Source organism: Lithobates pipiens, unplaced genomic scaffold (genome assembly GCF_037356315.1).
Source record: "Lithobates pipiens isolate NorthernLeopardFrog02 unplaced genomic scaffold, aLitPip1_a1.2 Scaffold_30, whole genome shotgun sequence".
Classification (NCBI taxonomy): domain Eukaryota; kingdom Metazoa; phylum Chordata; class Amphibia; order Anura; family Ranidae; genus Lithobates; species Lithobates pipiens.
Genome location: NW_027507791.1, coordinates 42,023,296 through 42,095,384, shown reverse-complemented (window position 1 = coordinate 42,095,384; position 72,089 = coordinate 42,023,296). Strand labels below are relative to the sequence as shown.

The 72,089-nt window shown below is 43.3% G+C and overlaps 1 protein-coding gene and 2 pseudogenes across 1 annotated transcript; all 3 read left to right on the top strand.

The window, feature by feature from the left end:
- Positions 1 to 20,880: 20,880 nt before the first annotated feature.
- On the top strand, positions 20,881 to 20,998 carry LOC143950044 (5S ribosomal RNA; annotated as a pseudogene).
- Position 20,999: 1 nt separating this feature from the next.
- On the top strand, positions 21,000 to 21,117 carry LOC143949246 (5S ribosomal RNA; annotated as a pseudogene).
- Positions 21,118 to 38,162: 17,045 nt separating this feature from the next.
- Positions 38,163 to 65,590, top strand: NHLH1 (nescient helix-loop-helix 1). Its single transcript, XM_077464086.1, has 2 exons — positions 38,163 to 38,400; positions 62,275 to 65,590. The coding sequence occupies exon 2, from the start codon at positions 62,564 to 62,566 to the stop codon at positions 62,951 to 62,953; it is 390 nt and encodes a 129-aa protein (XP_077320212.1). The 5' UTR covers positions 38,163 to 38,400; positions 62,275 to 62,563; the 3' UTR covers positions 62,954 to 65,590.
- The last annotated feature ends 6,499 nt before the right edge of the window (positions 65,591 to 72,089 follow it).

The following is a 72,089-nucleotide window of genomic DNA, read 5'->3' as shown; positions in this document are numbered from 1 at the left end:
TTCACTTTGTTTGTTCATTCTATTGGATAGAACATGAATTTATTCGGCTCATTGAAGTGAATGAACACTGAAACGCTAAACACGGCCAGCACATACAGTATCTCACAAAAGTAAGTACGGTACACCCCTCACGTTTTTGTAAATATTTTCTTCTATCTTTTCATGTGACAACACTGAAGAAATGACACTTGTCTACAATGTAAAGTAGTGAGTGTACAGCTTGTATAACAGTGTAAATTTGCCATCCCCTCAAAATAACTCAACACACAGCTATTAATGTCTAAACTTCTGGAAACAAAAGTCAGTACACCCCTAAGTGAAAATGTTCTGAGTGAAAATGTCCAAATTGGGACCAATTAGCCATTTTCCCTTCCCCCGGTGTCATGTGTTACAAGGTCTCAGGTGTGAATGGGGAGCAGGTGTGTTAAATTTGGTGTTATCGCTCTCACTCTCTCATACTGGACACTGGAAGTTCAGCATGGCACCTCATGGTAAAGAACTCTCTGAGGATCTGAAAAAAGAAATAGATGTATGTGTGCTGCCAACATTGCTGCAGAGGTTGTAGGGGTGGGGGGGGGGGGGTCAGCCTGTCGGTGCTCAAACCATACGCCACACACTGCATCAAATTGGTCTGCATGGCTGTCGTTCCAGAAGGAAGCCTCTTCTAAAGATGATGCACAAGAAAGCCTGCAAACAGTTTGCTGAAGACAAGCAGACTAAGGACATGGATTACTGGAACCATGTCCTGTGGTCTGATGAGACCAAGATAAACTTATTTGGTGTCAGATGGTGTCAGGCGTGTGTGGGGGCAACCAGGTGAGGAGGACAAAGACAAGTGTGTCTTGTCTACAGTCAAGCATGGTGGTGGGAGTGTCATGGTCTGGGGCTGCATGAGTGCTGCCGGCACTGGGGAGCTACGGATCATTGAGGGAACCATGAATGCCAACATGTACTGTGACATACTGAAGCAGAACATGATCCCCTCCCTTCAGAGACTGGACCGCAGGGCAGTATTCCAACATGATAACCACCCCAAACACACCTCCAAGACCACCATTGCCTTGCTAAAGAAGCTGAGGGTAAAGGTGATGGACTGGCCAAGCATGTCTCCAGACCTAAACCCTATTGACCATCTGTGGGACATCCTCAAAAGGTCTCTAACATCCACCAGCTCCGTGATGCCGTCATGGAGGAGGGGAAGAGGACTCCAGTGGCAACCTGTGAAGCTCTGGTGACCTCCATGCCCAAGAGGGTTAAGGCAGTGCTGGGAAATAATGGTGACAACACAAAATATTGACACTTTGGGCCCAATTTGGACATTTTCACTTAGGGGTGTACTCACTTTTGTTGCCAGCGGTTTAGACATTAATGGCTGTGTGTTGAGTTATTTTGAGGGGACGGCAAATGTACACTGTTATACAAGCTGTACACTCACTACTTTACATTGTAGACAAGTGTCATTTCTTCAGTGTTGTCACATGAAAAGATAGAAGAAAAGATTTACAAAAATGTGAGGGGTGTACTTACTTTTGTGACATACTCTGTGTTCTTTAGCACTTCAGTGTTCATTTACTTCAATAAGCCGAATAAATGAAAGTTCCGGCCAATGGAATGAATGAACGCATTAATGCTTGAAGCGCCTAGACGCATGTAAACGTGCCTCCAATGCACCTACATACTAGCTGCATTTAGCGCTTCAGCATTCATTCACTTCAGTGAGCCGAATAAATGAATGTTCTGGCAATGGAATGAGTGAACGCCCAAGGTGTGACACACCTAGACGCATGTAAATACGTATTAATGCACCTAGACATTATTTAGCGCTTGATCGTTGGATCATTTCAATGGACAGGTAAGTATTAAAGTCCAGGCAGCGGACAGGTGAGTATTAAAGTCCAGGCAGCAGACAGGTGAGTATTAAAGTCCAGGCAGCGGACAGGTGAGTATTAAAGTCCAGGCAGCGGACAGGTGAGTATTAAGGTCCAGGCAGCAGACAGGTTAGTATTAAGATCCAGGCAGCGGACAGGTGAGTATTAAAGTCCAGGCAGCAGACAGGTGAATATTAAAGTCCAGGCAGTGAACAGGTGAGAATTAAAGTCCAGGCAGCTGACAGGTGAGTATTAAGGTCCAGGCAGCGGACAGGTGAGTATTACAGTCCAGGCAGTGGACAGGTGAGTATTAAAGTCCAGGCAGTGGACAGGTGAGTATTAAGGTCCAGGCAGCGGTCAGGTGAGTATTAAAGTCCAGGCAGCGGACAGGTGAGTATTACAGTCCAGGCAGTGGACAGGTGAGTATTAAAGTCCAGGCAGTGGACAGGTGAGTATTAAAGTCCAGGCAGCAGACAGGTGAATATTAAAGTCCAGGCAGTGAACAGGTGAGAATTAAAGTCCAGGCAGCTGACAGGTGAGTATTAAGGTCCAGGCAGCGGACAGGTGAGTATTAAAGTCCAGGCAGCGGACAGGTGAGTATTACAGTCCAGGCAGTGGACAGGTGAGTATTAAAGTCCAGGCAGTGGACAGGTGAGTATTAAGGTCCAGGCAGCGGTCAGGTGAGTATTAAAGTCCAGGCAGTGTACAGGTATTAAGGTCCAGGCAGCGGTCAGGTGAGTATTAAAGTCCAGGCAGTGTACAGGTATTAAGGTCCAGGCAGCGGTCAGGTGAGTATTAAAGTCCAGGCAGTGTACAGGTATTAAGGTCCAGGCAGCAGACAGGTGAGTATTAAAGTCCAGGCAGTGGACAGGTGAGTATTAAGGTCCAGGCAGCAGACAGGTGAGTATTAAAGTCCAGGCAGTGGACAGGTGAGTATTAAGGTCCAGGCAGCGGAGAGGTGAGTATTAAAGTCCAGGCAGTGGACAGGTAAGTATTAAGGTCCAGGCAGTGAACAGGTAAGTATTAAGGTCCAGGCAGCGGACAGGTGAGTATTAAGGTCCAGGCAGCAGACAGGTGAGTATTAAGGTCCAGGCAATGAACAGGTGAGTATTAAGGTCCAGGCAGCGGACAGGTGAGTATTAAGGTCCAGGCAGTGGACAGGTAAGTATTAAGGTCCAGGCAGTGAACAGGTAAGTATTAAGGTCCAGGCAGCGGACAGGTGAGTATTAAGGTCCAGGCAGTGAACAGGTGAGTATTAAGGTCCAGGCAGCGGACAGGTGAGTATTAAAGTCCAGGCAGCGGACAGGTGAGTATTAAAGTCCAGGCAGTGAACAGGTGAGCATTAAGAAGGTGTGACAAAGCGCACGCGCGTTTCTACGCACTTCCTGCGTGGTCCTGCGTGTACAGCAGCCAGTTCATTTCAATGTACGAGAAACACTTAAAAGGAATCCCTTTTGGAAAACTCCGCAATTGGGCGTGCCTCAAAACGTGTGCATTAACAGGTACCTGAGGGGGGGTTCCATTAAGAATATCGGGGTCCGTCTCTGCAGCATGCTGGCTGGCAGGGGTCCGGCTTTTCTATTCAAGCTGTGGCTGCAGAGAAAAGCTGTGGCAAGCCAAGGGTGTTCTTCCTAAGTAGATTTTTTGGGGGGCTTTAAGTCCCAAGGAAAAAAAGGCCCTGAAAACCAACCAGAACACATCATAGCCCCCCAGGATTTTAATCCCCCCCCCCGAGTCTTGGCACATATGGCACAAGGAGGAACATCCTGGTCACGGTTTCGGATATTCTCCCGCGGTTTAGTGGCGCACTTGTGGGAAGACTATGGGAAGGTTGGCCGGGTCTCCTGTAGGTAATAGATCTTTGTGCCGCGAGTCCTATGGGGAAAAGTCCAAGTGAGGCCTTAATTAGTCTTATTACAGCGCTGGCCTAATTATCATCAGACTCGTCCCGCGCTCCTCATTTATTATAATCACTTATATAGGCTGACGCATTGCGCAGCTCTGAGTGCAGAGAGTGCTGACACCCCACCCTGCACCAGAAGAGCTTGCAATCTAATGATCCTCCCCGGCGGCCTCCACGTACCTTGTGTGACATCGTTCTTCTAAAGTGGACCTGTTACTTTGCCCATATATGGCAAATGGGCGGGTTCAATGTACCGCATGAAGAACGACGTGCGCTCGCTCACCTACCTCTCGTTCCTCCCACCTGACATTCCAGGGGAAGAATTTACTTCCATAGGAACCATAACAAAGTCATGTGATCACCATACAGATCAAAGACTTTATGGGTAAACAAAGTCATGTGATCACCATACAGATGTATGACTTTCTGGATAAACAAAGTCATGTGATCACCATACAGACCGAAGATGTTATGGATAAACAAAACCATGTGATCAACATACAGATAAAAGACTTAATTAATAAACAAGGCCATGTGATCACCATGAAGATTAAAGACTTTAAGGGTATACAAAGCCACGTGATCAACATACAGATAAAAGACTTCATTAATAAACAAAGACATGTGATCACCATACAGATCAAAGAATTTGCTGATAAATAAAGTCATATGATCATCATACAGAACAAAGGCTTTATGGATAAACAAACCCATGTGATCACCATACTGGCCAAAGACTTTATAGATAAACACAGCCATGCGATCGTCACACAGATCGAAGACTTTATAGATAAACAAAGCCATGTGATCGTCATACAGGCCAAAGACTTTATGCATAAACAAGACTATGTGATCCTCATACAGCTCAAAGACTTTATAGATAAACAAAGCCATGCGATCGTCACATGGATCAAAGATTTTATAGATAAACAAAGCCATGTGATCGTCATACAGGCCAAAGACTTTATGGATAAACAAGACTATGTGATCCCCATACAGCTCAAAGACTTTATAGATAAACAAAGCCATGTGATCGTCACACAGATCGAAGACTTTATAGATAAACAAGACTATGTGATCCTCATACAGCTCAAAGACTTTATAGATAAACAAAGCCATGCAATCGTCACACAGATCGAAGACTTTATAGATAAACAAGGCCTTGTGATCCCCATACAGGCCAAAGACTTTATGGATAAACAAGACTATATGATCATCATACAGATCAAAGACTTTATGGATAAACAAAGCCATGTGATCGTCATACAGATCACAGACTTTATGGATAAACAAAGCCATGAGATCGTCACACAGATCGAAGACTTTATAGATAAACAAGACCATGTGATCGTCATACAGATCACAGACTTTATGGATAAACAAAGCCATGAGATCGCAATACAGATCAAAGAATTTATGGATGGAAATGCCAACACAATTAGGGGTAGCGCTAGAAATAGGGTTGTTATTTAATGTCCTTTCAAACTTACTTTCAACCTTTTTAAATCATCTGCAGCTTTGTTAAAATAGTCTCTGGTGATCCCGCCATGCTGGCCCTTCCTGATATAGGGCAACAGCACTCTGTCCCTGTCTACCAGTGGATGGATAAATGTATTTGAAGATACATAGCTGGATGGGAGGATAGATGGATGGATGGAAAAATGTATTGGTGGATAGATAGATAGATAGATAGATAGATAGATAGATAGATAGATAGATAGATAGATAGATAGATAGATAGATAGATAGATAGATGATGGATCAGTAATACTTTAATGAAAGCGCCACTTTTAAAAATATGAATCTTCACGTTGGAAATGAGTGTAACCTGTTAGCTCTCATAGAAACCATTCAGTATAATAATCTGGTGGGTGACTCTGCCCGCATACTCCACCAATAACTGAAATATCACGATTGGGTGGATTGTTGGTTCTCCAGGAGCCCGGAGTGGATGGATTGGTCTGTGACTAATGGTCCTTTGTATAGCACACATGTTACATTGTATCCATCTCCTCCATATGGAGACATTAGGGGGAAAAAAAGAGAAGTTTTTGGTTCTCAGGAGTTCCTCTCCTCCTGGCCGGGGCTCCTAATGCACTGGAATGACAATGGATGGGGGAAAGTTAACCAGCTTGGAGGTATTGGGCCCCCCCCCCCTTCAGTTGGGCGGCCCGCCTCTCATTTCCATAAAAGATTTGGGTGTCTTTTTTTTTTTTTGAATGAGAAGTCATTGTGTGCCCCCTCCCATATGGATGATGACAGAAGGTGGAGGGGTCTCCTACCCCTTTCCCTTTCCCCCTTCTCTGGCGGACTCCGGGATTTGTGTGTGCCGGGTGACAGAAGGTCCCTGTGCTTGATAAGCAGACAATCTGTCACTGCCTCCGATGACAGATTTGAAGGGGCTCCCCTCCTCGCCGCTCCTTTGTCTTCCTCGCTCTCTCTTCTATCAGGCTGCTCTCTGGCCCCCTCAATGCTTTTGTCTGCGGCCGGCTCGCCAAATTGTGACAGCAGCCCGCCATCCTAATATAGGCCTAATCAAGTCTGCCATAATCCCATCCAATCTAATTACACCTAGACCTCTTCTAGTGGCCTCCATTCTCCGAGTCCTCCTCCATCTGTCACCTCCCCGGCCTACCTCCCCTCCCAGTCTCATCACTTTGTCCGCCCATCTGTGGAGGACCGGGCCTGGCCAGCCACTACCTTCCATCCATCCATCCATCCATCCATCCATCCATCTATATATCCCATCTGTGGAAGACCGGGCCTGGCCAGCCACTGCCTTCCACTACCTTCCATTCATCCATCCATCCATCCATCCATCCCTGCATCTATATATCCCATCTGTGGAGGGCTGAGCCTGGAGAGCCACTGCCATCCACTACCATTCATCCATCCATCCATCCATCCCTATCTCCATCTATATAATCCCTTCTATGGAGGACAGGCCTAGCAAGCCACTGCCTTCCATCCATCCATCCCTCCATCCCTCTTTCTATATTTCTATTTATCCCATCTGTGGAGGACCGGACCTGGAGAGCCACTGCCTTCCATCCCTCCATCCATCCATCCATCCCTCCACCCATCCCTCTTTCTAAATATCAATTTATCCCATTTGTGTGGGATTGGGCCTGGAGAGCCACTGCCACCCACTACTGTCCATCCATCCATCCATCCATCCATCCATCCATCCATCCATCCATCCCTCCCTCCCTGCATCTATATATCCCACTTGTGGAGGACCAAGCCAGGTGAGCCACTGCTTTCTATCTATCTATCTATCTATCTATCTATCTATCTATCTATCTATCTATCTATCTATCTATCTATCTATCTATCACTATCTATCTATCTATTCCATCTGCCTTCCACTACCTTCCATTCATCTCTCCATCCATTATCTAAATATCTATATAGTAGATAGTGATAGATAGATAGATAGATAGATAGATAGATAGATAGATAGATAGATAGATAGATAGATAGATAGATAATTCTGCACACTGTAGAAGGTAAAGCTGATATGAGATAACGGTCGGGTTCACATACTAAATATTATCTCCCCTCCCCCCCTATATATATGGAGGAGCAGCTGCTGTTCCTTCATCTTGCACTGATGAGATCCGACAAGCCCGGCACAGCTGTGCGCAGGTCGGATTTGTGGCTCTACCTGTAGACTGACCTCTGACCTCTAGGTGCACAGGTCACCGCTGGGACATAAGGAATGGTTTGCATGGCTCCTCCCCCATGTATTATTATTATTATAACCCCCCCCCCCCCTCCCCCTATTGTTTTTCTGGATTTCTCCTGCCAGTCCTGATCCATAGAGACACCATTAAACCCGAAGCTCTGAGAATCTGGGTGCGGCTGTGCACGGTAGCCAATCAGCTTCCATCTTCAGCCTGGTCAATGACGCTTTGACAATAAAACCTGGAAGTTGATTGGCTGCCCCGATGTTAGTAAATCTCCCCCTTATATTATCTGTGTTAGGAGGAGAGCGCTGTGTATATATATATATATATATGATCAGAGGAAGGAGGACGGAAGGGGTTAACCTCCTGTTCACGGCACCTCATTGGCCGCCATAATCCGAGGTGAATGGCGCCTCCCGCGGCTCCGGCGTGCGAACGGTTAAAGCCGTCTGTTCCTTCCTAACAGAACAGACCCCGGGATTTCCCCTGAGTGCGCGCCTGCAATATGTCACCGCGTCTGCTGCCAAGGCTCGTCCCCCTTCTTCCAGCCAGACAAGTGCCGCACAGCCGTCCGCTCTCTGATTAGAAGAGTCGCAAGACCCTCCGCAGACAAGTGCCGCACAGCCGTCCGCTCTCTGATTAGAAGAGTCGCAAGACCCTCCGCAGACAAGTGCTGCACAGCCATCCGCTCTCTGATTAGAAGAGTCGCAAGACCCTCCGCAGACAAGTGCCGCACAGCCGTCCGCTCTCTGATTAGAAGAGTCGCAAGACCCTCCGCAGACAAGTGCCGCACAGCCGTCCGCTCTCTGATTAGAAGAGTCGCAAGACCCTCCGCAGACAAGTGCCGCACAGCCCTCCGCTCTCTGATTAGAAGAGTCGCAAGACCCTCCGCAGACAAGTGCCGCACAGCCATCCGCTCTCTGATTAGAAGAGTCGCAAGACCCTCCGCAGACAAGTGCCGCACAGCCCTCCGCTCTCTGATTAGAAGAGTCGCAAGACCCTCCGCAGACAAGTGCCGCACAGCCATCCGCTCTCTGATTAGAAGAGTCGCAAGACCCTCCGCAGACAAGTGCCGCACAGCCATCCACTCTCTGATTAGAAGAGTCACAAGACTCTCTGCAGACAAGTGCCGCACAGCCGTCCGCTCTCTGATTAGAAGAGTCGCAAGACTCTCTGCAGACAAGTGCCGCACAGCCATCCACTCTCTGATTAGAAGAGTCGCAAGACCCTCCGCAGACAAGTGCCGCACAGCCGTCCGCTCTCTGATTAGAAGAGTCACAAGACTCTTTGCAGACAAGTGGCGCACAGTTGTCGGCTCTATGCTTAGAAGAGTCACAAGACTTTCTGCAGCCACTTGCCATACAGCCATCTGCTCTCTGATTAGAAGAGTCACAAGACCCTCTGCAAACATGTGCAATAGAGTCATCCTCTCTCCGATTAGAAGAGTCACAAGACTCTCTGCAGACAAGTGCCACACAGCCATCCACCCGCTGATTAGAAGAGTCACAAGACTCTCTGCAGGCAAGTGCCATACAGCCGTCCACTCTGATTAGAAGAGTCACAAGACCCTCTGTAGACAAGTGCCATACAGCCGTGCGCTCTCTGATTAGAAGAATCACAAGTTTTTCTGCAGATAAGTGCCATACAGCCGTGCACTCTCTGATTAGAAGAGTCACAAGACTCTCTGCAGACACGTGCCATACAGCCGTTCGCTCTCTGCTTAGAAGAGTCACAAGACCCTCTGCAGATGAGTGTCATATGGCTATCCTCTCTCTGTTTAGAAGAGTCCAGAGACCCTCTGCAGACAGATATCATACAACCAATCGCTCTCTGCTTAAGTGAGTCGCAAGAAGCTCTGCAGACAAGTACTACACAGCCGACCTATGTTTGCTTGGACACTCTGCAGTACCATGCTACTAAAGCTTCTCTGCTTAGAAGAGTCATGAGACCCTCTGCAGATGAGTACCGTACGGCCGTCCTATCTTTTCTTAGAAGAGTCATGAGACTCTCTGCAGATGAGTGCCATACGGCCATCCTGTCTTTTCTTAGAAGAGTCATGAGACTCTCTGCAGATGAGTACCATACGGCCATCCTATCTTTGCTTAGAAGAGTCATGAGACTCTCTGCAGACAAGTACCATACAGCCATCCTATCTTTGCTTAGAAGAGTCATGAGACTCTCTGCAGATGAGTACTATACGGCCATCCTATCTTTGCTTAGAAGAGTCATAAGACTCTCTGCAGATGAGTACCATACGGCCATCCTATCTTTTCTTAGAAGAGTCATGAGACTCTCTGCAGATGAGTACCATACGGCCATCCTATCTTTGCTTAGAAGAGTCATAAGACTCTCTGCAGATGAGTACCATACGGCCATCCTATCTTTTCTTAGAAGAGTCATGAGACTCTCTGCAGATGAGTACCATACGGCCATCCTGTCTTTTCTTAGAAGAGTCATGAGACTCTCTGCAGATGAGTACCATACAGTCATCCTATCTTTGCTTAGAAGAGTCATGAGACTCTTTGCAGATGAGTACCATATGGCCATCCTATCTTTTCTTAGAAGATTCATGAGACTCTCTGCAGATGAGTGCCATACGGCCATCCTGTCTTTTCTTAGAAGAGTCATGAGACTCTCTGCAGACAAGTACCATGCAGCCATCCTATCTTTGCTTAGAAGAGTCATGAGACTCTCTGCAGATGAGTACCATACGGCCATCCTATCTTTTCTTAGAAGAGTCATGAGACTCTCTGCAGATGAGTACCATACGGCCATCCTATCTTTGCTTAGAAGAGTCATAAGACTCTCTGCAGATGAGTACCATACGGCCATCCTATCTTTTCTTAGAAGAGTCATGAGACTCTCTGCAGATGAGTACCATACGGCCATCCTATCTTTGCTTAGAAGAGTCATAAGACTCTCTGCAGATGAGTACCATACGGCCATCCTATCTTTGCTTAGAAGAGTCATGAGACTCTCTGCAGATGAGTACCATATGACCATCCTATCTTTTCCTAGAAGAGTCATGAGACTCTGCAGATAAGTACCATACGGCCATCCTATCTTTTCTTAGAAGAGTCATGAGACTCTCCACAGATAAGTACCATACGGTATCCCCTCTCTCTGTTTAAAAGAGTCACAAGACCCTCTGCAGAGCGGCACTATACAGCCAACCCTATCTTAGCTTATAAAAGTCGCGAGACCCTCTGCAGGCAAGTGCCATATACCGCCATCTTTTTTCCTGCCTAGAAGAGTCACAAGACCCTCGGCAGATGGAAGAACCACCAATGAGCACCGCCATGGAGGAGGAGTCACTGTACTCCGCGCTTCTCTACTCCCATATGGCGGCACAACCCGGGATCTGACGCAGGCCACAGAGCTATAAGATAGGAAAGATGAGCATTGCCTGCATGCTTGTGGGCCGCCTGTGTACGACTGACTGTGAAGGGGACCTCGTGGGTGATTGGACGTCAGAAAAAAAAATGTCTTGTGACTAAAGTGGGAGGAGCTGGGCAGTGCTGGCAGATGTCAGTAGCAGGTTTACCTCCCCCCACCCAGCAGCATATACTGACCTTTTCTTTGCTTCTTCTCCCCCCTCTCACCATTCAGTCACCAGATAACTAGGAAGTTACCACTCACTGGGGCTTGGAAAAAAAATAAAAAAATAAAAAAATAAATAAATAAATAAAAAAGAATAAACATTATTTAGTATGAAACATAAAAATATATAACAAAATAATAAATAAATAAAATAAAGCTGTGTAGTCTGATCTCCCTGCTATGCAGGGCTATTTAATTAGAACGGCTCTAAAAAAAAAAAAAATAAAAAAAAAAAAAAAATAAAAAAAAACTATTTGACATAGATTTTGCCGGCTGCAAGTGGCAAATGTGAAATATCCAAATACAAAAAAATAAAAAAAAATAAAAATAAATAACGATATTTAGTATGGAACATAAAAGAATATAAAAAAAAAAGGAAAAAAAAAATAAAAAATAAAAATTTGCCATAGACTTTACCATCTACAGTCTGCAAGTGGCAAATATGAAGTATCCAAATACAAAAATAAATAAATAAATAACGATATTTAGTATGGAACATGAAAGTATTAAAAACAAAAAAAAAATAAAAACAAAAAAAATAAAAACATTTTGCCACAGAGTTTACCATCTACAGGCTGCAAGTGGCACATATGAAGTATCCAAATCCAAAAAATAAATAAAATAAAATAAATAAATAACGATATTTAGTATGGAACATAAAAGTATAAAAAAAAAAAAAAAAAAGAACAAAAAAAAAAAAAAAAAGGAAAAAAAAACCTATTTGCCATAGAGTTTACCATCTACAGGCTGCAAGCGACAAATATGAAGTATACAAATACAAAAAAATAAATACAATAAATAAATAACAATATTTAGTATGGAACATAAAAGTATAAAAAAAAATACAAAACAAAAAAATAAACAAAACAAAAAAACAATTTACTATAGAGTTTACCATCTACAGGCTGCAAGTGGCAAATATGAAGTATCCAAATACAAAAAAATAAAAAATCAAATAAATAACGATATTTAGTATGGAAATAAAAGTATCAAAAAAAAACAAAAAACAATTTGCCATAGAGTTTACCATTTACAGGCTGCAAGTGGCAAATATGAAGTATCCAAATGCAAAAATAAATAAACAACAATATTTAGTATGGAACATGAAAGTATAAAAAAAATAAAAAAAAAAGATAAATAAATATATATTAAATATAAAATATAAAATAAAGCTTTGTAGTCTGATCTCCCTGCTATTGAGGCAGTGGCAGCTGGGGGGGGGGGGCACAAACAAATTGAAAAATACTGAACCCCCAAACCCATCAATTGCAGCCACACTGTGCCTATCAAATGCAGCCATGTGAGCCCATCATATGAAGACACTTGTGCCCATCAAATGCAGCCACTGTGCCCACTAAATGCATTCAAGTGTGCCCATCATATGCAGCCACTTGTGCCCATCAAATGCAGCCCCTGTGCCCATCAAATGCAGCCAAGTGTGCCCATCATATGCAGCCACTTGTGCCCATTATACGCAGCCACTGCGCCCATCATATCCAGCCACGTGTGCCCATCATATGCAGCCATGTGTGCCCATCAAATGCAGCCACTTCTGCCCATCATATGCAGCCAATTGTGCCCATTCATATGCAGCCACTGGGCCCATCAAACACAACCATTGTGCCCATCAAACGCAGCCACTGTGCCCATCAAATGCAGCCACTTGTGCCCATCAAATGAAGCCACATGTGCCCATCATATGCAGCCCCTGTGCCTATCATATGCAGCCACGTGTGCCCATCATATGCAGCCACTTGTACCCATCATATGCAGCCAGGTGTGCCCATCATATGCAGCCACTTGTGCCCAAACGCAGCCACTGTGCCCATCAAACACAGTCACTTGTGCCCATCATATGCAGCCACTTGTGCCTATCATATACAGCAACTGTGCCCATCATATGCAGCCCCTGTGCCTATCATATGCAGCCACGTGTGCCCATCATATGCAGCCACTTGTGCCCATCATATGCAGCCACTTGTACCCATCATATGCAGCCAGGTGTGCCCATCATATGCTGCCACTTGTGCCCAAATGCAGCCACTGTGCCCATCAAACGCAGCCACTTGTGCCCATAATATGCAGCCACTTGTGCCCATCAAATGAAGCCACTTGTGCCCATCATATACAGCCACTGTGCCCATCAAATGAAACCACTTGTGCCCATCATATACAGCCACTGTGCCCATCAAATGAAGCCACTTGTGCCCAGTATATGCAATCAATTCGTAAAACAAATTATGAAAACCATTTATCATTTTCCTTCCACTTCACAATTATGTGCCACTTTGTGTTGGTCCATCACATAAAATCCCAATAAAATACATTTACGTTTTTTGGTTGTAACGTGACAAGATGTGTAAAGTTTCAAGGGGTATGAATACTTTTTCAAGGCACTGTAAAATATATAAAAATAATAAATATATAATAACTATAAAATAAATAAATATAAAATATAAATAAAGGTTTATAAGTATAAAATGATAAAACTCCCTCTTGGTCCGCCTTCACACTTCAATGTAACAATTTTTCGATACCAGTAACTTTTTTATTTGATCAACAAAACTTTTATTTAAGAAACATAAAATATATAAAAATAATAAAGATATAATAAATATAAAATAAATAAATATAAATAAATGTTTCTAAGTATAAAATTATACGCTGAAGTGGGAAGGCGGAACAAGAGGGATTGTATAATTTTTTTAATATATTTATTATTTTTATATATTTTATGTTCCATAAAAAAAAGTTTTGTTGATCAAATAAAAAAGTTACTGGTATCGAAAAAATTGTTACATTGAAGCGTGAAAGCGGACCAAGAGGGATTGTAACAATTTTTCGATACCTGTAGCTTTTTAGTTTGATCAACAAAACTTTTATTTAAGGAACATAAAATATATAAAAATAATAAATATAAAAGAAATAAATATAACTAAATGTTTCTAAGTATAAAATGATACAATCAATGCAACAATCTCAATGTAACAATTTTTGGGTACAAGTAACTTAATTAATTTGATCAACAAAACTTTTATTTTTGGAACATAAAATATATAAAAATAATAAATATAAAATAAATAAACATAAATAAATGTTTCTAAGTATAAAATTACACAATCCCTCTTGGTCCGCCTTCACACCTCAATGTAACAATTTTTTGGTACAAGTAAGTTTTTAATTTGAACAACAAAACTTTTATTTATGAAACATAAAATATATAAAAATAATAAATATAAAATAAATAAATCTAAATAAATGTTTCCAAGTATAAAATGATACAAACCCTCTTGATCCACCTTCACGCTTCAATGTAACAGTTTTTTGGTACAAGTAACTTTTTAATTTGATCAACAAAACTTTTATTTATGGAACATAAAATATATAAAAATATAAAATATAAAATAAATAAACATAAATAAATGTTTCTAAGTATAAAATGATACAATTCTTCTTGGTCCGCCTTCACGCCTCAATTTAATTTTTTTTCGGTACAAGTAACTTTTTAATTTGATCAACACAACTTTTATTTAGGGAACATAAAAAATTTAAAAATAATAAATATAAAATAAATAAACATAAAAAAAAAATTTCTAAGTATAAAATGATACAATCCCTCTTGGTCCGCCTTCATGCCTCAATTTAACAATTTTTCAGTACAAGTAACTTTTTAATTTGATCAACAAAACCTTTGTTTATGGAACATAAAATATATAAAAATAATAAATATAAAATAAATAAATCTAAATAAATGTTTCCAAGTATAAAATGATACAATCCCTCTTGGTCCACCTTCATACTTCAATGTAACAGTTTTTCAGTACAAGTAACTTTTTAATTTGATCAACAAAACTTTTTTTTATGGAACATAATATATTTAAAAATAATAAATATAAAATAAATAAATATAAATAAATGTTTCCAAGTATAAAATGATACAAACCCTCTTTATCCACCTTCACGCTTCAATGTAACAGTTTTTCGGTACAAGTAACTTTTTCATTGGATCAACAAAACTTTTATTTATGGAACATAAAAAATGTAAAAATAATAAATATAATATAAATAAACATAAATAAATGTTTCTAAGTATGAAATGATACAATCCCTCTTGGTCCGCCTTCACGCCTCAATGTAACAATTTTTCGGTACAAGTAACTTTTTCATTTGATCAACAAAACTTTTATTTATGGAACATAAAATATATACAACTAATAAATATATAATAAACATAAAATAAATAAATATAAAATAGAAATAAATGTTTCTAAGTATAAAATGATACAATTTCTCTTGGTCCGCCTTCACGCTTCAATGTAACAATTTTTTCGATACAAGTAACCTTTTTTTAATTTGATCAACAAAACTTTCTTCATTAAAAACGCCAATCTTGAGCCAAGAAGATGACTTTAATTTAATTTGCGGCAGCCTACGGATCTCCAAAAATAACCGCGTCCAGTCGTCTCACCATCCGGCGGCAGCGAGGGGTCCGATGCCCGCCATAACGGTACGCCTGGATGACACCGGCGACTTATTGAGACGTGCGCGGTAAAAGGTTCTTCGCGTGGCGCGGCTCTCTGCCCGCAGATCTTGGCTCACCTCTCCGACAAAAGAGTTAGCGGACCCGATGGGGCGTTTTTAAACGCCGCACCTGCGGTCCACTTAGCCAGCCCTCCTCTGTTTAATACGGCCCGTCTCGGCTTGGAAGGCATCATCCAGGCGGCGGGAGTTTTATGTCGATGGCGGCATCCAGGCGGCGTGCCGTACCTGAGCACTCTCGCTCTTCCCCTCCCCCCCGTGATATGGCTGGCCCTAGGCCTTGGCCTTGTGCCTTCCCCTCCCCCCCGTAGTCCAATGTTATGGTCAGGTTAAGCTGTCACCGCTGAGCCATTAATGTGACAACTTGCCGTGAGTTGCGGGCGCGCTGGGAATGGCGGACGCTGCCTGCCTGTTTAACCCTAACCCCCGCCGCATAAAGGGGAACACCAGCTTTTAACCCACGACAAAATGTTTAAAAAAAAAATAGATTTCACTGGTGCCTTTAGATTCTATTTGGATCTCATTTTATATATTTAAATCCTTGAGTGTTTTATTCGCGTTTATAATCGCGTTCTCGCGAAAAATAAATCAAAATACGTCAAAATTATAAAACACGCGTCCAAAAACGCGCAGGAGCTTCTTCAGAGTGTTTGCCGCCCCTAGGGCAACCCATTGAACTCATGGGGCTGCCCAATGCGTGTAGCGTGAAAAACACGCAAAAGCACGTTAACGCGTGAAAAATGCGCAAAAAAAAAAAACCACGAGCAAGAAAGCACTCAGGTGTGAACTAGGCTAAGTTAGCACCTGAGTGCTTTCTCGCTCGTAGTTTTACTTTGCGCATTTTTCGCGCGTTAACTTGCGTCACGCGTAAGGCAGCCCATTCTGGAACGTGCGTGACAAACGCCTCCAAAGCAGCTCCAGAACATTTTCAATCTCGGAGCGCCGGATGTTTTTGAATTGCGCATTTGTAGCACTTTTGGTGCCCTCATAAATGCGCGGCAAAACGCGCATCTGAAATCCGTGCTTGTGGTCTCAATAACAATTAATGGTACTGCAAGCGTGACTAGACAAAATTTAGTTCATTTTTGTTTTAATTTCATTTTTTTTTTTGCTTAAATTTTACATTTGTAAATCCGGAAATTCGAGCTTTCTTAAATTCGAAACATTTGTAAATTCTAAAATCCGAAAATTCTAAAGTCCAAATATCTGGAAATTCAAAAAAATTCATAAATACGTAAAATCAAAAATTCGGAAATTCGAATATTCGAAAATTCGCACATTTGAAAATTCATAGAAATCCAAAATTGGAAAATTCAAAAATCCAAATATTTGAATATCTGAAAAAAAGAAAGAAAATCCAAAAATTTGAAATAACTTACTAACTAACTAACTAATAATAAATAACTATTAAATGATAGGCATTGGAATTTCCTTTCAAATTTGGCTCCGTTCCATTTGTTTAGATGTGGCATTCGTTATTTCGGATAATTCGTAACTTCAGATAAATTCGTATTCCTTACGAATACTAATTTATCTGAATTTATCTGAATTTACTAATTATTTCGAAATAATGGATGCCGCATCTAAACAAATGGAACGGAACAAATTAATAATAAATAATAATAAAAATGTATTTGTTACATTCCATTCGTTTAGATACGGCATTCGTTATTTCGCATAATTCATACTTTAGGATAAATTCGTATTCGTTACATTCACTAACAGCCAAATTTGAAAGGAAATATATTTTAATAATAATAAAACTATAATTTAATAGTTTAGTAATAGTTACGTTATCATTAGTTAGTTATTATTTCAGATTTTCTAATTTTCTGGTTTTCGAATCTTCGGATTTTAGTTAGTTAGTTATTATTTCAGATTTTCTAATTTTCTGTTTTTTTAATTTTCGGATTTTTCATTCTTATTTTCGGATTTTCGAATTTCCGAATTTTTTCGAATTTTCAGATTTTCGAATTTGCTCATTTTCAAATTCACGAAATTTTCAAATTTATGTAATTTTGATTTTTTTGAATTTCAAAATTTTCGGAAAAATTTGTTAAAGGGGTTTTTGTCTAAATTAGTTAAAAAATGAATTTGGAATGAAACGAATTTGCATATGTCTGAGCATGACCCGCAATTGCAACTTGTTTCCGAAACACGCAGCAAAAGGAACATTTTTGCGTGTTTTGTCGCACGTTTGGGTTAGTTATTATTAGTTAGTTATTATTTTAGATTTTCAAATTTTCTGGTTTTCAAATTTTCGGATTTTTCTTTCTTATTTTCAGATTTTTGAATTTTCGAATTTTCGAATTTGCTCATTTTCGAATTTTTAAATTTTTTGAAATTTCTAATTGATGACATTTTTGAATTTGAAAAATTTGTTAAAGGAGTTTTTGTCTGTTAATTAAAAAATGAATTCGAAATAAAAATTAATATGCATATGTCTGAGCATGACCCGCAATTGCAGCAAAAGAAACATTTTTGCGTGTTTTGTCGCACGTTTGGATTAGTTATTATTAGTTAGTTATTATTTCAGATTTTTGAATTTTCTGGTTTTCGATTTTCGGATTTTTCATTATTATTTTTAGATTTTCGAATTTGCGAATTTTCGAATTTGCGAATTTGCGAATTTGCGAATTTTCAATTTTTTGGAAATTTCAAATGGATTTTTGAATTTCCGGAAAAATTTGTTAAAGGGGTTTTTGTGTAAGCTAGTTAAAAAACTAATTTGGAACAAAACGAATTGCATATGTCTTAGCGTGACCCGCAATTGCAAATTGAAACACGCAGCAAAAGGAACATTTTTAAAAATTAAAGGCACCCGCGAATGTCTGCAGAAGGCAGCACATTTTCACGAACCTTGTCCAATATTTTTTTTTTTTTACATCTGGGTCCCATTGGGGAGATTTCCCTTCACTTCCTGTCCTGGAGACACAAGAGGAAGTGAATGAAAATCTATTTAAAGAGGGACTTCAGTCCACTTACTGCAGGCACCGCCCCCTGCTCCTTACTGGACTCACCATCTTTGAAACTGATGTCCCCATTGGAGGATTTCATCTCACTTCCTGTAAACATTTTTGGATTTCCATCACTTTCTGCCCAAGTGACACATCAGGCCACATAGGGAGGGTGGATTTCCCCAGCGGAGACAGCAAAGGAGAAAAAAATGTCAAGATTCTAACTGCTCCCTACTCCATCCCCAACTAATAAAAAAAAGTTTGGGCTTTTTTAATACGTTGGGGAGATCTCCCCTCATTTCCTACTCTATTATTTGGGTCTATCTCCAAGCTGGAAAGACGTACCCTCTCCTGGTGACCACACAGGAAGTAAGGGAAAAATCTCCTTGGCGGGGACACAGACAGCAATAGATAAAAAAAAAAAACGTTTTGGCCTGGCACTCCACTATCGCTATTTAAAAAGTTGGCCCGTGTTTCGTCGTTGCGGTCATCACTTAGATTTCTCTACCAGCTTGAAACTTGTTGTCAGCTATAAAAACAAAACGCTAATGAACCGGTGGGACTGGCCTTGTCATCTGGCCTGACTCCAGGCTCTTGCCAATTATAATACCGGCACAATTAGATTAGCTGAATTCTGTCATTCTAAGTCATTAAAGGAGAAGCGTGAGGTGTGGGGGGAATGGAGATTTTTAGAGTCAGCTTTCTGTTCCCTATCTCAATGTTTCTCAACCAGGGTGTCACTTGGGTTCCCTGAGGTGCCGCAAGCTCGGGACTCAGTTTTTCAGGGATTAGGGCCCTTGGCAGGACCTGTGATGGGGGTCTGTGAAAATAGAATGCTCTGATGGGGGCACTGATGTGATGGGGAGACTCTCTAATGGGGGTTCTCTAATGTGATTTAGGTCTCTTTTGCATAGGAGGGCCTCTAACGTGATGCGGAATCTCTGATGTGATGGGGGTACCTCTGATATGATGGGGGGACCTCTGATGTGATGAGGAGACCTCTGACGTGAAGGGGGACCTCTGATATGAAGGGGACCTCTGATGTAATAATGGGGAGACCTCTGGTGTGATGAGCAGACCCCTGGTGTGATGGGGAGACCTCTGATGTGATGGGGAGACCTCTAATGTGATGAGGAGACCTCTGACGTGATGGGGGGACCTCTGATGTTATGGGAGACTCTGTAATGGGGGTTCTCTAATGTGATTTAGGTCTCTTTTGCATGGGAGGCCCTCTAACGTGATGGGGAATCTCTAATGTGATGGGGGGACCTCTGATGTGATGAGGAGACCTCTGACATGAAGGGGGACATCTGATGTGAAGGGGACCTCTGATGTGATGAGGAGACCTCTTACATGAAGGGGGACATCTGATGTGAAGGGGACCTCTGATGTGAAGGGGATCTCTGATGTGATGGGGAGACCCCTGGTGTAATGGGGAGACCTCTGGTGTGATGGGGAGACCTCTGATGTGATAGGGAGACCTCTGACGTGATGGGGGGACCTCTGATGTTATGGGAGACTCTGTAATGGGGGTTCTCTAATGTGATTTAGGTCTCTTTTGCATGGGAGGCCCTCTAACGTGATGGGGAATCTCTGATGTGATGGGGGGACCTCTGATGTGATGAGGAGACCTCTGACGTGAAGGGAGACCTCTGATGTGAAGGGGATCTCTGATGTGATGGGGAGACCTCTGTTGGGATGGGGAGACCCCTGGTGTGATGGGGAGACCCCTGATGTGATGGGGAGACCTGTGGTGTGATGGGGAGACCTCTGATATGATGGGGAGACCTCTGATGTGATGGGAGACTCTGATATGATGGGAGGCCTCTGATATGGTGAGGAGGACTCTGATATGGTGAGGGGGACTCTGATATGGTGAGGGGGACTCTGATATGATGGGGGTACTCTGACATGATGGGGGGGGACTCTGATGTACTAGGGGGAGCCTGATGTGAAATGGGGCCCTGGATGTGAAGGTGGGCCTCTGAAGTAATGGAGGGGGGGGCTCTAATGTGATAGGGGACCTATCATGTTCTGAATTCTCAAAGATGTGCCCAAAAAAAGCCGGGAGAGGGCAAAGGACTAATTACCAGAATTTTCTGTGGACAAACTTCAGCTGATCTTTCTTCCCATCTGTGTGGAGGTGGCCACCATCTTGGTAGAAGCTTTGCTTCCTCATGGCAGAGCCTCCAGCAAGGAGAACATTGAGTCCTGTAGTAGCGATATCACCAAATCTCCTGAGACTAGCAGTCAAAAGCAGCAGTGCCTTAGATCTCACACTACAAATACAGAGCTAGAAGGCTGTGGGCACCACCAATACTATAGGCTATGGTCACATCACCCTGAATGCTCCAGATCTCATCTGATCTCAGAGGCTAGCAGGGTTGGGTCTTGTTAGAACTTTGATGGGAGACCGCCAGGGAATACCAGGTGCTGTAGTCCAGCCTACAGCCACATCACCCTGAATGCACCCAATCTCATCTGATCTTAGAGGCTAGCATGGTCAGGCCTGGTTAGTACTTGGATGGGGGCCCACTTGGGAATACCTGGTGCTGCAGGCCAGCCTACAGCCATATTACCCTGAATGCACTGGATCTCAACTGATCCCAGGCGCTAGCAGGGTCAGGTTAGTACTTGGATGGGAGACCGTCTGGGAATAGAAGGTGCCGTAGGCCAGCCTATGGCCACATCACCTTGAATGCATCTGATTTCGTCTGATCCTGGGCCCTAGCAGGGTTGGGACAGGCTAGTATTTGGATGGGGACCCACCTAGGAGTACCAGGTGCTGTAAGCCAGCCTACAGCCACATCACCCTGAATCCACCCAAACTCGTCTGATCCCGGGGACTAGCAGGATCGAGACTGGTTAGAACTTGGATGGGAGACTGCCTCAGAATACCAGATGCTATAGACCAGCCTACAGCCACATCACCTTGAATGCACCCAATCTTGTCTGATCCTGGGCACTAGCAGGGTCGATACTGGTTAGTACTTGGATAGGAGACCGGCTCCGAATACCAGGTGCTGAAGGCCAGCCGACAGTCACATCACCCTGAATGATGCCCAATTTTGGAGGCTAGCAGGGTTGGGCCTAGATAGTACTTGGATGGGGGATCTCCTTGTAATACCAGATGCTGTAGGCCAGCCTATGGCCACATCACCCTCGGTGTACCTGATCTCATCTGATCCCGGGCGCTAGCAGGGTCAAGACGGAAATACCATGTGGTGTAGGTCAGCCTACAACTATGTCAACCTGAATGCACCCAATCTCGTGTGATCTCGAAGGCTAGCTGGGATGAGCTTGGGCCTTGGCAAACTCAAGTCCTAGTATCCACATCCTGTGGCCTAAGGGATGGTAATCTTTTAGAACAGCAAAACACCAACATCCCCCCTAAAATTGACAAGATAAAGTAAGAGAATATTTAAAACAACTTTCAGCCTGTTGATAATACCTTATGACCAACCTTTGGTCTTTAACGTTTCTATAAGAAGACCGTCATTCATTCATTCATCTCTAGCTACAAACCCTAAGCAAATGTTGGCAAACAAACTCAGAGGCAGTGGACAATCCTTGAGGCCAGGTCATGTCAAACACACATAACGTCCATGCCGAAAATTTCCCCGGTCTGAATTCCTGCGGAAGCAGAGACATACGTTGTTTTCTACCCCCCCTTTTCCTCCACCAACTTGAAGGCCCTGCAGTAAGTATTGCCTGTGGACTCACTTCAGCTGATCGTTCTCCTTATCTGTGTGGAGGTGGCCACCATCTTGGTAGAGGAGCTGGGCTTTGCTTCCTTGTGGCAGATCCTCCAGCACATTAAAAGCCATAATACTAATATCACCAAATCTCCTGAGACTAGCAGTCAAAAGCAGCAGTGCCTTAGATCTCACGCTACAAATACAGAGCTCAGCTAGGAGGCTGTGGGCACCACCAATACTATAGGCTATGGTCACATCACCCTGAATGTGCCAGTTCTCATCTGATCTTGGGGGCTAGCAGGGGTGAGCTTGGCTAGTACTTGAATGGGGGGATCACCTGGGAATACCAGGTGCTGCAGACCACCAATACTGTGCAGACCACCATAGAAATAATTTTATCAGAACGGCAAACTAAAGCCCTAGTAACCCTTGTAAGACCACATCCCGTAGCCTAGCTGATGGTAACCCTTGTAAGACCACATCCTGTAGCCTAGCTGACGGTAATCTTTTGGCACAAAACACCAACGTCCACCCGAAAATTGACCACCTGAAGGAAGAGAATATGTAAAACAACTTTCAGCCTGTTGATAACACCTTATGACCAACGTTGGTCTTTAATGCTTTTATAAGACCGCACGCTATTCTTGTCTCGCTATGAACCTTAAATAAACGTTGGCAAACAAACTCTAAAGTGGTGGACAACCCTGGAGGCAACTTCATGTCAACCACGCATGATGTCCATGCTGAAAATTCCTTGCTCTGAATTCCTGAGCGGGAGGAAGCAGGGACACGTGTCGTTTTCCACCCCTCTTTTCCTCCACCAACTTGAAGGCCTTGCAGTAAGTATTGCCTGTGGACTCACCTCAGCCGATCCTTCTCCCTATGTGTGTGGAGGTGGCCACCATCTTGGTAGAGGAGCTGGGCTTTGCTTCCTTGTGGCAGATCCTCCAGCACATTAAAAGCCATAATACTAAGATGTGCCCAAAAAAAGCCATCAGAGGGCAAAGGACTAATTACCAGAATTGCCCGTGGACAAACTTTAGCTGATCTTTCTCCCCATCTGTGTGGAGGTGGCCACCATCTTGGTAGAAGCTTTGCTTCCCCATGGCAGGGCCTCCAGCAAGGAGAACATTGAGTCCCTTAGTAGCGATATCACCAAATCTCCTGAGACTAGCAGTTAAAAGCAGCAGTGTCTTAGATCTCACGCTACAAATACAGAGCTAGAAGGCTGTGGGCACCACCAATACTATAGGCTATGGTCACATCACCCTGAATGCGCCAGATCTCATCTGATCTCGGGGGCTAGCAGGGGTGAGCCTGGTTAGTACTTGAATGGGGGGATCACCTGGGAATACCAGGTGCTGCAGACCACCAATACTGTGCAGACCACCATAGAAATAACTTTATCAGAACGGCAAACTAAAGCCCTAGTAACCCTTGTAAGACCACATCCTGTGGCCTAGCTGATGGTAACCCTTGTAAGACCACATCCTGTGGCCTAGCTGACGGTAATCTTTTGGCACAAAACACCAACGTCCACCCGAAAATGGACCACATGAAGGAAGAGAATATTTAAAACAATCTTCAGCCTGTTGATAACACCTTATGACCAACGTTGGTCTTTAACGCTCCTATAAGACCGCACACTATTCTTGTCTTGCTATGAACCTTAAACAAACGTTGGCAAACAAACTCTAAAGTGGTGGACAACCCTGGAGGCAACTTCATGTCAAGACCACATCCTGTGGCCTAGCTGATGGTAACCCTGGTCAGACCACATCCTGTGGCCTAGCTGATGGTAACCCTTGTAAGACCACATCCTGTGGCCTAGCTGATGGTAACCCTTGTAAGACCACATCCTGTAGCCTAGCTGATGGTAACCCTGGTAAGACCACATCCTGTGGCCTAGCTGATGGTAACCCTTGTAAGACCACATCCTGTGGACTAGCTGATGGTAACCCTTGTAAGACCACATCCTTTGGCCTAGCTGATGGTAACCCTGGTAAGACCACATCCTGTGGCCTAGCTGATGGTAACCCTTGTAAGACCACATCCTGTGGCCTAGCTGATGGTAACCCTTGTAAGACCACATCCTGTGGCCTAGCTGATGGTAACCCTTGTAAGACCACATCCTGTGGCCTAGCTGATGGTAACCCTTGTAAGACCACATCCTGTAGCCTAGCTGATGGTAACCCTTGTAAGACCACATCCTGTGGCCTAGCTGATGGTAACCCTTGTAAGACCACATCCTGTGGCCTAGCTGATGGTAACCCTTGTAAGACCACATCCTGTGGCCTAGCTGATGGTAACCCTTGTAAGACCACATCCTGTGGCCTAGCTGATGGTAACCCTTGTAAGACCACATCCTGTAGCCTAGCCGATGGTAACCCTTGTAAGACCACATCCTGTAGCCTAGCTGATGGTAACCCTTGTAAGACCACATCCTGTGGCCTAGCTGAAGGTAATCTTTTGGCAAAAAACACCAACGTCCACCAGAAAATGGACCACATAAAGGAAGAGAATATTTAAAACAACCTTCAGCCTGTTGATAACACCTTATGACCAACGTTGGTCTTTAACGCTCCTATAAGACCGCTATTCATGTCTAGCTATGAACCCTAAGCAAACGTTGGCAAACAAACTCTAAAGCGGTGGACAATCCTGGAGGCAACTTCAAGTCAACCACGCATGATGTCCATGCCGAAAATTCCCTGCTCTGAATTCCTGAGCGGGAGGAAGCAGGGACATGCGTTGTTTTCCACCCCCCCCCCCCCTCTCTTTTCCTCCACCAACTTGACACAGATGGTCTCGGAGGCCTTGCAGTAAGAGACATCGCCGCGGAGGAGAAGAGGGTGGTGAGAGGCAGTGTGGATCAGGTGTGAGATCGAGGCTTGCATCATGGTTGCCATGGCACTGATTAAAAAACAATATCGGCCAAATGAGTTTGTGGCAATAACATCAGCCACCCTGAAATTGAACACACACGCACGCCGAAACAGACAGATGACACACACACGCGTGCAGCCATTAACCCCATGCACAAAAAAAAAAAAAATACACAAACACATCCACAAAAACAATCTGCCGCCACAGAAGTGTGTGTTTAGCCCGCTAGACCGCTACGTACAAACACGCCGGTGGCAGCGACAACACAAGAGTGCCTACAAGATGGCCTACACGACCATCACACTCTGGTCAACGCAGTACGACCCAAAACCTCGGCGCAGCCAGCACCGCAGACTGCATTTTTTTTTTGCGGATACAGAACTGCCTCTCCAAAGTGCGCAATAATATGGCGGCGCATTCATTAGCAGCGAGGGGTGTAGTGCCGCTACTCCCCTGCAGCCGGGAACGTGCGGTCCACTGGCGTGCCGCGCGCAGAAGATGGCCCCCCAGCTGGTTGTCGTGGGTTGTCTACGGTGGTCTCACCTGTAGGGTCACCAGGTATTTCCGCCATTACTGAAAGACATTTTCGTTTGCAGAAACCGAAAACAATTTATTTTATTGTCTATAGAAGTATAGAAAGGGCGACGGCAGAAAAAGACCCAAGTGGACAATCCAATCTGCCCCCCTCCCCCCCTTTTTTTTTTTTTACATCTCTTTTACTTTTTGAGTAGTGACTTTAGAATATTTGTTTCCAAATTGCTTTACCTTTTTGATGCATCTCAACACCAAGAGAGGAAGGGGGGAGAGGATAAGGAAAAGAGGGGAGAGGAAAAGCAAAAGAAAGGAGAAGAATGAGAGAAAGAGCAGGGGGGGGGGGGGGGAAGAGAAAATAAGTGTGGAGGGAGGAGAAAGAAGGGGATGGGGGAAGAAAAAGGGGGGGAGCAGTGGAGATAAGAGGAGAAGTGGGCAGTGGTAGGGTTGCCACCTGTCCAGGATTCACCCGGACAGTTCGGGTTTGGAATCATGCGTCCAGGTTTCAGACTGTCTGAAACCCGGACACATTATTTAGACTGGACTATGGTTTCCCAGCAGGGTTTCTGGCTGCAGTTTTCACTGCTGAGAGTGTCTGTTACACTGTCTTTCACACTGCCCAAAGCCACCACTAACAAACCATACCCTCCACCCCCCACCAACACATACAGACGGGAGAAGAGAGAGGGCTTGATCTGCACCTCTTCCCCCCCATCCCTACCCCTCTGTGTCTGCCCACACTCCAATCCCCGGCGCTGTGCCTCAGAAAAGGAAAGTTGAGGCTAGAAATTTGAAGTCCAGCAGCCTCAGATCCATCTGAATGAGAGGTGCAGACTGCCAAGGGGTGAGTGAGCTCACCATCCATCCCTGTGTCTGAATGAAGTCTCCCCCCTTCCCTCTCCTTCCTCAGAGAGAGTACACTAAGTCAAATCAGGGTTCTCAGAGCACCCCTTACATCAGAGTTACCCTTTACACCAGTGTTTCCCCTTACAGCAGAGTCCTCTGTGTACATCAGAGTACTCAGTGTTCCCCCATAAATCAGGGTTCACAGAGCATCCCTTATGTCAGAGTCCCCAGAGTTCAGAGGTAAAAGGGGAACTCTGTGGACTCTGATGTAAAAGAGGACTTTTGTTATTAACTTATATACATATGATTAGAAATGTTATTTAGTAGCAAAATATATGTATAGCTTATACTATAAAAAAGAAATTTCTGTGCGCCACAAAACTGTTCGGGTTTGACTTGAAGAAAAGGTGGCAACCCTAGGCAGTGGAGAAGGGAAAAGAGGGGAGGAAATAAGAGTGGAGGGAGGAGAGAGAAGAGGATGGGGGAGGGAAAAAAAAGGAGGGGGGTAGTGGGGGAGATGAGAGGAGAGTAGAAGAAAACAGGGAAGAGGAGTAAGGAAGAGAGGGGAGTATGGGAGACAAAAAGGAGGAGAAGCTAGTAGTGGAGATGAGAGAAGGAGAAGCGAGCAGTGGAGAAGTGAAGAAAGGGGAGTAGTGGAGATGAGTGAAGGAGAAGCGAGCAGTGAAGAAGGGTAGAGAGGGGGGTAGGGGAGATGAGGGGAGAGGAGAAGAAAAGAGCAAAAGAGAGGGGAAGGGAAGAGTGGAGAGGAGGAGAAGGATGCAGAGAGGAGTAGGGAAGAAAGGGAAGTAGTGGAGATGAGAGGAGAAGTGAGCAGTGTAGAAAGGAAAAGAGGGGAGGAAAGAAGAGCGGAGGGAGGAGAGAGAAGAGGTTGGGGGAAGAAAAAAGAGAGGAGTAATGGTGGAGATGAGAGGAGAGGAATAGAAGAAAACAGGGAAGAGGAGTAAGGAAGAGTGGGTAGTATGGGAGACAAAAAGTAGGAGAAGCTAGTATTGGAGATGAGAGGAGGAGAAGTGAGCAGTGGAGAAGGGAAGAGAGGGGAGTAGTGGAGATGAGTGGAGGAGAAGGGAGCAGTGAAGAAGGGTAGAGAGGGGGTAGTGGAGATGAGGGGAGAGGAGAAGAATAGAGCAAAAGAGAGGGGAAGGGAAGAGTGGAGAGGAGGAGACGGAAGCAGAGAGAGAAGTAGGGAAGAGAGGGAAGTAGTGGAGATGAGAGGAGAAGCGAGCAGTGGAGAAGGGAAACGAGGGGAGGAATAAAAGAAAACAGGGAAGAGAGGGGAGTAAGGGAGACAAAAGGAGAAGCAAGTAATGGAGATGAGAGGAGGAGAAGTGAGCAGTGGAGAAGGGAAGAGAGGGGAGTAGTGGAGATCAGAGGAGGAGAAGCGAGCAGTGGAGAAGGGTAGAGAGGGGAGTGGTGGAGATGAGGGGAGTGGAGAAGATGAGAGCAAAAGAGAGGGGAAGGGAAGAGTGGAAAGGAGGAGGCGGAAGCAGAGAGAGGAGTAGGGAAGAAAGGGAAGTAGCGAAGATGAGAGGAGAAGTGAGCAGTGTAGAAGGGAAAAGAGGGGAGGAAAGAATAGTGGAGGGAGGAGAAAGAAGAGACGGGGGGAAGAAAATAGAGGGGAGTAGTAGTGGAGATGAGAGGAGAGGAATAGAAGAAAACGGGGAAAGGAGGGGAGTATGGGAGACAAAAGGAGGAGAAGTGAGCAGTGGAGAAGGGTAGAGAGGATAGTAGTGGGGAAAAGAGGAGGAGAAGTGAGCAGTAGAGAAGGGAAGAGTGGGGAGTAGTGGAGATGAGAGGAGAAGTGGGCAGTGGAGAAGGGAAGAGAGGGGAGTAGTGGAGATGAGAGGAGAAGTGGGCAGTGGAGAAGGGAAGAGAGGGGAGGAAAGAAGAGTGGAGAGAGGAGAAAGAAGAGGATGGGGGAAGAAAAAAGAGCGGTGTAGTGGTGGAGATGAGTGGAGAGAAATAGAAGAAAACAGGGAAGAGTAGTTAGGAAGAGAGGGGAGTATGGGAGACAAAAAGGAGAAGAAGTGAGCCGTGGAGAAGGGTAGAGAGGGGAGTGGTATAGATGATGGGAGAGGAGAAGAAGAGAGCAGAGGAAAGGGGAAGGGAAAAGAGTGGAGAGGAGGAGATGGAAACAGATAGAGGAGTAGAGAAGAAAGGGAAGTAGTGGAGATGAGAGGAAAAGCGAACAGTGGAAGAGGGGAAAAGAAGGGAGGAAAGAAGAGTGGAGGGAGGAGAAAGAAGATGATGGGGGGAGAAAAAAGAGGGGAGTAGTGGTGGAGATGAGAGGAGAGGAATAGAAGAAAACAGGGAAGAGAGGGGAGTATGGGAGACAAAAGGAGGAGAAGTGAGCAGTGGAGAAGGGAAGAGAGGGGAGTAGTGGAGATGAGAGGAGAAATGGGCAGTGGAGAAGGGAAAAAAGGGGAGGAAAGAAGAGTGGAGAGAGGAGAAAGAAAAAAGATGGGGAAGAAAAAAGAGGGGTGTAGTGGTGGAGATGAGTGGAGAGGAATAGAAGAAAACTGGGAAGAGGAATTAGGAAGAGAGGGGAGTATGGGAGACAAAAGGAGGAGAAGTGAGCTGTGGAGAAGGGTAGAGAGGGGAGTGGTGGAGATGAGGGGAGAGGAGAAGAAGAGAGCAGAGCAAAGGGGAGGGGAAAAGAGTGGAGAAGAGGAGATGGAAACAGATAGAGGAGTAGAGAAGAAATGGAAGTAGTGGAGATGAGAGGAGGAGAAGCAAGCAGTAAAAGAGGGGAGTAGTGGAGACGAGGGGAGAGGAGAAAAAGAGAGCAAAGGGGAGGGGAAGGGAAAAGAGGGGAGTAGTGGGGATGGTGGGAGAGGAGAAAAAGAGAGCAAGGGGGAGGGGAAGGGAAAAGAGGGGAGTAGTGGGGATGGTGGGAGAGGAGAAGAAGAGAGCAGAGGAGAAAAGTGGAGAGGAGGAGATGGGAGCAGAGGACAGGAGTAGGGAAGAAATGGTAGTAGTGGAGATGAGAGAAGGGGAAGCGAGCTGTGGAGAAGAGAGAAATGGAGAGAGTAGGAAAAAGAAAGGAATAGAATGTGAAGGAAGGGAGAGGAGAGGAGGTGAAAGAAATGAGATGACAGACAGATGTTAGGTAGGTACAGTATATAGGTAGGTAGGTAAATAGACGGTAGAGTGTCAGCCCGTGTTTGGGCGATGTTGATATCTGGGCAGAGTCAGTGAGTTGTTTGCCCCCCGCAGCCAGTATTGCGCTCTTCTCTTCCAGCGGAGTGGGCACACTTCGTAGCACAGCTGCCTCCCCAGCTGATTCCGGGCTGCACTTTGGGCATAGTGCCAGGCAGCGCTGGACCGGGAGCGGAGACGGTTTGCGGGGTGACACGTAGGGCTCTTGGTCCCTTTCCCGGTGGGAACTTCACTCTCTCACTCTCTGCCTGGGACGCGATGCCAGCTGATGCCCGTAGGGGTTCGCTTTGGCATGCCCTGCCTGCCCGCTCACTTTGGATGCAGATTTTGTGATTTAGAGATCCCTTTTCTTCTGCTCGGCAGGCTAAACCCATCTGTTTTCCCCCCTTTTGCAGCTTGTCGTCTCTCCTCCATCACATGCACCATTAAAGCTGAACTTTCAGCGGATAAGATAACCTCCATACTATCCAGTTATGTATTCATACAAATCATTACATGTATTTCTTCACAGAACTCCATAATCATACCAACCTCTTCTAATGCCCTGTACAGCAGCACTCAGACTGGGAGAGGAGGGGTCAGCACTCCCAGCCTGACTCCATTGCTTACAGGGAACATGCTTACAGGAGGGAGAAAACAGTGCTGGGCTCCCTGGTGTGTGGTTTCTTCTTTTTACGTTGAAAGACTGTGGTAGGGTAAGACCCTGGCCCCACCATATTGGCTAAATATAGTGTAGAATGTTGGGAGTTGCAGGACCTGGCTGTGCTGTCTGATAGTACAATACGGCAGCATATATGGTGAGATTCGCTTCATCCATTGGATCCCTTCCTTGTTCACACGGGCATTACAGCGCATGCAGCCGCCCCTCCACCCCAACAGGGAGCTACAGAGTGTGTAGGGGGGGGGGGGGGCACTGCATGTTTTGTCCTCTGTGATGTCATAGTCCTGAAATGGAGAAGATATATTACTTTCTTCCTTTAATTCATTCCCTATTTTCTTCCTTACTTCCATCCCTCCTTCTTTCCTCCTTCCTTTTTTCTAACCCCCCCCCCCCTCTTCCTTCTTTTTTTCCTTTCTTTCTTCCTTCCTCCTTTCCTTCCTTCCTCCCTTCCTTTCTTCCTTCCTCCCTTCCTTTCTTCCTCCCTTCCTTTCTTCCTCCCTTTCTTTCTTCCTTCCTCCCTTCCTTCCTTCCTCCCTTCCTTTCTTCCTTCCTCCCTTCCTTTCTTCCTCCCTTCCTTCCTTCCTTCCTCCCTTCCTTTCTTCCTCCCTTCCTTTCTTCCTTTCTCCCTTCCTTTCTTCCTCCCTTCCTTTCTTCCTCCCTTCCTTTCTTCCTTTCTCCCTTCCTTTCTTCCTCCCTTCCTTTCTTCCTTTCTCCCTTCCTTTCTTCCTCCCTTCCTTTCTTCCTCCCTTCCTTTCTTCCTTCCTCCCTTCCTTTCTTCCTCCCTTCCTTTCTTGCTTCCTCCTTTCCTTTCTTACTTCCTTGTATCCTTCCTTTATACTTTCTTTCTTCTTTCCTTCCTTCTCTTTTTTAATTGCTTTCTTTGTTTCTCCTGTTTTTCTTTCATTCCCGTCTGTCTTTCTATCTTCCTTCCTCACTTACTTTACGTTCCCCTTAATTGTTTTCCTTTCTTCCTTCCTTCTTTCCTTCCTCCCTTCCTTTCTTACGTCCTTCCTTTTCTGACATCCTTCCTGCCTTTTTTTTCTTACTCCCTTCCCTTTTTAATTCCTTTTGTTTCTTTCTCCTTCTGTTCTTCTTTCATTCACTTCTTTCATTCGTTCTAACTTTCTTCCTTCTTTCCTTCCTTTCCCCTTCATTCTTTCCCTTATTTCCTTCTTTCTTCCCTGCACCCAGCACCAAGCGCTCAGCACCCAGCGCTCAGCCCCCTGCACCCAGAGCTCAGCCCATCCCACCCAGTGCTCAGCCCCCAGCACCCTTTACCCAGCGCTCAGCACCAAGCACCCAGCACCAAGCGCTCAGCACCAAGCACCCTGCACCCAGCACCAAGCGCTCAGCACCAAGCACCCTGCACCCAGCACTCAGCCCCCTGCACCCAGCACCCTGCACCCAGCACCAAGCGCTCAGCACCAAGCACCCTGCACCCAGCATCATGCACTCAGCACCAAGCACCCTGCACCCAGCACCAAGCGCTCAGCACCAAGCACCCTGCACCCAGCACTCAGCCCCCTGCACCCAGCACCCTGCACCCAGCACCAAGCGCTCAGCACCAAGCACCCTGCACCCAGCATCATGCACTCAGCACCAAGCACCCTGCACCCTGCACCCAGCACTCAGCCCCCTGCACCCAGCACCCTGCACCCAGCACCAAGCGCTCAGCACCAAGCACCCTGCACCCAGCATCATGCACTCAGCACCAAGCACCCTGCACCCTGCACCCAGCACTCAGCACCAAGCACTCAGCACCCAGCACCCTGCATCCAGCACCCAGCACCCATCACCAAGCACCCTGCACCTTGCACCCAGCACCAAGCACTCAGCACCCAGCACCCTTCACCCAGCGCTCAACACCAAGTACCCTGCACCCAGCACCCTACACTCAGCTCCCATCACCAATCACCCATCACCAAGCACCCTGCACCCAGCACCAAGTGCTCAGCACCCAGCACCAGGCACCCTGCGTCCTGCACCCAGCACCAAGCACCCTGCACTCAGCACCCTGCACCCAGCGCTCAGCACCAAGCATCCTGCACCCAGCGCTCAGCACCAAGCATCCTGCACCCAGCACCCTGCACTCAGAACCAAGCACCCTGTACTCAGCACCTAGCACCAAGCGCGATGCACCAAGCGCCCTGCACTCAGCACCCAGCGCCCAGCACTCAGCACTCAGAACCAAGCACCCTGCACCCAGCGCTCAGCACTCAGTACCCTGCACCAAGCACCCTGCACCAAGCACTCATCTCTCAGCACCCAGCATTCAGCACACAGCACCCTGCACCCAGCACCCCGCGCCCTGCACCCAGCACTCAGCACCCTGCACCCAAACACCCAGCTCTCAGCACCCTGCACTCAACACCCATCACTCAGCACCCAGCATTCAGCACCAAGCATTCAGCACCCAGTACTTATCACCCAGCATTCAGCACCAAGCATTCAGCACCCAGCACTTATCACCCTGCACTCAGCACCCCGCACCCAGCACTCTGCATACAGCGACCAGCACCCAACACTCAGTCCCCTGCACTCAGCACCCAGTACTCTGCACCCTGTACCCTACACTCAGCACCCAGCACTCTGCACCCTATACCCCGCACTCAGCACCCTGTACCCTGCACTCAGCACCCAGCACTCAGCACTCTGCACCCAGCACTCTACAATCTGCACCCAGCACTCTGCACTCAGCATTCAGCACCCTACACCCAGCACCAAGCATTCAGCACCCAGCACTTATCACCCTGCACTCAGCACTCCGCACCCAGCACTCTGCACACAGCGCCCAGCACCCAACACTCAGTCCCCTGCACCCTTCACTAAGCACCCAGCACTCTGCACCCTGTACCCTGCACTCAGCACCCTGTACCCTGCACTCTGCACCCAGCACCCAGCACTCTGCACCCAGCATTCAGCACCCTACACCCAACACTCTGTACCCTGCACTCAGCACCCAGCACTCTGTACCCTGCACTCAGCACCCAGCACTCTGCACCCTGTACCCTGCACTCTGCACCCTGCACCCTGTACCCTGCATCCTGTACCCTGCACTCTGCACCCTGCACCCAGCACTCAGCACTCTGCACCCTGTACCCTGCACTCAGCACCCTGTACCCTGCACTCTGCATCCTGTACCCTGCACTCTGCACTCTGCACCCTGCACCCAGCACTCAGCAGCGGTTTATGAAGCCTAATCTGACAAATAGACGTTGTTGGGGGATTGGCACTGTCTGACCGATCGATAGTTGCCTCCTAATTAGGACTTTACCCAGGTAGGTGTGACAGATGGAGAGGGAGCTCTCTGCGGACTCACCGCACACAAACAGATTTATTGACGTGTAACCCTGTAAGAGCCGGGAATGTAATAAGCCGCAATTGCTGCACTGCCTCTGGGAGTAGAAGCCGCCGTGAGTGCACCGCCGTCCCCAGAGGGCCGGATCTGCAGGTGTTTAAAGGGGAAGTGCTGCTCCTTCTCACGAGCACACATCTTCTGTCATCATTGGAAACACAAAAGATGGAAATGCTCATTGTGAGCATTAAATGCCTTTGCTAACCCAGATATTACCTTGTAAAAGTAGCATGTGACATTATCACTGTGCTATACATAGCCTGTGCAGAGCTGTGGGAGGGGCCTAGCCATACAGGAGGGGGTGGAGACAAGACCAGTCACCCTACACAAGAAGAGAGAGCAGAGCTGTGGGAGGGGCCCAGCAGGCCCCTCCCACAAATGTAGCATGTGACATTATCACTGTGCTGTACATAGCCTGTGCAGAGCTGTGGGAGGGGCCTAGCCATACAGGAGGGGGTGGAGACAAGACCAGTCACCCTGCACAAAGGGGAGAGAGCTGAGCTGTGGGAGGGGCCCAGCAGGCTCCACCCATTACAAAAAAATACAGGAGGGGCGGAGACAAGACCAGACACCCTGCACAAGGAGAGAGAGAGCATAGCAGTGGGAGGGGCTCCGCATGCTCCACCTACTACAGAAAACTACAGGAGGGGGCGGAGACAAGACCAGTCACCCTGCACAAGAAGAGAGAGCAGAGCTGTGGGAGGGGCCCAGCAGGCTCCCCCCATTAAAAAAAATACAGGAGGAGGCGGAGACAAGACCATTCACCCTGCACAAAGAGGAGAGAGCTGAGCTGTGGGAGGGGCCCAACAGGCTCCACCCACTACAGAAAAGAACAGGAGGGGGTGGGGACAGGACCAGTCACCCTGCACAAGAAGAGAGAGCTGAGCTGTAGGAGGGGCCCAGCAGGCTCCACCCTCTACAGAAAACTAAAGGAGGGGCGGAGACAAGCCCAGTCACCCTGCACAAGGAGAGAGAGCAGAGCTGTGGGAGGGGCTCAGCAGGCTCCACCTACTACAGAAAACTACAGGAGGGGGCAGAGACAAGACCAGTCACACTGCACAAGGAGAGAGAGAGAGCTGATATGTGGGAGGGGCTCAGCAGAAAACTGCAGCAGGGGGCCGGAGACAAGACCAGTCACCCTGCACAAGGAGAGAGAGCAGCGTTGTGGGAGGGACCCTGCAGGCTCCACCCTCTACAGAAAACTACAGGAGGGGGCGGAGACAAGACCAGTCACCCTGCACAAGAAGGGAGAGCAGAGCTGTGGGAGGGGCTCAGCAGGCTCCACCCTCTACAGAAAACTGCAGGAGGTGGGCGGAGACAAGACCGGTCACCCTGCACAAGGAGAGAGAGCAGCAGTGAGCGGTCTTTATTAGAGAAAGAAATACCTGCCTGTATTCTCTCTCTCTCTCTGAATGTCCTGGTGGTCATTGCTGGCAGGGGATGTACCGTTTCCCACTGACATGGAGCATCGAGCACGGAATGCATTGTTCTCAATCAGTCAGACCTGACTGGTAGACTTGCATTGAGGGAGGAGAGGATGAGCGATTATTTCCCAAGGTCGAGATCTGCCCTTTAATTTCTCTCTATGAATGTTGTCTCTGGGTGACTGTAGACCTGGCGAGGGGATAAATAATGGAAAAGCTGACCACGTCATTATTTATTGAAAGCTCAAATCCAGGCAAACCCACGAAATACACAGCTAGAAAACATACAAGGGAAGTGTTTTACATGCCAAAGTATTTGTATTCCTGTCCATCCAGTCCTGAGATTTACACAGCTCTGCCACGCAGTACAGCCGTGTCTAGCATGAAGGGGACCTGATTTTGTTTTCTCACCCGCTGTTAAGTAACATTTGCAAGCCTTGCCTCGCTCCCAGCCTGTGATTGGGCGGCGAAAGGAGAAGCAGGAGACTGAAGAACTGAAAGATCTCTCTTTCACTCCGCTTTCTCCTCCTATCAACATGTTCCATGAGCCCTGCAGCACAACTGATTGGCTTCTTGTACTGCTTCTCCTTCTCACGGACTTAGCTCTGCTGTACAAAGATTGCAAGAGGCTGATAGCAAGTCTATTCTGGATACTGAGATGTAAACAAAATATATTTAATTAGATATTAAAGCGGAAGTCCAGCCAAAAAAAACAAAAAAAACAAGATAAAAATGAATGGGCCTTCAAAAGATGAAATAACAAAACCTTTGATCCCGGGATTTCCCCTGCAGTACCTTTTTCTGCCATTAGATGTCCTTAGTCTGATGGGCAGCATCCCCTGACCTCTGGTCATCCCGGACCAGCCCCCAAAATGTGACTGGACAGTGAAGGGAGAAGAAGACCAGTGATGAGCTCATCGCTCTGCCACTCTCCTCCAATCAGCATTTTTCTTGTGAGCACGTGACCTGATTGGCTCCTTCTGCTGCTTCTTCCTCTCATACTCCAGCCCTGCTGTCTATCTATCTATCTATCTATTTATCTATCTATCTATCTATCTATCTATCTATCTATCTATCTATCTATCTATCTATCTATCTATCTATCTATCTATCTATCTATCTATCTATCTATCTATCTATCTATCTATCTATCTATCTATCTATCTATCTATCTATCTATCTATCTATCTATCTATCTATCTATCTATCTATCTATCTATCTATCTATCTATCTATCTATCTATCTATCTATCTATCTATCTATCTATCTATCTATCTATTGTGCTTAGGTCATTTCGAATGTCACCTAACTATCTAGCTATCTATAGTACTATCCTACTATCTATCTTTTTTTTATTATCTATCTATTTACCTATCCCATTATATAACTATCTATATTTATATTATCTATCAATCGTACTATCTATCTATCTATCTATCTATCTATCTATCTATCTATCTATCTATCTATCTATCTATCTATCTATCTATCTATCTAGCTATCTATCTATTGTATCTATATTTATATTATCTATCTATCTATCTATCTATCTATCTATCTATCTATCTATCTATCTATCTATCTATCTATCTATCTATCTATCTCTCTATTTATCTTTCTATTATCTATCTATCTATCTATCTATCTATCTATCTATCTATCTATCTATCTGTCTATCTATCTATTTATCTATCTATCTATCTATCTATCTATCTATCTATCTATCTATCTATCTATCTATTTATTGATCCTGCCACGTCGGTCATTGTTCAGGCACTTCCTGTTATAGGGTGACAACACAGTGCCCCTGACTCCTAATTATGATGACTTCCAATAGAGTGTCAGTAATAGGAAGCCCGGGGGGGGGAGGGGGAGCAATAATGTGCAGCTGAGCGATGAGGAAGTCTATGTGATCAGGAAGTGGATACAAAGAGGCTGCAGGAGATCGGCAGTGCTGAGATGCAACAGAGGAAGGGAAATTTTTTTATTTTTTTTTTATAAAGTCAGTTTATGATTACGTAGCGCTTTAGACAAACCAAACTCCACCCAGTTTACCTAAATTCCTCTGAGACGTATCTATAAACCCCCCCCCCCCTGAAACACGCTCTCCCCTCTTGACGCCGAGCGCGCTACGCACGTAAAATACAACTTCCCGGCAACTAACATTCAAAAACTAGTTGTAAGTATTAAGAACCATAACGCCTTTTTATTTTTATTTTTTGGGCTCACATTAGTCAAAACTTTCCAGTTTCCCTTCTGCCCGACACCCCCGCCCCCCCCCCGCGCGCGCCATCAAATAATAATCCGCAATAATACAGACGAAACGTTGATCGAGCGCGGTGGGTGAAAAAGAAAACATTTTCATATTTTCCGCATCAAGTATGCACAGAGCGATGCAAAGCCGGCACGAAACTGCGTTGCTGGGCTCGTTGACGGCGTCCTGGGCGGATTCTCGCTTTTTGTTTTTCCCGTAAGTGCAAAAAAGTTCATCAACGCGCGTCAGGTTCGCCGGAAACTTTAATAACGCCGCTCGCGGTGGGGGGTAAATCGGTTGGGGCCGCGCGCGCCATAATGGTAGGTCGTTTTGGACGCGGGGGGTCGAAACGTTATTTTTTTTATGACGCTTTCGCCGTGCTGGGGGGGAGGGGGGTTATAGTCTCCCTTAGCTCATCCTGTCTGTCACTCCGTTGTGATTGACGGTCCCTGGCTTGCGATTCGTCGCTCTCTGCTCCTCTTTTTTTTTTTTTTTTTTCTCCCTTTATGAAAAATGCATGGAGAACAGATGTCCGCCTCTCCCATCCAGTCCCGGTCCTCTCTCCATCGCATCCCTCTGCCCCACAGCCAAAGTCACAGGAGCCGGTCCAATCCCTCCCCCTCCGCCTCCATCCCAAGGGCTTTCCCATTGTGTCAGCCAATAGCTTTACCTCCCAGCTGATTAATATGTATGATGGAAGGAGGCGAGCCGGCCAATCAGCGTCCGCCCTTCTCCCTCATGTGGTATGATCTGTTTGACCACATATATAAATATATGGCAGCCTATACTCATGGGGTGTATCGGTGATCGGAGGCTGCGTCCGTGTCTGTCTGTCCTTCCCTCCGTGTCTGACATCCGTCCGTCCGTCCCTCCCGGCCATGAAACTTCCAGCCCTCCCGGCCCATTCCAAATGAAACTTTAGCTCACCCTCCACCAGCGGCTGCGCGGTTTGGTCCTTACATGGATATGTGAAAGAGATTCGCCAAACTTTACCCGACCGACCATGTACAGGTGAGTCCTGCGATCGATGGCTGCAATGGAATACGTCCCTTTCATGGGGGAGGGGGAAGGGGGGGTTTATTGTGGGCAAAATTGGGAAAAAAAGTTGGCTGTATTTGTAAACAAAGGAGTTTGGGGAGTGTTGTGTTTGTTGTGTGATGTCATTCTTCTAAGGGGTTAAATGATCGATCAAACTATCTGTCTATCTATCTATCTATCTATCTATCTATCTATCTATCTATCTATCTATCTATCTATCTATCTCTCCATCTATTCCTCTTTCTGTTCTCTGCTTTCTTTTTTCTCTCTTTTCTTTTTTTTTTTCTCTCTCCCTTCTGCCTCCATCCCCCTCTTCTCCCCATTTCTTGCTCTCTCCCTCTTCCACTCTCTGTTTCTTCTCCTTTTTCCTATCTCGATCTTTCCTTTCCTCTCTTTTCTTTTTCTATGTCCCCCTTCCACTCACTTTTTCTCACTCTTATTTTCTCCCTATTTCTTGCTCTCCCCCTGTTCCATTCTCTCTTTCTCTCTATCTTTTCTCTCTCACCCTTCCTTCCTTCCTTCCTTCCTTCCTTCCTTCCTTCCTTCCTTCCTTCCTTCCTTCCTTCCTATCTCTTGTTCTCTCTCTTCCTTCTTTCCTATTTCTTGCTCTCTTGTTCTCTCTATCTTTTCTCTCTCATCCTTCAATCCCTCCCTCCTCCCTTTCTTCCTTCCTTCCTAACTTACTTCTTTCCTTCCTTCCTAACTTACTTCCTTCCTATCTCTTGTTCTCCCTTTCTCTCTATCCTTTCTCTCTCACCCTTCCTTCCTTCCCTTTCCTTCCTTCCTTCCTTCCTTCATATCTCTTTTTCTCTCTCTCTTCCTTCCTATCTCTTGTTCTCTCTCTCTATCCTTACTCTCTCACCCTTCCTTCGTTTCCTCCCTTCTTCCTCCCTTCCTTCCTGTCTCTTTTTCTCTCTCTCTCTTCCTTCCTTCCTATCTCTCGTTCTCTCTATCTTTTCTCTCGCACCCTTCCTTCCTTGCTTCTTTCCTTCCTTCCTCTCCCTTTCTTCTTATCTCTTGTTCTCTCTCTTATTTCTACTCTTGTTGTCTCTCTCTTCATCCATATGTCTTTCCCTTCCCCTCTTCCACTCTCTCTCTCTTTCACTATTTCTTTCTTTCTTTTTTTCCTCTTGCTCTCTCCCTTTTCTGCTCTCTCTTTCTCATTTTCTTCTTCCGCATGTGTTGCTTTCTCCCTGTTCCACTTTCTCTTCTCTTGTTTTTACTCTCACTTTTTTTATTTTCTTTCTTTCTTTCTTTCTTTCTTTCTTTCTTTCTTTCTTTCTTTCCCTTTACTTCCTTCCTCTTGCTCTCCCTCTTTTCAGCTCTCTTTCTCACTTTCTTCTTCCCCATGTGTTGCTCTCTCTCCCTGTTCACCTCTCTGTTTCTTTCTTTTTTCTCTGACTTTTTCCTTTCTTTCTTATGTTATCTTTTCATACTTATCCCTTGCTCTCTCTCTCTTCCCCTCTCCCTTTCTACCTCTCTATCTCTTGCTTTCTCCCTTTCTCATTCTCTCTCACACTTTCTTTTTCTCTCTCTCTCTCTCTCTGTTCCTTTCTATTACTTCCTCTCTCTCTCTCTCTCTGTTCCTTTCTATTACTTCCTCTCTCTGTTCCTTTCTATTACTTCCTCTCTCTGTTACTTTCTATTACTTCCTCTCTCTTTTCCTTTCTATTACTCTCTCTCTCTCTCTCTCTCTCTCTCTGTTCCTTTCTATTACTTTCTCTCTCTCTCTCTCTCTCTCTCTGTTTCTTTCTATTACTTCCTCTTTCTCTCTATTCCTTTCTATTACTTCCTCTTTCTCTCTATTCCTTTCTATTACTTCCTATTTCTCTCTCTTTCTATTACTTCCTCTTTCTCTCTGTTCCTTTCTATTACTTGTTCTCTCTCTGTGTTCCTTTCTATTACTTGCTCTCTCTCTCCTCCACTCTCTCTTTCTTCCTCCCCATGTCTTGCTCTCTTCTTTTTCAATTTTTTATCTCTCTCTCTCTCTTTTCCTTCCTCTCTCCCTTCCTTTCTATTTCTTGCTCTTTCCCTCTTCCACTGTCCTTTCTTTATCCCCCCCCCCCCACATCCACCTCATTCATTTAACAACCTTGCACATTTCCCAACACTCAGACAATCCTGCCACTCCCACCCCCAGTCTGGGAAGGGTTAAGTCCCCCCATTGTCTGTGAAGTTTATGGATTTTGTATTAGCGGCCGTCTCTGTGTTGTGCGGCTGCTCGCAGCATGGAACATCTGTCACCTCTACGCCGGAATCACCCAGTTGACATGTCATCTGTTTCCTCGCCGTCTAGGGTGGTAACGGCCCCATCCCCTAGTAAACAACCATCAGCAGTCGCTGATCTCGGTTTCTCGGGCCTCGGTCTTGCGTCTCTGTTGCGCTTTTTAGCACTCGAAGGGTTAATCGAAGTGATTTTTTTTTTTTTTTTTTTAATTGATGGTTTTACAGTTTTACTTGCCAATCAAACAACTTTGAATTGGAAATGTTAAAATTTTGGGTATTCAGAGCAATAAAATCGTCATAGGGTGTTTGAAGACGCTCGAGGTGACCATAGACGAAGAGCGACCATAGACGATGGCGAGGACCAACCGGGTCCCCGAAATAATATTCCAAGCTGCATTGTTTCTGTTTGTATATCAGATTTAATAAATTTTTTTTTTTACCTTTTTAAATTGTGTGCATAGGCGGTGTTAACCCGTACGCTATTTTTACGTGAGTGTTGACCCGTATGCTACCCTTATGTGAGTGTCAACCCTCATGTTACCTTTACGTTCACCTGTATGCTACCCTTACATTAACCCTTACGCTACCCTTACATGAGTCTTAACCTTTATATTACCTTTTCCTGAGTCTTAACCCTTCCACTACCCCTGCATGAGTTTTTACCCTTATGCTACCTTTTCCTGAGTGTTAAGACCCCAAGTAGGGGTAGCGTAAGGGTTAACCCTCATGAAAAGGTAGCATAAGGGTTAAGACTCAAGTAAGGGTAGTGTAAGGGTTAACTCTTATCCTACCTTTACTTAAGTCTTAACCCTCATGCTACCTTTTCGTGAGTGTTAACCCTTATGTTATTACGTGAGTGTTAACCCTTAACCGAATGTTAACCTGTATGCTACGATTACATGAGTCTTAACCCTTGCGCTACCTTTTCGTGAGTGTAAGCCTTACATGAGTCTTTGCTACCTTTTCCTGAGTGGTAAGACCCAAGTAGGGGTAGCGTAAGGGTTAACACTCACGAAAAGGTAGCATAAGGGTTAAGACTCAAGTAAGGGTAGTGTAAGGGTTAACCCATATGCTACCTTTTCCTGAGTGTTAACCCTTACGCTACCTTTGCATGAGTCTTAACCCTTATGCTACCTTTTCCTGAGTGGTAAGACCCAAGTAGGGGTAGCGTAAGGGTTAACACTCACGAAAAGGTAGCATAAGGGTTAAGACTCAAGTAAGGGTATTGTAAGGGTTAACCCATATGCTACCTTTTCGCGAGTGTTAAACCTTACCTGAATGTTAACCTGTAGGCTACCCTTACATGAGTCTTAACCCTTGCGCTACCTTTTTTGCGAGTGTTAACCCTTACACTATTACGTGAGTGTTAACCCTTACCTGAATGTTTACCCTTGCGCTACCCTTACATGAGTCTTAACCCTTGCGCTACCTTTTCGCGAGTGTAACTCTTATGCTATCCATACATCAGTCTTTGTCCTTATGCTACCTGTTCCTGAGTGGTAAGACCCAAGTAGGGGTAGCGTAAGGGTTAACACTCATGAAAAGGTAGCGCAAGGGTTAAAAAGGGTAGCATTCAGGCAAGGATTAACACTCACGAAAAGGTAGAATATGGGTTAACCCTTAAAATACCCTTACTTGAATCTTAACCCTTATGCTACCTTTTCGTGAGTGTTAACCCTTATGCTACCTTTTCGTGAGTGTTAACCCTTACGCTACCCCCTACTTGGGTCTCACCACTCAGGAAAAGGTAGCATAAGGGTAAAGACTCATGTATGGATAGCGTAAGGGTTACACTCACGAAAAGGGAGCGCAAGGGTTAAGACTCATGTAAGGGTAGCGTAAGGGTTAACATTCAGGTAAGGGTTAACACTCTCGTAATAGTGTAAGGGTTAACACTCACGAAAATGTAGCGCAAGGGTTAAGACTCATGTAAGGGTAGCATACAGGTTAACATTCAGGTAAGGGTTAACACTCATGAAAAGGTAGCATATGGGTTAACCCTTACTTGAAGCTTAACCCTTATGCTACCTTTTCATGAGAATTAACCCTTACTCTACCCATACATGAGTCTTAACCCTTATGCTACCATTTCCTGTGTGGTAAGACCCAAGTAGGGGTAGCGTAAGGGTTAACACTCACGAAAGGGTAGCATAAGGGTTAAGACTCATGTAAGGGTATCGTAAGGGTTCACCCATATGCTACCTTTTCATGAGTGTTAACCCTTACCTGAATGTTAACCTGTATGCTACCCTTACGTGAGTCTTAACCCTTGCGCTACCTTTCCATGAGTGTTAACCCTTACACTATTACGTGAGTGTTAACCCTTACACTAGTACATGAGTGTTAACCCTTACACTAGTACATGAGTGTTAACCCTTACACTAGTACATGAGTGTTAACCCTTACGCTATTACGTGAGTGTTAACCCTTAACTGAATGTTAACCTGCACGCTGCCCTTACATAAATCTTAACCCTTGTGCTACCTGTTGGTGAGCGCACCCCTTACACTACCCCATTACAATACTCCCTGTTTAAATTTGTAGCCTTTAAAAAAAAAAAAAAAAAAAAAAAGGGAACACGCAGAATCGTTGGCTTTGTTATTGTATCAATATTCGGTTTTATGTTGGGTTTGGTTTTGCTGTTTATAAGCCCTATTATGACCTTTTCGGTGAGCCCGCCCTTCCATTGAGTGTTTTGGCGAGCTGCGATAGATAAAGAGATAAATCGATAACACGCGTGACCTAAATCTCTCTGCCCCCCCCCCATCATTTTATCGATATCGCCGTCCCCACCCTACTACGGCTATAAATGGGTCTGCCTAGGTTAGCAGGTGCAGAAAAACGCTTATAATAACTTTTACTACAGCTCAATAATAACAACCATTAAAAAAAAAAAAAAAAGCAAATCTCAGTCACAAACTGATATAAATACATACTTGATCATTCAACGGCGAAGCGACTGACCTGAAGAGCTTGCAATCTACAGATAGTCGCTGCTGCTGCAGCCGCTTTGGAGGAGGGGAGGGGCGCTGGTGGACAAAATATTTCTTTAAGTACGGATGGTGGTCACATGACTTTTGTTTGTGTCTTGAAGTGCGACACTCGTCTGCTTTTGTTGGTGAAAAATGCGGCGTTAAAAAACAAAACAAAAAAAAATAAATAATTTTCACTCCCTGAGCATTTGCCTAAAATTGTTCACGTTAAATCGTTTTTTTTTGTTTTTTTTTGCCAGTTTATCCCTTTTTTTTTACATTTTGCTGTTTAAAACTATAAAAGGATAACCTGTTGCTAACGTAGAACTAAAGTTAACCCGGCATGTAGGTAGAGGAGACCATTTAAATCCAGAAATTCGATTTTTATTTTTTTTTTGGCAATTTCTGTTTTTAAAATTTTATCAAATTTGTGAAAAGCAAACACAGATCAGGCTAAAAATGACAAAAAAAAGCACAATTTTTTTTTTTGTACATTTGTAAAAAATGTTGTACATTTTGTAAATTTTTTGTACATCTCTATATCTTTATATACATAGAACAACAATGTTGTGCTATAACAAAAACACATTCTTTTTTTTTTTGCTTAATTTTATGTTTAACATTTTCTTTTTAATTGATGATAGTTTCATCTTACAAAACCATTTAACAAAACATTTTTTTTTTGTTTTTATTAAATTAAATTTTTTTAAATTCAGTTTAATTCAGTTAACTTCCATTTTATTTACTGTGCTTTTTTTTTTGTGTGTCTCGGCGCAGTCTTTATTTTTATTTTTTTTCCCTGTCACTATGCAGCTCCCAAAGGAAATGTTTGTTTTATCCCTTATAGACAATAGCTACAAGGTCATGTTAAAGCTAAAAAAAGAAAACAAAACAAAAAAAAAAACCAAACAGCTGACACAATGAATAATCTGATAAAAAAATAAACTGCAGAAAAAAGATTTCTAAGTTAATAATAATACAATTATATTTAGAGGTCTATTAATTAGCACGCACCTCTTAAGAGTCACAAGACTTTCACTCATTATAAAAGATATCTAAAAAAGCAATATAATATCTGATTGAAAAAACAGCATACAAAATAAAAAAAAAAAACAAAAAAAATAATAAAAAAATACAATAAAAAAATAATAATAAAAAAACCCAACCTTCACCTATTATAAAAAAAACAAAACATCTGATTAAACAAAACAGCATACAAAATTCTAATAAACAAATAAATAATTAAATAAAATTAATAATAATAATAAAATGATTTTTAGAGGTCGATTAATTAGTACGAATAATGAATAATCTGATAAAAAAAAAAAAAACAGCAGAATTTTTTTTTTTCTAATTTAATAATAATACAATTATATTAAGAGGTCTATTAATTAGTAAACACCTCTTAAGAGGCAGAAGACTTTAACTCATTATAAAAGATATATATAAAAAAAAAATAGTAAAATTATATTTAGAGGTCTATTAATTAGTACGAATAATGAATAATCTGATAAAAAAAAATACAGCAGAAAAAAAATACTAACTTAATAATAATAATACAATTATATTTAGAGGTCTATTAATTAGTACATACTTCTTAAGAGTCAGAAGACTTTCACTCATTATAAAAGATATAGTAAAAAATATATATAACATCTAAATAAAAAAAACAGCATACACAATTCTAATAAATAAATAATTAAATAAAATTAATTAATAATAAAATTATATTTAGAGGTCTATTAATTAGTATGTACCTCTTAAGAGTCAGAAAACTCTTACTCATTATAATATATATATAAAAAGGCAATATAACATATGATTGAAAAAACAGCATACAAAATTCAAAAAAATTATAAAAATAACAAAAAAATAAAAAAAAAATAATAAAAAACCCAACCTTCACCTATTATAAAATATATATAAAAAAACAATAATACAATATATACTAAAGGGTTCATTTACCAATGTTTATAATAAGATTAAAAAAACTCCCCATAATAAAAAATATATAACTTCAAGATCATGTTCAAGCTCAACATTCTAATAAAAAAATCAGCAGAACAGAAAAATTCTAAAATAAAAATATAATTATTTTGAGGTCTGTTTATCGATGCAATATCCAAGTTTCAAAAAACTGTTACCTATTTTTTTCACATTTAAAAATGGTTGACTCAAAGTTGTGTGAATATTGGGTGTAAACATTGGCAAACTGTCCCGCCTTTAATTAAAAAAATATCATTAACTTTAAGGCCATGTTAAAATGTAATAATCTGATAAAAAAAAAACAACAGCAAAATAAAAAAAAACAAAAGGTCTATTTATAAATGTTTACACCCAAAATTAAAAAAACTTTTACCTATTTTTCACAAAATCCCCCCCCCCCCCCCCCCCCATAACATTATTTAACTTCAAAGTCATGTTAAAGCTTAATAATCAGATTTAAAAATCTACAACAAAATGAAAAACATAAAAATAAATAAAATAATACAATTTGAGGTCTATTTATTAATGTTTACCCCCAAGATTCACACAACTTTCACCCAAAAGTCAACATTGTTTTTATTTGAAAACTTTCACCCATTTTCACATAAAAAATGATTGACTCTTGGGTGAAAACGGTGTGAATCTTGGGTAGAAACATTGGCGATGTCCCCCTTTAGTAAAAAAATATACATTTAAAGTCTGCGAAAGCTTAATAATCGGATTTAAAAAATCAACAGCAAAATTGTAAAATAAAAAAAATGTCAATAATATTTTGAAGTCTATTTATCAATGTTTAGCCCCAAGATTCACAAAACCTTCACACAATTTTCACATAAAAAATGGTTGACTGCTGGGTGAAAATTGTGTGAATTTTGGGTGAAAGCATTGATAAATCTGGCCCTCTTAATAAAAATGAAAAAGTCATGTTAAAACGTAATAATCTGATTACAAATATCAACAGAAAAATTCTAAAAATAAATAAATACAATTAATATTTTGAGGTCTGTTTATCAATGTTTACCCTCAAGATTCACAAAACTTTCACCCATTTTTCACATAAAAATGGTTTATATATAAATATTTATAATAAAAATATCAATTAAATTTTTTTCTTATTAGAACTTTTTTTAAAGATGCTTATTTTTAAATTTTGCAAGTTTACATGTTACAGTAAAACTTTTTTTATTATTATTATAAAAATAATATGTTATTTGTACGTTTTTAAGTCAGGCATCAAATAACATCTCCATAAGATTTAGTACAATTTTTTTTACAGGGCGTGCACCGTGCCACAAGCAGTTCCTTTATTTATTGAGATTTTTATGATGATAAAATGACGGTTTGCCCTTTGGAGGCAGTTATTAATCTGTTATATTGGGGGGGGGTGTCGAGTTTTTGTCAGAAAAACTGGGCATCTCTTGGGACAGTCGAGATGTGCATGAGATACAGAATAAAGCTGCCCGCATGCAGGACATTTTTGGCCTTTGCTGAAAAAGTAATTTTAAAAAAAAAGTAATTTTCGGTCTTTGCTAATATAGTTTTATATATATATATATATATATATATATATATATATATATATATATATATATATATATATATATATATATATATATATATATATATATATATATATATATAAATTCATTTTCGGTCTTTGCTGATGAAGTTATATTAAAATAAAAGTAATTCTTGGTCTATGCTGATAAAATTATAAAAAATAAAACAAAGCCATTTTTGGTCATTGCTGATAAAGTTATTTAAAAAAAAAAAAAAAAAAGGTAATTTTTGATCTTTGCTAATAAAGTTATATATAAGTATATATATATATATATATATATATATATATATATATATATATATATATATATATATATATATATATATATATATATATATATATATATATATATATATATATATATATATATATTTTTTTTTTTTTTTTAAGAAAAAAGTAGTTTTGGTCTGATAAAGTTATAAAAAAAAAAAAAAGAGTAATTTTCGGTCTTTGCTGATAAAGTTATTTATATATAAATAATTTTTTTTTTTTTCATATTTAAAAAAAAGTAGTTTTGGTCTTTGCTAAAAAAAATTATAAAAAAAAGTAATTTTTGGTCTTTGCTGATAAGATAAAAAAAAACGAAGCAATTTTTGGTCATTGCGGATAAAGTTATATAAAAAAAAACGTAATTTTTGGTCTATGCTGATAAAGTTTTATAAAAAAAAGTAATCTTTGGTCTTTGCTGATAAAGTTATAAAAAAAGGTAATTTTTGGTAATTGCTGATAAAGTTTTATAAAAAAAAAAGTAATCTTTGGTCTTTGCTGATGAAGTTATAAAAAAAGGTAATTTTTGGTCTTTGCTGATAAAATTACATATATTAAAAAAAATTAAAGTTTTTTTTGGTCTTTGCTGATAAAGTTATAAAAAAAGGTAATTTTTGGTAATTGCTGATAAAGTTTTATAAAAAAAAAAGTAATCTTTGCTGATGAAGTTATAAAAAAAGGTAATTTTTGGTCTTTGCTGATAAAATGACATATATTAAAAAAATAAAAGTTTTTTTTGGTCTTTGCTGAAAAAAAAGAAAAAAAGAAAAAAAATATTTTTGGTCATTGCTGGTAAATTATATAAAAAAAAGTCCCTTTCTGTCTTTGTTGATAAAGCTATATATAAAAAAGTTACAGTTTTATATATATATATATATTAGTAGTTTTGGTCTTTGCTGATAAAGTTTTATTAAAAAAAAGTCATTTTCGGTCTTTGCTGATAAATTTATATATAAAATGAATAAAACTTAATTTTCGGTCTTTGCTGATAAAGTTATAAAAAAATAAAATAAAAAAGTCATTTTCGGTCTTTGCTGATAAATTTATATATAAAATGAATAAAACTTAATTTTTGGTTTTGCTGATAACGTTTAAAAAAAGAAAAAAAGTTGCAGTAAAACATAAAGGTATGATTTATTTGTACCCCTTGCGTCGCCCAGGTGGGAGGATCCTTTTAGCCCGTTTACAAAAACATTTCGGCGCTCCGCTCTCCCGGGCCTGTCAGATTTTATTTTTAATTCACCAAAACGAATACATTGTATCTTTTTCTGTATTCCGGAAAAATATCGCCCCGGTTGGTATTAATAAGTAATCAGGGAGTGTTCATAATCCTGATTAAATCCCGACTTTCCTTTCATTAAGCAATAAACAGCCCTAACGAGGCTCAAGTGAGCCGTGTAAACGCTTCTAATGGGCGACTCAGACTTCATAAACTGGACGCCGCTTATGTTTTATCTTCGCCGCGCAGGGAAGTTGGATGGAGTTTGAAAGAGAAAAAAACAAAAAAAAAACAAAAAAAAAAAACAAGGAGGAAATGAGAAGGTGGCTCCTTTGACTTTACAACAAGCATTTGTCTTTGGAGGACTGCGTTTCGGAAGTCCTAAAAGGGCGCTAAAGGCTCGCCGATGGCCAATTAGATTGGAGAGGGGGAAATTTAGGGGTCTTAATCTCATTGTGAGAGCTAATCAGCTGGAGAGGATAATGAGCCGGTCTTTAGAACAGGATGGGGGGGGGGGGGAGCTCCTTCACCGCTCCCCGCCCAGCAAAAACTCACCAGCCTGAACCGCGGCGGAGAATGGGAATTGCTTGGTTGCGGGAGGCTGCCCTCTGATTGGCCAATTTATCTCTCCTAATTGCCGTATGGGACAAATTAAACATTTATGGACTCTGGCGGTGCGTTACACAAAGTGCGTTGATGTGCGTAACTTACAACGCACAACCGGCACGCTTTTGCGCCCTACCACAGCGGAAAAGTGCTAACCCAGCCTTAGGCTAGGTTCACATCTGTGCGTCTCGGGAACGCATGCAAAAATGTGCGCTTTCCTGACACATGATGCCCCTTAGCAGATGCGCCATTATATTGTCAAAGGCGCCCCCACTTACCTGCAAACGCATGTGAAGACGGGTCGGGCCAGGGGCAATCAGGCTGGGAAGGAGCGGGCCGGGGACAGTCAGGCTGAGAAGTGATGGCCAGGCACAGTCAGGCTGGGAAAGGTCGGGCCAGGGACAGTCAGGCTGGGAAGGGACGGGCCAGGCTCAGTCAGGCTGGAAAGAGGCGGGCCAGGGACAGTTGGACTGGGAAGGGGATGGGCCAGGGACAGCCAGGCTGGGAAGGGGCAGGCCTGGGACAGTCGGGCTGGAAGGGGCAGACCAGGCAAAGTCAGGCTGGGAAGGGACGGGCCAGGGACAGTCGGACTGGGAAGGGGGTGGGTCAGGGACAGCCAGGCTGGGAAGGGGCAGGCCTGGGACAGTCGGGCTGGAGGGGGCAGACCAGGCAAAGTCAGGCTGGGAAGGGACAGGCCAGGGACAGTCGGGCTGGGAAGGGGCAGGCCAAGGATTGTCAGGCTGGAGGGGGGCGGGCCAGGGACAGTCAGGGTGGGTAGGGAAAAGCCAGGGACAGTCAGGCTGGAAGGGGGCAGGCCAGGGACAGTCAGGCTGGGAATGGACGGGCCAGGCTCAGTCAGGCTGGAAAGGGGCGGGCCAGGGACAGTCGGACTGGAAGGGGCAGGCCAGGCACAGTCAGACTGGGAAGGGGATGGGCCAGGGACAGTTAGGCTGGGAAGGGGCAGGCCTGGGACAGTCGGGCTGGAAGGGGCAGACCAGGCAAAGTCAGACTGGGAAGGGACAGGCCAGGGACAGTCGGGCTGGGAAGGGGCGGGCCAAGGATTGTCAGGCTGGAGGGGGGCGGGCCAGGGACAGTCAGGCTGGGAAGGGGTGGGCCAGGCACAGTCAGGCTGGGAAGGGGCAGGCCTGGGACAGTCAGGCTGGAAGGGGGCGGGCCAGGGACAGTCAGGCTGGGAAGGGGCAGGCCAGGGACAGTCATGCTGGAAGAGGGAGGGCCAGGGACAGTCAGGTTGGAAGGGGCGGGCCAAGGACACTCAGGCTGGGAAGGGGTGGGCCAGGGACATTCAGGTTGGAAGGGGTTGGCCAAGGACAGTCAGGCTGGGTAGGGACGGGCCAGGGACAGTCAGGCTGGAAGGGGTGGGTCAGGGACAGTTGGGTTGGAAGGGGTGGACCAGGGACAATCAGTCTGGAAGGGGCGGACCAGGGACAGTCAGGCTGGGAAGGGGGCAGGCCAGGGATAGTCAGGCTGGAAAGGGCGAGCCAGGGACAGTCAGGCTGAAAGGGGTGGGCCAAGAACAGTCAGGCTGGAAGTGGGTGGGGCAGGGGCGGGCCAGGGACAGTCGGGCTGGAAGAGGCAGACCAGGGACAGTCAGGCTGGGAAGGGGTGGGCCAAGGACAGTCAGGCTTGGGGGGACGGCCTAGATGATGCTGGCCCTCTTCCAGCCAGGAAATGAGGCTGGCTCTATCTGACTTGATGCAGCTTCTAATGCACATGGTGAGAAGCTCACAGTGTGCAGTGAAATCAGAAGAAGCCGTATCAGTCCAGGAGAGGAGCTGCTACAACTGTGCCAGACTGAAGGGAAGTCTGGAAGTCGGATTGAAGGGTTGCATGCCCTCCATGACTACTTGCAGGTTTAGTTGCAGTCTCTAACGCTGTGAAACACCCCTGAGCAAAGGCTGTGAGGATCTCCAGTAGTTAGCTGTTGGTGGGTAGCAACTGCTGCCATGACTTGTCTTTGCTTGAAACCCAACGTGGCACAGGTGACCCGAGGCTGCAGTGTAGTGCAGGCAAGAATCACTTGTATCGCCGAGCCCACAGCAGTGGAAAACTAGAAATTTTGGAAGAGAAAGTGTACAGCCAGAGATTTAAACAGAACGCTACAAACGGGTTGATTTTCCACTGCGGGTTACTCAGCAACAACCCCATGACTGCACAAAGTAATGGCAATGCCTCCATTGTTTCAGAATATTCTATAAGAACTCTACAGCAAGGTTCTCTACTCCTATGTGTCTTTTTTCTGGTGGCGTTTTACTGTAGTTGGGAAGTCAGGTTGGTGGGACAGTTAGGTAGCTGTGAACAACCTTATCCCGGCCATAGATGACAATTTTCAGACAATTTCAATAAGCCATCAATTGCTACTACAAGAAAAATAAATTAAAAGAAAGAAGGTGAACTGCCCGCAAGGGCTTGCAGAGACCATAGAACACTCCAAACTGGTCGATTTTCCACTGCTGGTTACTCAGCAACGGCCCCATGACTGTACAAAGAAATGACAATGCCTCCATTGTTTCAGAACATTCTATAAGTCTTCTACAGCTGAGTTCTCTACTCCTGTGTGTCTCTATACTGTTGGCCCTTCACCATAGTTTGGAAGTTAGGTTGGTGGGATAGTTAGGTAGCTGTGGAAAACCTTATCCCGCCCATATATGACAATTTTCAGATAATTTCAACAAGCCATCAATTGCTACTATAAGCAAAAGAAATTAAAAGAAATAAGGTGATCTGTCCCCAAGGGCTTGAACAGATCATAGGACGCTCCAAACTGGTTGATTTTAAACTGCTGGTTACTCAGCAATGGCCCCATGACTGTACAAAGTAACAGCAATGCCTCCATTACTTCATAATATCATATAAGACGTCTACAGCAGACTTCCCTACTCCTGTGCGTCTCTATACTGTTGGCTTTTTACCGTAGTTGGGAAGTTAGGTTGGTGGGACAGTTAGGTAGCAGTGACAAACCTTATGCCGCCCAGATATGACAATTTTCATACAATTTCAGCAAGCCATCAATTGCTACTATGATCAAAAGCAATTAAAAAAAAAGAAGGTAAACTGGCCCCAAGGGAATGCACAGACCATAAAACACTCCAAACTTGTTGATTTTCCACTGCTGGTCACTCTGCAACGGCCCCATGACTGTACAAAGAAATGACAATGCCTCCATTGTTTCAGAACATTCTATAAGACTTCTACAGCAGAGTTCTCTACTTCTGTGTGCCTCTATAATGTTGGCCTTTCACCATAGTTTGGAAGTTAGGTTGGTGGGATAGTTAGGTAGCTGTGAAAAACCTTATGCCGCCCATATATGACAATTTCCAGATAATTTCAACAAGCCAATAATTGCTACTATAAACAAAAGAAATTAAAAGAAATAAGGTGATCTGTCCCCAAGGGCTTGAACAGATCATAGGACGCTCCAAACTGGTTGATTTTCCACTGCGGGTTACTCGGCAATGACTCAATGACTGTACAAAGAAATTACAATTCCATCATTGTTTCAGAACATTCTATAAGGCTTCTACAGTAGATTTCTCCACTCCTGTGTGTCTCTATACTGTTGGCTTTTTACCGTAGTTGGGCAGTTAGGTTGGTGGGACAGTTATGTAGCAGTGACAAACCGTATTCCCTCCCAGATATGATCACTTTCAGACAATTTTAATGAGCCATCAAATGCTACTACAAGCAAAAGAAATTAAAAGAAAGAAGGTGAACTGCCCTTAAGGGCTTGCGCAGACCATAGAACACTCCAAACTGGTTGATTTTCCACTGCAGGTTACTCAGCAATGACCTGATGACTGTGCAAAGTAACAGTAATGTCTCCATTGTTTACCATAGTTGGGAAATTAAGTTGGTGGGACAGTTAGGTAGCTGTGGAAAACCTTATCCCGCCATTATATGACAATTTTCAGACAATTTCAACAAGCCATCAATTGCTACTGCTGTACAATCAAAAACAATTTAAAGAAAGAAGTTAAACTGCCCCCAAGGGCTTGCACAGACCATAGGACGCTCCAAACTGGTTGATTTTCCACTGCGGGTTACTCGGCAACGGCCCCATGATTGTACAAAGTAATAGCAATGCCTCCATTGTTTCATAACATTCTATAAGACATCTACAGAAGACTTCTCTATTCCTCTGTGTCTCTATGCTGAATGGAATGCTTTGCAATAAATGAAATCAATCAAAAACCAGAAGACGATTGCGTTTACTGACGCGTTCCATTTGGGTCACTGTGACTCGATTGTCCAGCAGTCGATAGGAAACACTTAATCGCATAGAGATTAAAGAGCCTGTTGCTACGACGCGCATCAATGTGTTTTTCGTGCGCTGCAACGCAGGACCCCTGCATGCTAAAAGAACCTAAAAATTACTCACCTTTATTTGTGCACCCCTACGCGTTTCGTGTAGGGCAGCCTTTTCATTTCAATGGGCTGCCCTATGCAAAAAAAACACAGAAAACAAATCCCTGAGGCTTGCTACACAACTCAAGGGGCGACCAAGCACATGCGAGTTTTACTGTGCGTTTTCAGTGTGTTCCCAGGTGTGATTGAGTGTGGGCGCGACCACGTGGTTTTTGTGAGTACCTACGCATTTCGTGTAGGGCGGCCTTTTCATTTCAATGGGCTGCCCTATGCGCGAGAAACACAGAAACCAAATCCCTGAGGCTTGCTACACAACTGAAGGGGTGACCAAGCACATGCGAGTTTTACTGTGCGTTTTCAGTGTGTTCCCAGGTGCAACTGAGCGTGGGTGCGTCCGCGCGTTTTTTGTATGATTCCCTACGCGTTTCGTGTAGGGCAGCCTTTTCTTTTTAATGGGCTGCCCTATGCAGAAAACGAATCCCCGAGGCTTGCTAAGCAACTAAAGGGAAGACAAAGCACATGCGAGTATTACTGTGTGGTTTCAGTGTGTTCCCAGGTACAACTGAGTGTTCGGGGCAACTAGCGCATGTGAGCTCTTGTGCGTTTTCCAGTGTGCTCCCGGGCGCGACCAGGCGCGGGCGCGCGCTTCCACGCGTTTTTTCCTGCATTTTCTGCATGCGTGTATGGCAGCTCAATTATTTTGCTTCCTATGTCCAAGAAGCGTGGAAAACAAATCCCCGCAGGGGCGACTTGAGCGTACGGGCATCTCCGTGCGTTTTTAGTGTGTTCCGGGGCAGCCAATCCATTTCAATAGGTTGCCCTATGCATGATAAACGCAGAAAGACAAATCGCTGAGACTTCCTTCGCAACTAATAGGGGCGACCAAGTGCAATGCGAGTTTCCTGTGCGTTTTCAGTGTGTGACTGAGCGTGAGCGCGTCGGCGCTTTTTTGTGAAACCCTACGCGTTTCGTGTAGGGTAGCCCATTCATTTTGATGCTTGAGAAGCGTGGAAAACAAATCCCTGAGGCTTGATTTACCGCTACAGGGGGCGACTGAGCCTACGGGCATTTTTAGTGCGTTTAGTGCGGTTTTTAGTGCGTTTTTATACAAGAGATAAATTTAAAAAAATGAGGGGTCTGCTTTTAAAAAATTCAAGACGTTTTTAATACTAATTAAAGAAATTTTCTTTTTAATTTTCAAAAAATAATAAATAGAAAATAATAATAAAGAAAATTTTCAAAAATAATAAATAGAAAATAATAATAATAAAGAAAATATTCAAAAATAATCAATAGAAAATAATAATAAAGAAAATATTCAAAAATCATAAATAGAAAATAATAATAAAGAAAATATTCAAAAATAATAAATAGAAAATAATAATAATAATAAAGAAAATATTTAAAAATAATAATAAAGAAAATATTCAAAAATAATAAATAAAAAATAATAATAAAGAAAATATTCAAAAATAATAAATGGAAAATAATAATAAAGAAAATATTCAAAAATAATAAATAGAAAATAATAATAAAGAAAATATTCAAAAATCATGAATAGAAAATAATAATAAAGAAAATGTTTAAAAATAATAAATAAAAAATAATAAAGAAAATATTCCAAAATAATAAATAGAAAATAATAATAAAGAAAATATTCAAAAATAATAAATAGAAAATAGTAATAAAGAAAATATTTTAAAATAATAAATAGAAAATAATAATAAAGAAAATATTCAAAATTTATAAATAGAATAGAATAATAAAGAAAATATTTTAAAATAATAAATAGAAAATAATAATAAAGAAAATATAAAAAAATAATAAATAGAAAATAATAATAAAGAAAATTTTCAAAAATAAAAGCTTTGTTTACGTTCTAAAAATAGATGTTATTGTTTGTTACAAATCTACAGGTGCAGTGTACAAATATTTGCAACTTTGTTTCTATTTTTTTTTTGTGTAAACATCGTCTTTTCCGATCCGCCAAACATTCCTCCAATCAAAATTTGCGGCATCTACGCGGCGTTCCTGATATTGGCCCATATGTGGCCCCTCATCACCCGATAATAGGATCTGAGGGATGAGCCGGGCCCCGGCTGTATACAGGAAAATCCGACATAATGCGTTTTCTGCCCGTCTAATTTGCACCTTCATCCCTTCGGTTTTGGCAGAATCCAATCTGGAATATTACATTACGGGGGTTAGCGAGGGCCCCGAACATATCGCTGCGCCCGAGAGCTGCTAATCCAATAAACTTCCCAGGACCGCCATGAAAAGAGGGCATTTGTATGAGTACAACCCCCCCTCCCCATCCCCCCCCCCACTCCCTGACAATGGGTGTTCCCATTAATCACTGTCCGTGTCACCGAGGAGGGAGCCGAGACATATGGAATTATCCACAGAATACATTCCCCATCAACAAAACTCGTTCCAAGATGGAATCTCCATTCAATATGAACTGAGGATTGTCATGGGGGGGGGGGGGGGCGCTCTATCTAAAGATAGATAGATAGATAGATAGATAGATGATAGATATGGGATATAATGGATAGATAGATAGATAGATAGATAGATAGATAGATAGATAGATAGATAGATAGATAATAGATATGGGATATAATGGATAGATAGATAGATAGATAGATAGATAGATAGATGATAGATATGGGATATAATGGATAGATAGATAGATATGGGATATAATGGATAGATAGATAGATAGATAGATAGATAGATAGATCAGGATTAAAGGGTATGTGTACCCTTATGCCTCATACACACGGTCGGATTTTCTGATGGAAAATGTGCGATCAGATTGCGTTGTCGGAAAATCCGACCGTGCGTGGGCTCCATCTGACTTTTTCCGTCGCGTGTAGACAATTACGACGGAACAAAGTGCCACGCATGCTCAGAATAAACTAAGAGATGAAAGCTATTGGCTACTGGCCCGTTTATAGTCCCGTCCTACGTGTGTGGCGTCATCTCGTTCAGAACAATCGGATTTTCTGACAACTTTGTGCGACCGCAATGGGATAGATAGATAGATAGATAGATAGATAGATAGATAGATAGTAATAGAAAGATAGTGATAGAAAAACAGCAATGGGATAGAAAGATAGATAGATAGATAGATAGATAGATAGATAGATAGATAGATAGATAGATAGATAGATAGATAGATAGATAGATAGATAGATAGATAGATTAAAGTGTATGTACACTAAAGCTGACCATACATTATACAATTTTCTTATTCAATTACTATAAGATTTATCTACATCTATGCAGTAGAAGGTCCTTCCTGATTGGATACACATTGAACATAGGTGTGACCTCATATTATATGTTTTTTGTATTAATGAACTTCTCTTATTTCCTTCGACTGACAGATAGATAGATAGATAGATAGATAGATAGATAGATTATCAATAACTATATTTAGATTCATAAATAAATGGACTGATTACAATTTGATAAATACAGATAATAGATAGAATAGGTAGATATAAATAGATAGCGAGATAGATAGATAGATAGATAGATAGATAGATAGATAGATAGATAGATAGATTATTAATAACTCTCTAGCTTCATAGATAAATAGACTGAATACAATTTGATAAATACAGATAATAGAATAAGCAGAGATAGATAGATAGATAGATAGATAGATAGACAGACAGACAATCAAGATCAGGATTGAAGGGTAGGTGTACCCTAAGGCTGGCCATACATTATACATAGATAGATTATCGATAACTATATACAGATTCATAAATAAATGGACTGATTACAATTTGATAAATACAGATAATAGATAGAATAAGCAGAGATAAATAGATCAATTTCTCTCTCTCACGCCTGGTTTTGGGTCCCGTGGCCCTTTAAAGTGAAGGGGGTAGTGTGTCTGCAGAGCTGGCAATCAGCGGGGGAGCCGCCTGGCACTGGGCACACAGGAGAAGCCAACAGTCATTATGGGGCCTGGCACTGAATGGGTTAATGATATGCCCAGCTGTCAGGACTCTGTACAGCATGAAATGAGCAGATTACTGCAAATTATTCCAGCACTGTATATAGCCTGAGGACCCCACTATTCTACTATACACAGGGGGCTCCACACTTCTATACATAGATATGGGAGAGATAGATAGATCGATAGATCGATAGATCGATAGATAGATAGATAGATAGATAGATAGATAGATAGATAGATAGATAGATAGATAGATAGATAGATAGATAGATAGATAGATAGTAACAGATAGATAGATAGTAACAGATAGATAGATAGTAACAGATAGATAGATAGTAACAGATAGATAGATAGTAACAGATAGATAGATAGATAGATAGATAGATAGATAGATAGATAGATAGATAGATAGATAGATAGATAGATAGATAGATAGATAGATAGTAACAGATAGATAGATAGATAGATAGATAGATAGATAGATAGATAGATAGATAGATAGATAGATAGATAGATAGATAGAGTAGTTAGACTAAAGCAGTAGGTACATTATACAGATATATAAATAGATAATGTAGAAACATAGATAAAAAAATAGATAGTTAAAAACAGATGTAGAGATAAATAGATAACAGATAGAAGGTATATATATATATATATATATATATATATATATATATATATATATATATATATATATATATATATATATATACATATATATATAAGATATATATTTAGATGAATAGATAGAAAGATAATAGATATGGCAGGTAGAGTGAAGCAGTATGTTAATAACATTATATAGATAGATAGAAGTTTAGTTGTTGTGTATGGAGTTGTGGATATTCCATAGACAGGACCAATAGAAGACCCCCCCCAGACTGTGGGTAGATCACAGCTGTGTGTCCTCCATATGTCTGTATTGGTGGATTCGGTGACATACGGGCTAATTTAATATCCACCCCCAGACCCCCTCCCCTCCCCCCTCCGCCTTCCCATCCATCCACCACCTGTCCTGTCTCAGGAGACCCCGGAGAGAAAAATGCTTTTTCATTTCCATCTATATTCCTGTCCCCCCCCCCGGTCACAGCGATGGGTGCCTCGTCCTGTCCCTCTCATTTGTACAAGTTGTCATCTCCACTTAGTGTGAGAGAGGAAGACCCTCGTATATGACAGCGATATCCGCTCCCCCACTCCATCATCCATCTTCCACTCATTTCTGCCTGATCTCCTCACCATTAACGTTCTCCACCATCTTCCCCTGACACCTCATCCTCCTACCATTAGCCTGACATCTTATTTCCCCATGACTAATGTATCCACTATATACCCTCTTTAAAGACATAATCGGGAACGGGGGAGGGGGGGGGACAAAATGAAGCCCGAAGTGTCATTGTTCTGGGACCCCCAAGTATCAGTGTGTCAGGAATAGTGCCCCATCATTGGTATCAGTGGAGGGAATAGTGCCCCATCATTGGTATCAGTGGGAGGAATAGTGCCCCATCATTGGTAGCAGTGGGAGGAATAGTGCCCCATCATTGGTATCAGTGGGAGGAATAGTGCCCCATCATTGGTGTCAGTGGAAGAAATAGTGCCCCATCATTGGAATCAGTGGGAGAAATAGTGCCCCATCATTGGTATCAGTGGGTGGAATAGTGCCCCATCATTGGTATCAGTGGGAGGAATAGTGCCCCATCATTGGTATCAGTGGGAGGAATAGTGCCCCATCATTGGTATCAGTGGGAGGAATAGTGCCCCATCATTGGTATCAGTGGGAGGAATAGTGCCCCATCACTGGGGTGAGTGGGAGGAATAGTGCCCCATCATTAGTATCAGTGGGAGGAATAGTGCCCCATCATTAGTATCAGTGGGAGGAATAGTGCCCCATCTTTGGGTCCTGGGTTTGGGGATTAGCATCTCCCGCACCACAGAGGAAGCCGGTAAAATTGTCATTGACTCATTTATGGATTTCTATTGCGTAGTTGGCAAGTGCCAAGTAAAGTTTCCTGGGAATATTCTTATCATGGATGTAATATTATTATCATCTCACAGAAGCTGGAGAGACACATAAGACACATCCCACCAACTTCCATAAATATACCAAAAAATATCCTGATCAGCACTCGGTGTCAGGTCACATAGACTGGCTCTAGGCCACAAGCCGATAAATACAACCAGACTGCACTTTGTAATCCGACAGATATGGAAAGCAACCGCCTTGTTCAGAAATATGAAATAATATCATATGGGGTCCAGAAAAATCACACACTTGGGGGTCCAAAACAATGAAACACTGACACTTGGGGGCCACAGAACAATGACACACCGATACTTGGGCCTCAAGGCCTCCCACTGATACCAATGATGGGGCACTATTCCTCCCACTGATACCAATAATGGGGCACTATTCCTCCCACTGATACCAATGATGGGGCACTATTCCTCCCACTGATACCAATGATGGGGCACTATTCCTCCCACTGATACCAATGTTGGGACACTATTCCTCCCACTGATACCAATAATGGGGCACTATTCCTCCCACTGATACCAATAATGGGGCACTATTCCTCCCACTGATACCAATGATGGGGCACTATTCCTCCCACTGATACCAATGATGGGGCACTATTCCTCCCACTGATACCAATGATGGGGCACTATTCCTCCCACTGATACCAATGATGGGACACTATTCCTCCCACTGATACCAATGATGGGGCACTATTCCTCCCACTGATACCAATGATGGGGCACTATTCCTCCCACTGATACCTATGATGGGGCACTATTCCTCCCACTGATACCTATGATAGGGCTCTATACCTTCCACTGATATCAATGATGTGGCACTATTCCTCCCACTGGTTCCAATAATGGGACGCTATTCCTTCCAGAACAACAAAACACTGACACCTGGGAGTCTAGAACAATGACACCCTGGCACTTGGGTGTTCCAGAACAACGACACCCTGACACTTGGGGGTCCAGAATAATGACACACTAACACTTAGGGGTCCAGAACAATGACACCCAGACACTTGGGGATCCAGAACAATAACAAACTTGCACTTGGGGTATCCAGAACAATAACTTCCTGACACTTGGGGGTCTCAGAACAATGATGCACTGACATTTGGGCATCCCCGAACAATGACAAACTAACACTTGGGAGGTCCAGAACAATGGCACACTGACACTTGGGGGTCTCAGAACAATGATGCACTGACATTTGGGCATCCCAGAACAATGACAAACTAACACTTGGGAGGTCCAGAACAATGGCACACTGACACTTGGGGGTCTCAGAACAATGATGCACTGACATTTGGGCATCCCAGAACAATGACAAACTAACACTTGGGAGGTCCAGAACAATGGCACACTGACACTTGGGGATCCAGAACAATGACACACTGATACTTGGGGGTCCAGAACAATAACAAACTTGCACTTTGGGGTATCCAGAACAATGACTTCCTGACACTTGGGGGTCTCAGAACAATGATGCACTGACATTTGGGCATCCCCGAACAATGACACACTGACACTTGGGGGTCCAGAACAATACCAAACTTGCACTTGAGGTATCCATAACAATGACACCCTGACACTTCGGGTTCCTGAACAATGTCACACTGACACTTGGGGATCTAGAACAATGGCACATTGACACTTGGGGATCCAGAACAATGACACCCTGACACTTGGGGTCCCAGAACAATAACACACCGATACTTGGGCCTCACGGCCTTCCACTGATACCAATGATGAGGCACTATTCCTCCCACCAATACCTATGATAGGGCTCTATACCTTCCACTGATACCAATGATGAGGCACTATTCCTCCCACCAATACCTATGATAGGGCTCTATACCTTCCACTGATACCAATGATGGGGCACTATTCCTCCCACTGGTTCCAATAATGGGACGCTATTCCTTCCATTGACACCAATAATGGGCACTATTCCTCCCACTGACAGCAATAACGCGCCCTTTTGCAGGCCACTAATTCTTAACGGCACCCCCAAAGATCTGGGAATGGAGCCCCAGGCATTAAAATGCTGCATGATTTCTCAAATCTTCTTTTTTTTTAGCTATAACTCCTTTCGATCATTTCTCCCATGTAGGACAACCCCTTGAAATAAATGGGCTGTCCTACTACACGCCGCGCAGAAATGCGCTGAACCGCAGGCGTGCTACGATGGTGCGAACATAGCCCCAAAGTGATGTTACTTGGCCGAATTACTTACAGTTAGAGCCTGGTATTGTTATGGACCCTATGCCAGGAGGATTAGATTGCAAGCTCTTGCGTCAAATCTTTTCCCTTCGATAAAAATTGCTCCCCCCCCCCGATGAAAGTTTCTTGGCGTAAAAAATAGAAATCGATAATAGCATTATATTTTCCATGCAATGAGCAATCTGCTGTTTATTGGCTTCCCTGTTTACGAGTTTGCAATCAAGATGTTTTTTTGTTTTTTTTCCTGTAGCTTTATTCCTTTTTATGTTGTTTTTCCCTCCTATGTACTATCCTCCCATTCCCATTAAATTCCTTTTTTTATTTATTTTTTCATGTTGGCAGAGTTCCCTTCGTAGCCATTAAGAAACCTTTTCTATAATTTCTCTGTTTCTCTTCGTTCCAGGGGGACCATCAAGAACGAGAAGCACAGCGAAAGGGAAATAAAAGTTAATCTCAGCTGAACACTTTTTATGAGTTAAATATTTCTCTTAAGTGCGTTTTCCAAGCTGAAAAAAAGAAAAAAGAAAAAAAAATCTGCCACGGCTTGCTGGGATCGACGCCTTTCGCAGCTTGTCCACGTCACGGGGGTTTGTTTCATGACATCCAGAGGGGAGCAACTTTTCAGAAGCACTTTATAGAATCATTTTTTTTGGGCTGTTGGAAGTCTACGTTTTGGAACCTTCTGTAGAGGAATGATGCTGAACTCTGACCAGACAGAAATCCCGGCCCATTCAGAGACCGAGTCTGTGTTCAGCGATTGCGGAGGCGGGGGCGGACTCGGCGAGGCTGGGGGACTCAGCTTGTGCGGAGAAACCAGGATTTGTGAGGCCGGCGATGCCGTCAAAAGGGAGCTTCAGCACTTAAGTCGGGAGGAGAGGCGCCGCAGGAGGAGGGCAACGGCCAAATATCGCACGGCACACGCTACCCGGGAGCGCATACGGGTGGAAGCATTCAACTTGGCCTTTGCGGAGCTGAGGAAGCTTCTTCCCACTCTGCCTCCTGACAAGAAACTGTCCAAGATCGAAATTCTACGGCTAGCTATATGCTACATCTCCTATCTCAACCATGTTTTAGATGTTTGATGGGTTTGAGGTTCCCCTGATTGGGCTACAACGTGCCCTCTTTATTGGATGCTGCTGTATTCAGCTATGGACTAAGATGCTAGGACAGAGAAGATTTGTGGGACCAAATGTTTCCCTCATTTGTGGATTTTTGTAGATTCCCCACTCTAGAATGTAAGGATCCTGCCTTTCAGAGACCACCTACCCTTTGCCTTTTCCATGCCTCCTCCAACCTTCACAATACATACCCACAGGCATGGCTCTGAAAGTCCCACCTAAATCGATACCATGGTTCTCATAGATGAACCAATTGGGTAAAAGCCTTGAAATGCCAGAGTCATTAAATACAAAAGTCAAGTCAAGTCTTTTCCATGCCTCCTCCAACCATCACCATACATACCAACAGGCAAGGCTCTGAAAGATCCATCTAAATCTCTACCATGGTTCTCATAGATCAACCATTTGGGTAAAAGCCTTGAAATGCCAGAGTCATTAAATACAAAAGTCAAGTGAAAGCTTTTCCATGCCTCCTCCATCCATCACCATACATACCAACAGGCAAGGCTCTGAAAGATCCATCTAAATCTCTACCATGGTCCTCATTTACATAGACCAACCATTTGGGTTGAAGCCTTGAAATGCCGGAGTCCTTAAATACAAAAGTCAAGTGAAAGCTTTTCCATGCCTTCTCCATCCATCATCGTTCATACCAACAGGCAAGGCTCTGAAAGATCCATCTAAATCTCTACCATGGTTCTCATTTACATAGACCAACCATTTGGGTTGAAGCCTTGAAATGCCGGAGTCCTTAAATACAAAAGTCAAGTCTTTTACATGCCTCCTCCAACCATCACCATACATATCCACAGGCAAGGCTCTCAAAGATCCATCTAAATCCCTACCATGGTTCTCATAGACCAACCATTTGGGTGGAAGCTTTCAAATGCCGGAGTCCGTGAATGCAAAAGTCAAGTCTTTTCCATTCTTCCTCCAACCATCACCATATATACCCACAGGCATGGTTCTGAAAGACCCACCTAATGGTTCTCATAGACCAACTATTTGGGTGAAAGCCTTCAAATGCCGGAGTCCTTAAATACAAAAGTTTTAGCTGTCTAGTGTCGCCTTGTTTTGTGACCAACCCAAATGTCCCTCCTTAAAGATTTATCTTACCCTTTCTAGGATCAGGCAAAGAAAATATAAATTGCTATATGATCAAGTGATTTCACATGTCATTGAATACATTTTGGTTACGTTGCACTTTTACACCAAAAACTATGCCCATCAACACCCTCATACACATGGCTGAGAAGTTTATGAATTTGATATAACATTTAGAGGAATTGGAGTCTTCTTAAGTCATGTCTACATAGGTACTTCCAGCCTTTCAGCCTAAGCATTGGATGAACAGATCTTTAGGAAATTTGGCAACACATCTACAGTAAATCTCAAAGGAATCCAGCAACCTTCTTTGTCGAGCAAGCAACAGAAGTGGTCAATATTCTTCTCACTGGCCTGATTTCAAGATTATTATTGACATATTAAGCCTGAAATTGTCCAAGTTTCTCATTAATCTCATAAATTTCTTTCCGTATCTTCTCCAGTTTTACTAGTTGTCCATATGGTCCTATGTACACCATATGGCACCCATGTATAAAACATACAATACGTCCTAGATAGAAAGACCTTTGACCCCCTTTGCTGACAAAGAAGGAAAACCAACCCAAATGTACAGTACATCGGTGTCTATGAAGTAATGCCCTGTTCCTTAAGCAGGAGGTCCTAATTTATTGATGAATAGTTTCAAATGTGCACTTTTTTCATAGGAAAATCAATATATAGATTATTATTATTAGGAAAATTTGGGTCTACGTTTACGAGTATGTATGTAGTTGGTCGTAGCTCTCTGTAGACCGGTTAGCTCTTTGTTGGTGGATCAACGAGACCAATGGATGATCCTTTAAGAAAGTTTAGCTTTTACTTCCAAGGTGACGATGTCCAATAAGCTCCACCATGGCCAAATATCTATTCAACAAACTCGCTACAACAACTAATACTACCTACTCTTAGTTAGTCAATGAAGTGGAAAAATAGTAGTCTCTTAAATGTCCATCAACCACATGGCCAAAGTTAATAACATCTTGTAATTTGTGTAGAAAAAATAAATAAAAAAGTTTTAGGTGTAAATGACAAAATTTAAGCAGATAATTTTACCAAATTAGGTTTATATTTCTCAGAATTGGGCTGTTTGCGTCTCGGGGGGAAATGTATCCTTTTCAATGCTAAGTGAGAAAGGTTTCATTCTCTCAATGGAAAAAGAGCATTGGAAAAGAATGGCCTTTTATCAAAATTTGGCAAAACTTTTCATATCAAGTTTTCCCACACCACGATTTGTAACTAACTTAAGACTGAAAAGGTTGAAAAGTTAATTATAAAAATAAGAGTAATCAGAAAATAATTTAGATGAAAAAGGTTTATTATTTTTTTATACCAGTTTTACTTAGTACCTTCAACTTTCGCTACTACTGTTGATTTTCATGTTTACCCTCTTTGACGAGGTTAATGTGCCAGGAAATAATTTATTTATTTTATTAATTTATTTATATGTCATTATTTATTTACTGTGTTGTGCACTTTTATGAGGAAAAAAAACAAAAAGCAAATAATTTTTGACAATAAAGTACACATGGACTTGTGCGATTGGCCCCAGAGCAAAGGAGACTGACAGGCCGCCCGCGTACATGTCCAACCTCCGTTCCCGTCTGTGAAAGCCTCTTTTGTAGCTACGTCTGACGACCTTTATTAAGCCTTGAAATGAAAAAAAAATTGTAAATACTTTGAGTATGTTTTATGTGTTTAGAAAGGATACAAACTATTTATGATTTCTTAAAAAACCTGAAGGATTCGATTAAAAAAAAAAAGAAAAAAAGAAAAATGCTTTTGTGTTTTATTTTAGCTTTTTTTGTTTGTTTTTCTATCTCTAATTTCCACTCTCATTCCTTTCTTGCGCAACAATTTTCCTCCTAAATTTGTTCCCTTCTTTCTATCCCTCATTACTTCCTTTTCCCTTCCCGGCTAATATTCTTAATTTCCTTTAACTCTCTTTCCTTTCCTTCCATCCTTCCTTCCCTCTAACTCTCTTTCCTTTCCTTCCATCCTTCCTTCCCTCTAACTCTCTTTCCTTCCCTTTCTTCTAACCTCCTTCCCTCTCTTTTCTTTCCTTCTTTCCCTCTAACTCTCTTTCCTTCCCTTTCTTCTATCCTCCTTCCCTCAAACTCTCTTTTCTTTCCTTCCTTTTCCTCTAACACTCTTTCCTTCCTTCTATCTATCCTTCCTTCCCTCTAACTCTCTTTCCATTCCTTCCATCCTTCCTTCCCTCTAACTCTCTTTCCTTTCCTTCCATCCTTCCTTCCCTCTAACTCTCTTTCCTTCCCTTTCTTCTAACCTCCTTCCCTCTCTTTTCTTTCCTTCTTTCCCTCTAACTCTCTTTCCTTCCCTTTCTTCTATCCTCCTTCCCTCAAACTCTCTTTTCTTTCCTTCCTTTTCCTCTAACACTCTTTCCTTCCTTCTATCTATCCTTCCTTCCCTCTAACTCTCTTTCCATTCCTTCCATCCTTCCTTCCCTCTAACTCTCTTTCCTTCCCTTTCTTCTAACCTCCTTCCCTCTCTCTTTTCTTTCCTTCCTTCCCTCTAACACTCTTTCATTCCTTCTATCTATCCTTCCTTCCCTCTAACTCTCTTTTCTTTCCTTCCTTCCCTCCAACTCTCTTTACTTCCCCTCCTCATAGGTGTGCGCAGTCTATTGCATTGGGGTGCACACCCCAAAACTCAAACACATATTTCTCTGTTGCCTGCACTGGACAGTGAATGAATGGGAAGTGCTCTGTGCTGAGTGGCTTACTTAGCTTCAGTTATGAATGGACACAGTGAGCGAGTGTGTTGACTGTGTTCATTTAGAAAAAGAAGGGGCCAGTAAATTACATATTACTAGCCACTTTCCCTTCTCTCCATCCTGAAACATACCCCGAAGCAGCCGGGGAGAAGAGGAGAGGAGGGAAGCCAGGAGCACTGCGGGTTGGGGGTGGCAACAAAGGAGACTCGGCACTGCACATAGTGATTAGGGTGTGCCCAGGCACACCTGGCATACCCCCTGTACACACCTATACCCTTCCTTCTATCCTTCCTTGCCTCTAACTCTCTTTCCTTTCATTCCTTATATCTATCCTTCCTTCCTTCCCTCTAACTCTCTTTCCTTCCCGTTCTGTCCTTCCATCCTGTTCCCACTAATTCTCTTTCCTTCCCTTCCTTCATTCCCTTTTACTCTCTTTCCTTCCCTTCCTTCTATCCTTCATTCCCTTCCTTCTGTCCTTCATTCCCATTTATTCTCTTTCCTTCCCTTCCTTCTATCCTTCCTTCCCTCTAACTCTCATTCTTTCCTTTCCAGCTATCCTTCCTTCCCTCCAACTTTATTTCCTTCACTTCCTTCCATCCTTCTTTCCCTCTAACTCTATTTACTTCCCTTCCTTCTATCCTTCCTTCCCTCCAACTCTTTCCTTTCCTCTAACTCTTGTTCTTTCCCTTCCTTCTATCCTTCCTTTTCTCTAACTCTCTTTCCTTCCTTCCCTCTAAATCTCTTTCCCTCCTTCTGCCCTTCCTTCTCTCTAACGCTTGTTCTTTTCTTTCGTTCTACTTTTTCTTCCCTTTAACTCTTTCTTTCCCTTTCTTCTATCCTTCCTTCACTCTCTTTCCTTCCTTTCTTTCTGTCCTTCCTTCCTGCTAATTCTCTTTCCTTCCCTTCCTTTCATCCTTCCTTTCCTCTAACGCTTGTTCTTCTCCTCTCTTCTATCCTTCCTTCACTCTAACTCTCATTCTTTCCCTTACATCTATCCTTCCTTCCCTCCAACTTTATTTACTTCCCTTCCTTCCCTCAAACTCTCTTTCCTTCCCTCTAACACTCGTTCTTTTCCTCTCTTCTTTCCTTCCTTCCCTCTTTCTTTCCTTCCCTTTCTTCCCTCTAACTCTTATTCTTTACCTTTCTTCTATCCTTCCTTCCCTCTAACTCTCTTTTCTTCCCTCTAACTCTTGTTCTTTCCCTTCCTTCTATCCTTCCTTTTCTCTAACTCTCTTTCCTTCCTTCCCTCTAAATCTCTTTCCCGCCTTCTATCCTTCCTTCTCTCTAACACTTGTTCTTTTCCTTCCTTCTACCCTTTCTTCCCTCTAACTCTCGTTCTTTCTCTTCCTTCTATCCTTCCTTCTAACTCTCTTTCCTTCTGTTCCTTCTTTCCCTTTTCAACTCTCTTTTACATACTTTATCTTTCCTTTTTATTCCTCCCTTATTTCACCTCCTTTTACATTCCTTCCTTCTTTCTTGCCTTCCTTCTATCCCCTCCTCTTCTTTTCCATCCTTCCCTCATTAAGTCTCTTGCTTTTCTTTTCTCCTCTATTCTTTTTCCTTCCTTTGTACCCCCTTCTTTTACTTCCTTCCCTTAACCTTCCCTTCTCTTCCTCCCTTCTTTTATTATTTCTTCTTTCTCTTTACCTATCGTTCACATCCTACATTCCATTCCCTCCCTCCCTTGCTTCCTTCACCTTTTTTTCTTCCTTCACCGTCTTTTCCTTTCCTTCCTTTGCTTCCTTTTTGCCTTCCCTCCTTCCCTTATTTTATTTTCCTTTCTTTCCTTTTCCTTTCCCCCATGTTCTTCTTCCTTTCTTTGTTCCACACCTTTTTGCTGGCCTCCCTTTCCCTTCCTCTCGTTTCCTTCTTTCGTTCCCTTCTCCTGCTTGGCTTTACCTCGCGTTTTCATCCCTCCAGCTTTTTTTAATGTGTTCCTTTTACCTCTCTTTCACTCACTCCCTCCATTCGTCTTTTCTCTTCTTACCTTTCATGCATGCACTGACCAAGCATACACGTTTATTCACTTTAGCTCTCCCTGGTATGGGCCTTATTGCAGGAAAACAATAGGCATTATCATGAAAATTCATTCTGGGTGAGTTATTCTTTGGCCAAGATGGGCTAACCAAGAGGTGCAGTACCCTCTGTACCCTAGGCGATTGCTAATCTGGCCAAAACTATCTCTCATCTCCTTAGTATGTGCCAGGCTAAAGAAGGCTATCCCTAATTCTCAATACCAGAATACCAATACCCTGAGGGCATTTGCAGCTTTTTCCAAGCCCTCTTCCACCCTGCTCCTGCTAAGTGCTGAGCACCAATCTTAGAAGGCAATGGTCTGTGAGGGTATGGTCAAATCGATGAACATTTTTTTGGAGGATTGTTCCTTGTTCATATTGTCCCAGCATGTTTATACTTATGGTTGCAAGCTTATACTTATGGAGAGTACGTACGAGTAGTGACCTCCTCTAGCGGAGAATAAGTATGGGTAGACACCTCCTGTGGTTGCTTTATCTGGTAGAAAATGGTAGCGGTTAGTAGGAAAAGTAGATCTTCTCCATAGTTTGGGAATGATTGGTTGGGAGATCCACAAGCAAGAGAATATTTATCCAACTTGGCCAAAATAGACCAGATTGGGCAGCAAACATCTCACATCTCTGCATACCTAAGGACTGGCTTTCTCCTTTGACATCAATAGATGTTCCTGGTGTTATTGTACGTTGCCAATTTGCATGGTATCGCTGGTAATTGGTTGTCACAACAGCACTTGTGCCGCTCTTCTAGGCTGGTAACAATATTACAGGCCAATTACAGCTCAGATTAAGTCAGACTTAATTACCATCTACCCCCTCAGTTCAATCAAAGCCGGAGTGCTGTTATCTGGGCAGACAATACATCACTCCATGTCTACTGTCACAGCCTGCAAAGTACCATGTAATCCTCCATCCTCTGGGCTTCCGGCACTGAGGACAAGTTATATCGCCCTCATTAGAGACAACAGTCCAATGGCTCTAAACAAACACACACAATGCAACTGTGATGTGCAAGATGGGGTAATTCATACCAACCAATCAGAAATCATATCTAATTCATACGAGTATGGTAAACTGAAGTGTTTGCTTAGTATGGACTGCTGCACTTTGTGGGCTCTTATTAAATGATCTAGAAAGACAAGCTAGCTTCCCTTGTTGCCCCTAAAATGTGATAAAGGGAGGACTGTCTTGTTGCCCCTAGTGACCAAGTGATGAAGGGAGGACTGTCTTGTTGCCCACAGAGACCAAGTGATGAGGGTAGCACTGTCTTGTTGCCGTAGAGACAAAGTGATGAAGGGAGGACTGTCTTGTTGCCCATAAAGACCAAGTGATGAGGGAAGAACACTCTTGTTGCCCCGAGAGATCAAGTGATGAGGGGAGGACTGTCTTGTTGCCCCTAGAGACCAAGCGATGAAGGGAAAACTGTCTTGTTGCCCCTAGAGACCAAGTGATGAGGGAAAACGGTATTGTTGCCCCTAGAGACCAAGCGATGAAGAGAGGACTGTCTTGTTGCACATAGAGACAAAGGGTTGAGGGGAGAACTGTCTTGTTGCCTTAGAGACAAAGCGATGAAGGGAGGACTGTCTTGTTGCCCCTAGAGACCAAGTGATGATGGGAGAACTGTGTTGTTGCCCCTAGTCACCAAGCGATGAAGGGAGAACTGTCTTGTTGCCCCTAGAGACAAAGTGATGAGGGAAGAACTTTCTTGTTGCCGTAGAGACCAAGTGATGTAGGAAGAACTTTCTTGTTGCCCCTAGAGACCAAGTTATGAGGGTTAGAACTGTCTTGTTGCCCATAGACACCAAGTGATGAAGGGAGGACTGTCTTGTTCCTTCTAGAGACCAAGTGATGAGGGAAGAACTGTCTTGCTGCCCATAGAGATCAAGCGATGAGGGGAAAACCATCTTGTTGCTCGTAGAGACTAAGTGATGAGGGGAAAACTGTCTTGTTGCTCATAGAGACTAAGGCCGCGTACACACGGGCGGATTGTCTGCCCAACTAAGTTCGTCAGACAATCCGACAGACAGTCCGTCCAACTTTTGAATGAACGGACTTGACCACACACGACGAACAGACAGTCCGCTGAAAGCTTGCGCGATGACGTGTACAGCGCGTACGACGGGACTAGAAATACGACGTCCAATACACTGCAATGCAACCTTTCGCCGTGTAAATCCTTTCTGAGCATGCGCCATACTTAGTCCGTCCAACTTGCCTACTCACGAGCGGACTGTCCGCTGAAACCAAGTTTGGACGGACAAAATTACGGAAATTCCGAAAGACTTAGTCCGTCAGACTGTCCGCTGAAGCCCACACACGAGCGGATTGTCCGCTGAAACACGGTTCAGCGGACTAAGTTGGACGGACAATCCTCTCGTGTGTACGCGGCCTAAGTAATGAAGGGAGGACTGTCTTGTTGCCTATAGAGACCAAGTGATGAGGGGAGAACTGTCTTGTTGCCCATAGAGACCAAGGAATGAGGGAAGAACTGTCTTGTTCCTCATAGAGACCAACTGATGAGGGGAGAACTGTCTTGTTGCAATAGAGACCAAGTGATAAAGGGAGGACTGTCTTGTTGCCCCTAGAGATCAAGTGATGAGTGGAGAACTGTCTTGTTGCCCCTAGAGACCAAGTGATGAGGGGAGAACTGTCTTGTTGCCCATAGAGGTCAAGTGATGAGGGGAAAACCGTCTTGTTGCCCATAGAGACAAAGTGATAAAGGGAAAACTGTCTTGTTCCCCATAGAGACCAAGCGATGAAGGGAGGACTGTCTTGTTGCCCATAGAGACCAAGTGATGAGGGTTAGAACTGTCTTGTTGCCATAGAGACCAAGCGATGAAGGGAGGACTGTCTTGTTGCCCATAGAGACCAAGTGATGAGGGTTAGAACTGTCTTGTTTCCCATAGAGACCAACTGATGAATGAAGGAATGTCTTGTTACACCTAGTGAATGAGTGATGAAGAGAGGACCCATTTGTTACCCATGGTAACCAAGTGATGAAGGGGGACTGTCTTGTTGCCCCTCGAGACCAAGTGAAAAAGAGAGAACTGTTGCCCCTAGGAACCCAATGATGAAGGGAGGACTATCTTAATGCCCATAGAGACCAACTGTTGAAGAAAGGAATGTCTCATAACACCTAGAGACTGGATGATGAAGGGAGGACCCTTTTTTATCCCTGGTAACCAAGGGATGAAGGGGGGACTGTCTTGTTGCCCCTACAGAAAGGCTCTTGTTG

Coding starts and splice junctions, on each gene's coding strand:
- NHLH1 (XM_077464086.1), top strand. CDS start 62,564: ATGATGCTGAACTCTGACCAGACAGAAATCCCGGCCCATTCAGAGACC.